General features: G+C 51.3%; 7 protein-coding genes and 1 non-coding gene across 10 annotated transcripts in view; 2 read left to right on the top strand and 6 right to left on the bottom strand.

The window, feature by feature from the left end:
• The window catches only part of C1S (complement C1s), a 9,318-nt gene extending 4,657 nt beyond the window's left edge, over positions 1-4,661 (bottom strand). The window contains exons 1-8 of the mRNA XM_052794979.1: positions 4,501-4,661; positions 3,980-4,045; positions 3,346-3,550; positions 1,966-2,143; positions 1,573-1,698; positions 707-906; positions 334-487; positions 1-99 (exon numbers count right to left, since the gene is read on the bottom strand). The exon at positions 1-99 is cut by the window's left edge and continues 17 nt beyond it. Coding sequence (XP_052650939.1) covers positions 1-99; positions 334-487; positions 707-906; positions 1,573-1,698; positions 1,966-2,143; positions 3,346-3,550; positions 3,980-3,984 — 967 coding nt within the window. The 5' untranslated portion in view covers positions 3,985-4,045; positions 4,501-4,661. The remainder of the gene's footprint in view (positions 100-333; positions 488-706; positions 907-1,572; positions 1,699-1,965; positions 2,144-3,345; positions 3,551-3,979; positions 4,046-4,500) is intronic.
• An 8,432-nt stretch (positions 4,662-13,093) lies between these two features.
• On the top strand, positions 13,094-28,129 carry LPCAT3 (lysophosphatidylcholine acyltransferase 3). The gene is given in 14 exon segments (XM_052794986.1): positions 13,094-13,135; positions 13,137-13,290; positions 22,161-22,268; positions 22,387-22,493; positions 22,647-22,740; positions 22,862-22,899; positions 23,959-24,137; positions 24,553-24,661; positions 25,378-25,464; positions 25,769-25,935; positions 26,558-26,705; positions 27,242-27,400; positions 27,520-27,646; positions 27,779-28,129. Coding segments are annotated over 13 exon segments (1,509 nt in total). The 3' UTR covers positions 27,637-27,646; positions 27,779-28,129.
• Positions 28,130-28,355: 226 nt separating this feature from the next.
• Positions 28,356-30,592, bottom strand: EMG1 (EMG1 N1-specific pseudouridine methyltransferase). Its single transcript, XM_052794997.1, has 6 exons — positions 30,418-30,592; positions 30,227-30,328; positions 29,772-29,913; positions 29,332-29,390; positions 29,003-29,152; positions 28,356-28,677 (listed from the first exon to the last, which is right to left on the bottom strand). The coding sequence occupies exons 1-6, from the start codon at positions 30,544-30,546 to the stop codon at positions 28,564-28,566; spliced, it is 696 nt and encodes a 231-aa protein (XP_052650957.1). The 5' UTR covers positions 30,547-30,592; the 3' UTR covers positions 28,356-28,563.
• A 177-nt stretch (positions 30,593-30,769) lies between these two features.
• Positions 30,770-36,924, top strand: PHB2 (prohibitin 2). The gene is made up of 9 exons (XM_052794993.1): positions 30,770-30,944; positions 31,028-31,112; positions 31,214-31,293; positions 31,389-31,573; positions 33,432-33,561; positions 34,051-34,154; positions 34,580-34,657; positions 35,218-35,294; positions 36,349-36,924. The coding sequence occupies exons 1-9, from the start codon at positions 30,818-30,820 to the stop codon at positions 36,380-36,382; spliced, it is 900 nt and encodes a 299-aa protein (XP_052650953.1). The 5' UTR covers positions 30,770-30,817; the 3' UTR covers positions 36,383-36,924.
• Positions 36,925-37,465: 541 nt separating this feature from the next.
• PTPN6 (protein tyrosine phosphatase non-receptor type 6) lies at positions 37,466-52,248 on the bottom strand. Of its 3 annotated transcripts, none has more exons than XM_052794983.1 (16): positions 51,881-52,248; positions 51,582-51,682; positions 46,583-46,705; positions 46,081-46,275; positions 43,079-43,301; positions 42,251-42,367; positions 41,962-42,075; positions 41,453-41,549; positions 40,951-41,030; positions 40,710-40,859; positions 40,459-40,590; positions 40,022-40,176; positions 39,657-39,724; positions 39,112-39,263; positions 38,297-38,394; positions 37,466-38,176 (listed from the first exon to the last, which is right to left on the bottom strand). In XM_052794983.1, exons 2-16 carry the CDS (start codon positions 51,593-51,595, stop codon positions 38,068-38,070), a joined length of 1,827 nt encoding a protein of 608 aa, XP_052650943.1. In that variant the 5' UTR covers positions 51,596-51,682; positions 51,881-52,248; the 3' UTR covers positions 37,466-38,067. The 3 variants fall into 3 exon arrangements, with proteins under 3 accessions (XP_052650943.1, XP_052650944.1, XP_052650945.1); XM_052794984.1 differs by having other exon boundaries at positions 51,582-51,679; XM_052794985.1 differs by lacking the exons at positions 51,582-51,682; positions 51,881-52,248 and adding an exon at positions 46,977-48,579.
• Positions 52,249-52,992: 744 nt separating this feature from the next.
• On the bottom strand, positions 52,993-53,791 carry C8H12orf57 (chromosome 8 C12orf57 homolog). The gene is made up of 3 exons (XM_052794999.1): positions 53,657-53,791; positions 53,399-53,575; positions 52,993-53,322 (listed from the first exon to the last, which is right to left on the bottom strand). Exons 1-3 carry the CDS (start codon positions 53,703-53,705, stop codon positions 53,174-53,176), a joined length of 375 nt encoding a protein of 124 aa, XP_052650959.1. The 5' UTR covers positions 53,706-53,791; the 3' UTR covers positions 52,993-53,173.
• Positions 53,785-53,844, bottom strand: LOC128145336 (U7 small nuclear RNA). The gene has a single exon (XR_008236440.1). It is a non-coding gene; the product is annotated as a U7 small nuclear RNA (small nuclear RNA).
• A 773-nt stretch (positions 53,845-54,617) lies between these two features.
• On the bottom strand, positions 54,618-64,549 carry ATN1 (atrophin 1). The gene is given in 18 exon segments (XM_052794972.1): positions 54,618-55,716; positions 56,279-56,459; positions 56,739-56,882; positions 58,191-58,740; positions 58,742-58,909; positions 59,018-59,240; positions 60,279-60,433; positions 60,435-60,764; positions 60,766-60,939; positions 60,942-60,992; positions 60,994-61,188; positions 61,190-61,231; positions 61,233-61,574; positions 61,576-61,626; positions 61,628-62,305; positions 63,672-63,785; positions 64,172-64,309; positions 64,508-64,549. Coding segments are annotated over 18 exon segments (3,597 nt in total). The 5' UTR covers positions 64,535-64,549; the 3' UTR covers positions 54,618-55,682.
• Positions 64,550-67,253: the final 2,704 nt, after the last annotated feature.

The raw sequence follows: 67,253 nt of genomic DNA, 5'->3' as shown, positions 1-67,253 counted from the left end.
CTTCCACACAGGTCACATTCACGCTGTCCTTTAAGATATACCTCTCCTTCTTTGGGTCAAGAACAGAGTTGGGGATGACACTCGGGGGACAGGTTACCGCTTTGAAGAGATAGGTGGAAATCAGTGATTAACTGGTTCAAGATTTACTCTCCTTCCAGCTCCCAACTTCTTTCTCCCCAGTGACTATTTTCCCTAGTAAACAGGCATCCTCTGTTTACTCAATACCAGCAGCTGTGAACATGTTAACGTGCTGTTGTACCATGAATCTGACCTGGGACAAACTCTCTCCCTAACTCAGCAGCAGAGGGAACGCTTTCCCAAGTGTGTACTCACGATCCCCATAGTAGCGTATTTTCCAGCCTTTGTGCTGAACTGCATGGTTTGTCTGGAAGATTATGTCAAGAATGTTGTTCCTAGTTTTGATTTCAGGCGGACCTGGGAATTTGCTGCCACAATAGGGACCAAAATGCTGCTTTCCAGCGACAAGCTGGGAAAATAACAAACAAGAAGAAATGAGAAATACCGAATGTATTCAGAAGCATATTCAAATATATATTCAATATATACATATTCAAATGTATTCCCAAGAACTTCAAAAGGCAACATAGTTGAAAATAAAGTTAAGCAGTCAGAGAGTCTTCTGAATACGAGGAGATTGAGGGGAAATCCAGAGTATCCTCACTCCCTCCCTAAACCCCGCACCTACCGTTAAGCTGTCGTGGCAACTCCCTTCTGAGTCGGCTGGTTCCACGTCAAAGTCCCCACTGCTTATGGTCAACGCCACAAAGAAGCCTGGCTTCAGAGCCACTCGGTACTCACACCGCGAGTTCTCTGGGTACTGGTTGGGATAGTTGGGGCTGGCAATCTCCCCTGATGGCTCAGTGAAGACATTTCCACTGCAGTTCACTAGGATTAAGGAAGGAACACAGGGAGGATTCAGAAAGGAAATGGTCATGTATGAAGCTGACAAGCTTTCCGTCTTCGACTACATCTCCAGTCCCCCCAGTCACCTGCATTAACCATGTCACAACATTGCATCTTTCCAAGAAACTGGAACCAGGGCCACTCTCTATCCAGGGACTTTAACTTCTAGTGGCTTTTCTTTTTACCTTCCACCTGCGATTTAGGCCCCCTTCTCTCATGCTCAGGTCCTCACATTATACTCCTTCCAACATGCACCATTTGTGACTTTGCAATTTTTTGATTCAAGCCAAGCAGCCCTTTGGCTATTTTTGTATCTTTATTGAACTGTCCTGTTTGGTCAGAAATTTAAAGATTCACAGATAGCAGTATGCTAAGAAGGGTCCCCGTTACAGTCTTTAAAGAATGGCATTTAGTAGTTTCTTAATTCTCTTGACACAAAAAAAAAAAAGAATGTTAAGAGTATGTTAACAGAAATTCCCAAAATCACGGTCTACTGCCAGTTCAGATTTGCACCGGGATGTTTTTTTCCTCAACATACACCTGTCACAACTGGTTGAGAAGGTTGATAGAGAAGGTCTTCCACGTACAATATCCCACTTGGCATAAATTAACTCTTCCTCTTGAGCACAGCTCATGTAGATCTCTTACCTCCACATGTTTTCTGATCCTCATAGAGGAAATAATCTGGTGGACAGGTACAGAAGTAACCTCCAATATAATTATTACAGTAATGACTGCAAGGTTCATCCACAAAATCCGTGCACTCATCCAAGTCTGCAAGTGTGAAAAGATGAATCAGCCAAGATTAGGAGAGGGCCCTAAGGGCGGGAGGAAGGTGAGAAAGGGAAGCAAGCACTGGTGGACAACAAGGAAAAGGTATCTCTAAGATAGCATTTATACTGGCCATATAGGAAAGCAGTCCTGTCTGCTGGGATCTCTTTTAAATAAGGCATTCTTGTAAGGAAATCCCTTCCATCAGGTCCCCCCCCCCCCCCCAGCCTGGACACTACAGAGAATCAGAGGAGGCCGTTGTAACCTTACCCACTGCAACATAGTAGGCTGCAAAACCAGTGAAACGCTCCTCATTGGAAAAGTCTGACTGGAAGCTCATAGTGAGGGTGTTAGAAGGGACAAGAAATTCCTCCACAATCGAGGAGCCAGGGGCACGAGGTTTCTTCCGCCCACAAAGCACGCCTTCAACACGGCCATCAGACAGGATCTGCGGAAGAATGCAGAGAGGTCTTATCTCATTACCGGAATATGTGTAATTACCAACACTTGAGTCTTTCAGCTTATAGGTGGCTAACCAAAGGCCCCTAAGTTGCATGCGTTTCTTGCAACATTCGGGTAGATCTCCCAGGGCACCGCTACGTCACACAGCTAGCAGGAGGGACCAAGGCTGCTGCGTCATCCACCGAGCTGGCCAAGGGTGGAACACAGCCGGCCAAGGTACAGCTGAACAGAGCCCCTAGACAACCAGTTTCATGACATTTGGAAGATGCTTGAGAGGCGTTCCCTCCTGCTGACTTCCCAGCTGTGAAATACCTGTCTTAATTTCTCACATAAAAATTAATCCAGAAAGCTCTCTGTTAACATCCTTTCCTCAGGCCCCTTTGGACAAAAATCAACACCGTGGTTCAAAATGGCAAAACCAATCACTGACGGTCTGCAGAGCAGTCTAGCAAGTTCATCAGTTTGTTGCAAAAGGTCCTTCTCCAAGGTGTCTTTCTGGTGTTGCACCTGGTCTTATTCACCCATAGCTATTGCAGGATAGGACGGTCTTGTTCCTGTCTGTTTGTGTGGAAATGCTGGATCTTTTGTGCCTTGTGGGACGACATGGAGCAGAGCTAGTGGGTCTCTAAGTTTTAAGAAAGCTGTGGGCCATAGATCATAGAAAACTGTGGTGTAATGGACCACAGCACTTTGTCTGAGTGCCCACTATTCATGCACAGATCTCTTGATTGTTTTTAACCTCCATCATTTCCAATCAATTTCTGATTGCATTAAATTATCTGTGTCCACTCATGGATTAATTCTGAATAATTTCAGGGACAGAAAAGCAATGCCCTAAGAAAATGGTCCTTTTATACCTACAGTTCGCTGGCTAAGAGTATGCCTTGCAATAGAGAGGTGCCAGTGATGGCTAAGAAGGCTTTTCCTATGAATACAGGAGAAACATGGGGAGGGGGGCATAGATGGGACACTCAGTTGGCATACAATGCTCATGAGGTTATGAGGCAAACTCAAATCAATTTAGTGACTGCTAGTGCAGATACACTCGGTCATTTGGGCTTCTTGGAGCTCAGAACAGGAAGGATGTGTCCATCTTCTCTTTCAGCCCTGAGCTTTGTACACAGCTTTGCTGTTCTGTGCTCTAAGCTGCCTTTTTGCCTTTTTCTCACTTGAGGACAGGGACAGTACCTTCACAAAGTCATACTGGCAGTTCTGCGATGGTTCAAGATCCATATGTGTGAAATAAAGGCGAATGCCATATCCTGAAGGGACCTGGATTTCCCAAGACTCCTGCACATCATTGGGATACACTTGAGGATAATTGGGTGACAAGATCTCACCATACATGGAGTCTGCATCAGCCCAGACAGGGAGACAGAAGAAGATAAGGTACCTGAGAAAAGAGGAAGGAAGATGACATTGCAGTAGTCTTCTCTCTCTGCATATGCACGCACTCCCCAGTGAAAAAGCTAGTCTTTGGCTGTACATAGCATGCAGCATAGCTCCTGGCTTTGGAGATTTAATGACCAACGCTGTGGCTGTGTGGGCCTTGCCTTTCTCCTGTAGCCTTTCACACAGAAGGAGTACAACCTCAGTCGTGCTCTCTGCTCCTCTCCAGCTCTGTAAGAGCTGGTAATGCGGCAGGGGTTGAACACAAGGGTCTTAAGTGCTATTCCCTACTTCAGTGCCTGGCTCTGGAGCCTACTTGGGCTACAGATACATTCAGATTTGAGAACCAGTACAGTACTACAGGAAAAACACCTCATTTATAAAATGAAATTATTAATAAACCTGAGTTGCCTTTGGAGATTCAATAACTCACCACATCTGGAAAAAAGCAGATCTTCCTTTCTGAAAACTTTCAGGAATTGGACTTTGGAGTTACGGTCTGGGACAAAAAACAGTGTGAATGATTAATGTTGCCTGTGCTGCTGCATGTCTGCTAGGCAGGTCAAAGACCCTAAAACCCCAGCTTGTAGAGAATACGTCAATGTTTTGCCTCAAAAGCAAGTTTATATCTCTGTTCCTTCCTGCATACAGCAACCCCAAGCATTCAAGAAGGGATGCTAGGCTCCATGCCGACAAAATGGAGAGATGATCTCTGTCCTGGTACTCACGTTCTCCCCTTATGAGCATCAGCGTCTCTAAACACCATGCCGGTGCACAGCAAATTAAGACAGAAAGCACCTCCCCCCCGGGGCACCCAATCCCTTCTTCCCAGCACCTCAAAAATCATGCTAAGACCCTGGGGTTGGGGAGCAGCTTGTCCTGACTCTTCTAGCTGTCAGGCAGCGATGCTCAGGAATATTTTCCTTTCTCATTTCTAATGCTTGCAATATTTACCTTCTCTCCCTAGTTCGTGTCTGGTTTTCTTCTCTCTTCCCTTCTCTTTTCTCTCTTTCTCTTTTATTCTTCCTGTACACACCCTCCTCGAAACCAGGCCGGGGTTTGGGGAAGGAAGCTTCAATTCCCAATATCGCAGCACCCTCTACCTGCGGGACGCGGCTTCCCAGCCTCCCCGCTGGGGTGAGATGCTCGGCTCGCCGGCTCTGGGCAGGAACGGGAATTTCCAGAGCAAGTTGCACAACCCTGTTGGCTCAGGCTGCACGGGGGGGAGCACGCATATCTGGTCTGTATTAGGCGTTTTCGGGAAATCAGGTGACTTTGGGGAAAAGGGAGGGCGACAGTGTTTTCGGCTGCCTCCCCTCTCCTCCTCTTCGCCCTGCCTTTTAAAAGTTAGGAACAAAATCCTAAGGGTGTAGAAAAGGGAGAGTCCACGTGAGAACGGGTCCAATGCTTTTGGATGGTAAAAAATTGTTCGATCATTCTGTCCAGAGACCACTTTGCCGGAGTCCACTCTGTTACCGCAACTTGGTGGCCACAGGGCTGCTGCCGCTGCTCCTCATCTGATGCTTCAGAGGCCCTTTTTTAGGGGAAAAAAAGGAAAAGATAGTGGCCTATTCAATGCTGTGCCTCTCTGAGGCTACCAGCAGGAGTAAGAGTGCATTTTTTTGCTGGGTTTTGTTATGGGAACACTCGGGTAAGTAAGAACTTGACTAAAAACTCATAACTACCTCTTTTTTTACCAAGTGAACTTCATGTAAGAGCAACTGTTCATCAGACTTAGCCCTGGAGCAAGTTAGATCTAGGACCCTTACGGAAAGGAGTTTCAAGACTTATGCCAGGTAGGACGCTTAATCCAGCCAGTGCCCACAAGCCAAGACCAAAATACCACCGTACAAGCTAAAAGACCTGTCACTAATACTCTAAAAAAACCCTTCTCATCATAAACCAGCTACACTGGGACAGGACTATAAATGAAAATGTAAAACTCCATTACAACCTCTACCCTTTACAATCAGCACAGCGCACTCCATAGCTTGTTTTTTGCCAGGAAAAAAATGATTCAAGTTTCAACAGGCCATAGGCAAAGTGTGTTAGCAAAGCCCAGCTGAAAGGCTCCTTTATATTGTCAGGGGAGAGAAACACCTACAGATGAATCATTACTGACTTCATTGTAGTCAGGATAAAGGCTTTACTTGAAGAACATGCCTAGTCTGTTTTCTTTGTCAAACTGAGAATGGATAGAGAAGAAAACAGCGTGTCATCTCACTTCTGATGTCTCCTGGGAGCACAGCTTGACGTTTCTAACTGGAATTTTGAGAACCAGGAAAACAATGATGAAAGATACACAACATATCATGGGGAGATGTTTTCTCCTCTAAACTGGGCAAAGTAAAGACCCTGCCAGTGACTGTTCAAGTCACAATCATATTTTAAAATGGGCATGGCAGAAGTAAAATGAGTGTGGGCTGATATATTATGCATGCCATTTCATCGCAAGGGAATTGTATATTTTCATAGAAACCTGACTCAACTTGGCTGTAGCAGTGGTAAATTAATATGTGTGTGAATGTTCATAATTCTTTAGAAGACATATGCCTATTAATTAAGAAAAAGGTTGCTGAAGTTAGTTAAATAAAAAGGTAGCTGCTTTTTACCTGGGCACGTATCTGCATAATACTAACTATTTATGCAGAAGACCTGTGATATTGAGGTATATACTTACATTGAATACACATACAGCATTTGATTGCATTGGCCTAGACCTGTATTGTTTTTACAATTCATAAGATGAACCAGCTAGGTAATATATTTTACAATTCACTGAAACTGTGTCAGAAATTATATTAAAATAATAATTTAAAAGAGGCAAAATCATGCCATTAAGGGTAATAAATGATAACATTAAGTTTGCCAATGCAATATAATTCTGCTCAGAGGCACACACATTCTCTTAAATTCCTAAATTACATGACCACATACTACTTTTCCCAAATTGCATAAGACAAACCTTTTCTTAAGATGACTCAGAGCTGCGTAGCTGTAACCTTTCTGCCAGATGTTATGAAGAGCAGTAGTGTTCCAGTTTTCATAAAATTACCATCTAAAACAGGCTTGACGGGCTTTTCTTCCCCCAGGAAGTTGGGAGAAAAAAAGCTTTTCCCAAGTTCTTAAGAAAAGCCACACTTTCCCATCTGGAAACACTGAGTCAGTGCATGAAGCAAAGGGAGTAAATACCAAAAGAGAAAACATAACACTAACTAGGTGAGATCCATCAGCAGGTAATCAAGGATATAAAAGTAGCAAGTAAAATATCTTTGATTTACCAAGACCTTGGCAGTAATTTGCCCATCTCCCCTTCTGCCAATAAGAGGATTCAGTGGGTTTCTTGCGTGCTCACTTCCCCGCCTCGCTCTTAAGACCCAGGCAGGTTTTGTTGCCAGGGATTAAATTCAGAGCCTTGGGCAAGCCCCAGGAAAACCTGCCTGTGCGCTGGCTCAGACCTGCTCGGTATAACCCACCGATTTCCACCTCTGCGTACTGTACCGGGGGGATTTTCACCAGAGTCTGTTCACCTCTTTTACTCCCCTCCAGCACCGAGTCTGAACGCAAAGCTCCTGCAGCCTCCCAGTAAAACCTGGGACTCGGGACCGTTCTCCTCCATGCCCATACCACACCGAGATACCTGCTGCCTTCTGGACTCCCTTCCCCTGCACCCAGGGGTGCAGCTTCAAGCGGCTGAGACTGTTAAGCACAGACGATGTCTGCCCAGGCGCTGCACCACTTTCCCTACAGACCAGAAGCCCTACCATCTGGTTTACACCCCAGGCCTTTTCCCGCTGGGTGAGGGGCTCTGACTCGCTGCTGGAGATACCCCACCGGGGGATAACCGGCGTGGGTTCTGCCACAGCCTTCCTAGGGATGTCCATCCTCACCGCACGCACGGCATTGCTGGCGGTGAACCAGTGGCTGAAGAGTTTTTGTTTAGTGTTTTTGTCCATTAGAGTAAAACATTCCTAAGTACTTTGGCTTACTTTAAACCACAGGACTGCAAACTGCAGCGGCGGAGCAGCTGCTGTGAGAGGAATCATAGAATTGTTTAGGTTGGAAAAGACCTTTAAGATCGTCGAGTCCAACCGTCAACCATGCCCACTAAACCATGTCCTGAAGTGCCTTGTCTACACGCTTTTTGAATACCTCCAGGGATGATGACTCAACCACTTCCCTGGGCAGCCTGTTCCAATGCCTGACAACCCTTTCAGTAAAGAAATTTTTCCTAATATCCAATCTAAACCTCCCTTGCCGCAACTTGAGGCCATTACCTCTCGTCCTATCTCCAGCCACCTGACAGAAGAGACCAGCACCCACCTCACTACAACCCCCCTTCAGGTAGTTGCAGAGACCGATGAGGTCTCCCCTCAGCCTCCTCTTCCCCAGACTAAACAGCCCCAGTTCTTCTCATCAGACTTGTGCTCCAGACCCTTCACCAGCTTCGTTGCCCTTCTCTGGACACGCTCCAGCCCCTCCATGTCTTTCCCGCAGTGAGGGGCCCAAAACTGAACACAGGACTCAAGGTGTCACCTCACCAGTGCCCAGTACAGGGGGACCATCACTTCCCCAGTCCTGCTGGCCACACTATTTCTGATACAGGCCAGGATGCCGTTGGCCTTCTTGGCCACCTGGGCACACTGCTGGCTCGCATTCAGCCGGCTGTCCGCCAACACCCCCAGGTCTTTTTCCACCGGGCAGCTTTCCAGCCGCTCTTCCCCAAGTCCGTCGCGCTGCCTGGGCTTGTTGCGACCCAAGCGCAGGACCCGGCGCTTGGCACAGTGACATTTCTGCAGCGGGACCGGTAACTTCCAGAAGACGGCTAGCCCCGGCCAGCGGGACCGAACAAGACGCTCGAGCTCTCTCCGGCGCGCCGGCCGCTCCTGCCACGCCGCCAAGCGATGAAGGCTCCGTCAGCCACAGGGACGGGCGAGGGTCTCCTGCCTGTTCCCCCCACTCCCCCCACACGCACACTCCGCTCCCCACGCCTGAAGCGAAGGGCAGAGGCCCCGCTCGCCGCCGCCGAGGGCCGCCCGCCGCAACCAGGCCCGGCGGTACCGAGAGGCGGCAGCAGAGACCGGCCGGCTGCCCGTCCCGGCGACAAAATGGACGTCAGCGGGGTGGTGTGCCTGCTGCTGCGCTCCCCGAGACCCCCCCAGACACACACACAGCCCCCTCTCCCCCGGCCCCGTGTGTGCCGGTCACCCAGCGTGAACGGGGGACATGAGCTGCAACCCCCGAATATTCGTGGAGGGGGGGGGCCGGGGGAACGGAGCCAGCGGTGGCGGGAAAACAGCCCCCGACACCACATTTATTTGTGCGGTCATTTCCACACCGAAAAGGCGAACCGCTTTCAAGCAGACCGTTCCTTCCCCGTCGCAGTCCCAGTTTCTCCGACTCTCTCTGGTTTGTCATTCCCGGCCTTTTTTCCCCACTGGCGCCAAGGCCTCCTATCCATCCTTCTAATGAAAACTTATTTTCATGGGTTCCCCTGCCTGTTATTCCAAGCCGTCACCCTTCTCCCTCCCTACTCCATCTCTTGCTACTGGCTATTTCTCCCCCCCGCCCCGTGCTCCTCCCTTGACACAGCGATTCCCAGCTGCAGACTTCAGTCGGATTTAATTTTATTCCGACACTTGCTTTTCCAGTGTCTTCCTCCTCCCCATCAGCGTTCAACCCTAAACTGCAGTCCCACCCACCCCCCAGGTAGCCACCTTGCCCCCAGTAGCCCGCTCCCGTCCCATGGCTGTTTCAATCAGGACCGGCTCCTGCACCCGCCTTGGGGAAGAGGCTCCGGCAAGGCAGAGCACAAGATTCCTGTTTCAGAATGTTTCCAGAAATGGTCCTGGAAGAAAAGTCCTGCAAGAGCTCTTGAAGAACCAGCTGGGGTCTTGTGCAGCTGTGGTCTGTGGGAAAGCTGCATGAAGCACCTGAACACGGTCGATAAAAATGACTTTGCAGAAGCTTCAGCAGCTACGTTCCCGTATTGCCACACTGAGCTTATGTGAACTTCACATTTCACATTAATACCTGTGTAATGTCATGAAACCACGGTATATCTTCAGGACAGTTTTTGGTTACACCCCCTCCTCCCAAGCATAGCACTGCCCTGATTATTAAAAAAAATAATAATAATGAAAAATAATGGTACTCATCATGATCCGAGTCTCAAAAACAGCTACTGTGGTGTGACCTGAAGTGGCTATCTAGCATTTAATCTAAACAGGTCAGATATAGCAACATTTCAAGCAACTGAAAACAGAATCTCGCAATGGAAACTGTTGGGCAATCTCAGGAGCAGATGCTGCTTCTGAAACCCGTCTCTGACAACAGTAAATTACAGAATGAAGTAAGTCTAAAAGTTCATATGCCCTCTGCTTCACTATACACGTAGCTAACTGACCACAAGTGTATTTAAATACTATGGTATTTTTTAAATTTGTATTACAAATAGTGGCCATTTCAAATAAGTTACTCTCTGCACAAAAGGAGTGTGTCATGGGTTTGTTTCCTGAGCTGTTCCAGAACACAAAGGACCTAGACCAGAATTTTGTCCAACCCAGCATGAAGCCTCTAACTCTCCCTTTTTCTGCAATCTCAGGTCAGAGTTGTGGACAGACTGCTGGAGGTCTACGGGAGGACACCACTTGAGAGAGACTGTGGTCCGAAGCCATTTTTGCTGCCACAGATGTGGCCTCCGAAACCAGACGGAGCACTTTGCCTTTTCAAAAGCAGAAGGAGTCTGCATCTGCCAGGAGACAGAGGTCTACTGGGGCAGGAGATGTACCGGCGCATGTGGAAAGATAAGCTCGATGCTGTAAGCCCTCGTGGCAAGCTCCGCAGAGTGGCCGCAGCAGCAGTGGCGTGGTTTATGGTCTGACCCTCAAAGCAAGGCCATTACCCACAGAATCTAAGTAATCCTCCAGGCATGACACAAATTTTTATAGAACGGGGATGAGAAGGGAAGGATGAGGGGAGGGGAAGCCAGATGTGGAGGTTTAAAGAAGGAGGCAAGCATATGGTGATATTTCCCTGGTATATTCTCCCATTTTTGGCTACCTAAAAGCGTAGACTTACTGAGCCAGAAGTTGTATCTGTATCTTACACGTCCTCAGTGGATCTTTCTTACATAAATGTTCTCATCACTTTTTAACTTGTTCATGGGCTTTTAATAGAATTATAACAACGATCCCCTGTCAGACAACAGCATAGTTAAGCAGGATAGAGACTTTAAGAGGCTATAACCCCGGAAGTGTTAAATCTGTGGGATAATTTAATTGTATCAAACATGGGAGGAAGCTTGATTATGGAGTGGATTCCTTCAGCTGTGATGCTAACAGGCCTCGCTCTCCAATCTGGCTCTCCATTTTCATGGAACTTCTACGAACATAGAAGTTTGAGATGCCCATTCCTTGTCAAACATGACTGGGGGAGGGACAGAGAGCCAGCATGCTCACATAGGCCTCATTTGCTTAGGAAACCGGCCTAAACACCGTAAACACCCAATTAAACATGGAAATGAGACCATTGCTTCTCGCGGTTTCACTGTGGACCTCTGAAGTGACTCTGGTTCAATTCTTCCTCAGCCCCACATTAAGCCACATGTTACGTCGGGTGCATTTGTTTTTCTGAACTTCGTGAGGCTTCTGTCAAACCATTCCTTCATTCTTTTCATTCCTTATCTATTCTATTCTCTGCACTCTCTCCATCTTCTGCTGCACTCCCCAATGTGAAGTTAAACTCCTCTTTGAAGACTATTTCCTCTTCCTTCTCTGGATCTGTGCTTTTGCCACTATGGGGCAGGGAAAGTAAGACAGGAGAAAAACCACATCATTTAAAGTGAGACCCATGCCCACCAAGGCCTGTTTCCAGCAGGTGAGCCCACCCCACAGCCGCTCCATAACTTCATGGTTGGAGCTGCACCTAAGGCAGAGTAATCCTATGTGCCAGCACAGGCTGGGAGACAACGGGCTAAGGAGCAGCTCAGCAGAAAAGATCCTGGGGATCCTGGCACACCAGCCCATGAGGCACCCTTGTAGCAGTGAAAGCTAACAGCACACTGGGTGGCACAAATGACAGCAACAGTCAACGGGTAGAGAGGAGTGAGTATTTCCCTCTGTATGGCACAGATAAAGTTGTATTCGGTACGCTGTGTCCGTTACAGGCTCCCCAGTGCAAGAGAGATCTGAACAAACTGCAAAAAGCCCAGTGGAGGACCACTGGATAGGTGACTAGAACATTGATACTGAGGAATCTGGATTTGTTAAGCCTGGAAAAGAGAAGGGCAAGGGGAAGCAAGGTTTTTAGCCTGGTCTCCTAACTAAATGAGGTCTAGGTGGGCATGTTGCCAGTCAGTCCTTCTCCCAGTCAGATTTGACAAGGAACGGGATCAAAGAGGTGCTACTGCCTAAAGGGTGGTTGTAAAGAGGATGGAGTCAGACCCTTCCCAGGACAAGAGGCAATGGGCATAACTTGCAACAGAGGCAATTTGGAGTATAATCTGGACAAAAATACTTCCCCCAAAGCATGATTCAGCACTAGCTCAGGTGCTCAGCAAGGCTGGGAGCTCTCCACCCATGAAATGTACAGCAGTTGCCTGGGCAATGCCCTGAGCCACCTGATCCAGCTTTGGAGTCCTGCTTTTGAGCAGGGGTTTGGATCAGAGACCTCCAGAGGTCCCTTTTCATATAAACCTTTGTATGAGTCTGTGTTTGTCCCTCCAGCTAAGTTTGGGCAATACTGTCCACCTGAATGACACAGCAGGAAACCGCTAACGCAGGTAAAGGGGAAAGGATCACATCCGCCGCACCTGAAGCTTTTGCTGAGGAGGAGAACTTGGGGTGCACTCATGGACATCTGCACGAAGGGACACACCGAGGAGAAGGTCCTCCAGCGGATGAGTTACGAGGAGCCTGTGCAGGCAGAGCTGCCCAGTGACTACGAAGAGGGTGAGGGACAAGGTGCCGCTGTAATGCCCGGTATGGGAAGCGGGTCCCTCCGGGGCCACAAGAGCCAAGCACCCACAGTCTGTCCGTCCTCCAGCAGCCACTGGGGAGGCTCAGTAGCGTGCCTTGTCCCCAGCCAGCAGAGCAGCGCCCCAAGGCGAGGCCGAGGCCAAGACCCAGAGCTAGACTTAGACCCAGACCCAGACCCTGCCCCTGTCCCAGTCCCAGTCCCAGTCCCAGTCCCAGTCCCGGTCCCGGTCCCCGTCCCAGTGCCGCGCCGCCCTCCCCGCGCGCCTCGTGCCCGCGAATAACCCCTGCCCCGCCCCTACCCCTACCCCTCCCTGCCCGGCTCTCTCCTGTCCCGCCACAGCCAATGGGGAGGCGGGCTCCGCCTCGCCTGCTTGGCCCCGCCCCCTCGCCGCCCCGACCGAGCCCCGCCCTCGGAAGCGCTTTCTCCAATCATTGGCTAGCGGGGACAGCCCCGCGGCACCGCCCACTCGCGGGGTAACCTTTGCCTTAGTGAGCGCAGGGCCCTGCCCCGCTGCCACCGGCTGTCCAATCGGAGGCGCCGGCGGGGCGTGGCCGGCGCGGCGCAGCCAATGGGCGCGGAGGGGGCCGCGAGCGGTGCGGGGGCCGCGGTGGCTGGTGCCGCTGCCGGGTTCGAGGAGCGACCGGCCGGCGGGGCGGCCGGGGGAGAAGATGGCGGTGGCGGGGTCCGGCTGGGGCCTGGCCCAGCTGGCCGAGGCCCTGGGCTCGTCGGAGCAAGCGCTGCGCCTCATCGTCTCCATCCTGATGGGTAAGGGAGGGCAGAGGGCGCGGCGGTCGAGGCGGGGGGGGGGGGCCGGTGACGGGTCTGGCGCCCAGGGCAGGGCGCCGCGCCCGCCGTGGGGCCGAGCGACCCCGCCGTGCCGTGCCGTGCCGTGCCGTGCCGCGCCGCGCTGCGTGGGGGCCGGGGGAGCCCCACCTGTGTCACCGCCGCCGTGCCAGGCCACGTGTGCGCGGGGAACCGGCGGGCGAGACACCCCCCCCCCCCCCCCCGCCGCCGCCACCGGCCCCGGCCCCGGCCCCGGCCGGTGGAGACCCTCCGGTTCTCCCGGTGGAGAGGGGACGGGGAACCCGCTCGGAAGCGGGGCGGGCGAACCGGTGGGTTTCCTTCCCCGCAGGAAGTCGGGGTGCGGTCCGGGCAGGCTGCCGGTGAAAGGGGTTGCAGGGCACCCCGCGTCCCGGGGCGGGCGAGCCTGGCTGGGAGAGCCGGGGAGCCGGTTCTCGGTGCGCTGCGAAGGGAGGCCGGGTTCGGGTCGGTGTCCCGAGCAGCGTTTTGGGTGCGAGAACTTTGTTTGCGGTCGTTCCGCTGGCTTTGCGTGGGTGCCAGGTGCTGCGTGTGCATCAAATTCCCCACCGGCGTGTGCCCGGGGGGGTGTACGCTCAGGAAAAAATCTCCACAGCCCCTCTGAGATGTTGCCCTGTCCGAGTGCAGGGAGGTTTCTGCCAGGAGACGTCGTTAGTGTCCGCAGCCACCGTGGAACTAACTACGCGGGAGTGGGATGTCACCACGGGGACTGCCAGGTGGGGTGAGCGAAGCCTGCGAGCTGAGTGACCAGGAGAACGGGGATGTTCGCGCTGCGCTCCACCTGCAACGCGAAGCGTATCGCAGAACACGTGCTGCTTAACGCTTATCTGAACGTGAGATGGTTCAGTCTCGTGTCAAACGGTTAAGGCAGGGCTAGAGTTACGATGTGGGCTGACAATTGAGGGGGAGGTCGTAGCTCCCAAAACATGAGTTCAAGTGTATGTATCCGTGCTGTCTACACAAATCTCTGTAGATGCCCAGTGAAACTTTGGTTTTTGAAAGCCTTAGTGGTGTAGGCACCTAGCAGAAAGGAAATACAAGCTTTTCTCAAGAGTATTTGAAGTGATACAGCTGCTACTGTGTGATCTGTCAAAATAAAGTTGCTTTGGCTAACTAGAAGTATAATTTTTATAAAGAGATGCAGGAGAAGTGGTGTCACTTCATAACTGTGGTCTGGACCAGACTTATATCTGCCTGATTTAATCTACAACGTGTAAGATCAAACTGAACCAAAACATTCTTCACATCAAGGGTAGATATAGGGGATAGAACTGACTATCATTTTGAACTTAACTTAGAAGTTGGTTAAACCAAAATTCTTCTATCAAGAAAAAAAAGAAGTGATAGGAAACATGTACAGGACACGCACATAAGTCAGCCTGAATTAATCTAGCAGCTCCCCACAGCTGAACGGGAAAAGTCCTGCTTTCCTTTCTCCCACGTCTGTCTCTGGTACTTTTAACTGTCATCTGACTGAATTTACATGCCTAGCAGAAGCCTAAACCAGAAAAAGCAGATAGTGTACTACCAGGTTAGTCAACTGAACCAACCAAGGGACTAGTCTAACAAGTGCTGATGCAGAAGAGGTGTTAGAAAGCGTTTGTGGAGGCAGACACCTACAGTAGAGCGATGCCTTTGCAGAATGCACCTTGAACATACTGTCAGAGCTCCTTCTTGCTTCTTACTAGCAGTAAGCTAGAACATGACATTGGAAGACTGTTTTCCTGCTCAGTGTCTTATGGGTGAGCAAAACCACTTCTCTGAAATGAACAGCAGGTAATTACCATCTTAATGATAAGAAGAGATGCCCACTGCAGTCAATAGATTGGTTAAGTGTGAGATTCGTGTGTCTCGTTACAAATGTTCCACGTACAGTGTTGACACTAAGCCACTGAGAGGTAGGCCACTATCTATTTTGCATAAAGTCTTAGTGGATCTTTATAATTTGTATTGAAAGTCTGGGGATCAGGGACTGGGAACCCATTCGCATCTCTTTCCCGTGCATACCTAAAATGTATACCAAACCACTTCCCCGTCCTTTCTCCCTAGCTCAGTATCTCTTAACTACATGCAGTTGAAGGCGTAACTTCAGACAGAAGGCTTAAAGGCATGCAAAACAGCCTCACCTATAGTTTGGTACTCTTGCAGGTCATGTAGATTGAACCACTCAGGCAGAGGGGATTGACTCCAGCTTTCCTGCTTAATGGATGGGTAGTAAGGCATTATACCATTACATTAAAAGGAAGGGCCAAGCACCACTCCAGAGCAACATGAGAGGAGAGTGAGAATTGTTGCTTAACCCAGCACTAGCAAAGAAATGTTCATTTAATTGCAGCTTAGCTTACAATTGTTTTAATGGGACTGAAAGCCTTAAGCCTGTTGGTAATGCAGCTAGCACTGATGACCACCTCACAGGATGGCATGGGGTATAAATGAAAGGCATTTCTAAAAGCTGGAAATGGCATTAGGACAGGCAAGGTATGGCTTTTCCTTCACTTCCTCCATTTCAGGTGTTTGCATAGATTCAGGAAGAAAATTATTTTTGTTGGCTGCAGCCAATACTGCTGAATTATTTCAGAACAAGACCATGAGGATGAAGGGCGGTACTCTCTTCAAAAGATGGATTAAAAAGTTGTTGCTTATTTCTCCCTCTGTGATGCAGTTTACCATCTACACTGTGCAGTTCTACTGCGACAGCGGTTTCTAGCGTTTCACTGTTCAGGAGATCACCAGAAACTGGTAGAAATGGCCCTCTGAAAAAGAGGAAGAATCGCTAACAACTTTGCAACTTCTTACATTAATTTCCGGAGAAAGCTGAATTATGTTGAAAAAATAGTCTGAATGGACTCTCTTGATTCAGAACAAGAGTGTTCACTTAGTCATGATCTGAAAAACCGAAAGAGGTCATTGAAAACTGTTAACATTCTGCCACTACTGAAAAAAATTTAAATACAGGGGAGAATGAGAGAAGGAGAAAGGAGGAAGGAAGACCAACCAAGAACAAAAATTGGAGCAGTCCTAAAGGGCATCATGTTTTCTCAGTGAACAAGTGAAGATTGTAACAGCACATTGCTGAGCTATAACTATAGGGATTTTAGTCACAGCTTTGTATTTAAATCAGAGACACCTTTTATCCATCCTGCAATTTTGAAGCAAAGAATACAACTAGAATAGAGTCCATTACTCAGATTGTACAAGACTGAAAACTTACTTCACGCTTCCCATATGTGAAAATCTGCATAAACAAGAAGAATTTAGGCTGCAATTTGGCAATATTATCAACAGCAGCAATACTTGAAGCATCGTTCTGGACCCTGTCATTTTAAAAAATTGCGGTATGTCTGGTACGCTGATGTCTGTCAATCACATGAAAATGTCTTTTGAGAGATGTATTCTACCTTGCATTCTTCAGTAGGTCCAGGGCCCAGTGTTCCCCCAGGAGAAACTCTGCCTTTAGGTCAGCATGGAGGACACCAGCGGTCTCGGCTCCGTACCTGCGGAGTTGCTTCCCAGTTGCCGGAGTAAGCGGTCTGAACCGATGCTGTCCTAGCCTCTCGGTGGAGAAGGGGAGGGAGCCCCTCCGGCGGTGCGAAGGAAAGAAGAGGGTTTCTGTGCTGCTGCTCTCGTCCTCCCATGAGAGGAGACGTTTCTCTCCTGCTGTCACCGCTCAAAGTGTAAGCCAGGGTACAGGAGGCCTTGTGGCACTGTGTATTTAAGACTTTAGGTCAATCTTATTTCTTGCATGGCTGTATGATCCCAAAGAATTAAAGATATTTATCTGGCCATACTATTACACAGTGGCTTGCAAGCTGCCTGGTATGTTCTGCTGCATAATATGGAGGGGGGCCAGCATACTGTTTACAGCCCTGAGCCAGAACTGACCCTGCTGATCTGCCCAGACCTGCCAGGAAAAGCACTGGGGAAGTGTTCCCTCATCTACAGACATAGCGGTGACCTGCAGAAAGTAACACGTTCCTGCTGAATAGGTGCCAGAAACCAGCAGCTTTGCTGGCAAGTGGTCTTATCTCCTCCTCTTCCACCTCTCACCAATTTGTTTTACATCCTCTGCTTGTTCCTGCTCTCTGAATCCTGAAGATTTTTAGGCTCAGTGAAATTCTCCCTGTGGTCACCCATAGCTGATGACTTACCCCAGATCAAGTACCCAGCTGGTCAGCCAAGCAGGAACCTTACTGAAGGGGAGGCAAACAACTGGTTTTAATGGGTAAGAGATGGGAGAAGTTGTAAGAGGCAGCACCATCCTGTCACGGGTGCTAAAACCAGCCCTGTCACAGAGCGCTCGTGTGCTGCCTTGTTTGAACTCTTAACTTCAAATACATCTTATTCCTTAAATAATAAAAAATGAGAGAGTGAGCTGCGTAACGCTACACACTGACTGTGTCTACGTTAGCAAGTAAAATGGTACAGTAGGAGCAGACCTGGAGAGCAGACTTGTTTGCGTGCAGTACCTGATGGGTTTGGGGCATTTACTTTGGATTTGCTTCAGTCCGGTCATATGGACTGAGCACCCATTGGAGTGCATTTTCAGTTCAGTTCGGTTTCGTCTGAAAAGAATCCTGTTCACATGCTTTGAGACAGTTCTGCTATGCAAACGAAAGCACTGTAAGTGGACTTTAAAAGTACACTCCTGAGCTGAATTAAAGTAGTCAGGTATATGCACCCAGTGTTAAACAAGGCGTGGGACTTTTGCAGTATTATAGACAGAAAAAGAGAATACCTTTGAAGTCAAAATACTAGGTAAAGCTTATATTTTAACACGTCTTCTTTCTGTTGTCCCCTTCCTTTTAGTTTTAGCATTCTTATAAGAAAATGGAGACAATTGATCTGCTAGATCTTAACAAAGGTGGAGTTAACTGATCAGCAAAAGGGAGAAGAAGAAAAATAGCCTGATCTGCTCTCTTGAAGATGAAACAGAGCTAACGCATATAAAAGGGGAAACAAAGGGAGCAGAGATGAAAAGAATGTTTCAGGTGTTCTTATTTGCAGCTTTATCTCTGGAAAAAGACAGGCATCTTAATCACCCATTCCAGAAGATGGCAAACTTGACAGTGCTATTTTTGCTTGGAATTAGTAGAACTTTCCTCCTGCCTAATCCAGCCTCTTGAATATTTACTTCTTTTGCTCAATTAGATTCTTGTATCTGTGGACAACCTGGGCATTGTGCAATGGCCCATTCCTCTCCCAAATGGCTGTGGCCAAGAAGCTGACCTTGTCCTTTCCTTCCAGCACCGGGGTTCTCTTAACCAGAGATCATCCTCTTGTTCCTGTGAAGTTAAAAAAAAAAAAAAAGAGAGGAATTTATCAGCAGCAGCACGTCTTGGCTAATTTGTCCCTTTTCTGTCACTTGCTAATTCTCTTCTATAGGAAGTCTAGAGGCAAAAATCAACTCTGCGTGCAGACTGCTTTTCAACTCCATGGTGCATAGAGAAGGAGAATTACTTCGGATCAGGGGGTCACCTTCTGTTTTCTCCAGGAGTACTACAGCCGTTTTCCTGCCTCGCTCCGCTCTGCCTGAGGGAGCTGGGAAAGAGGAGTTTGGCAGACCGGGAGCTGCTGCGCAGGGTCCCTCGGCAGCGGGGAGCAGGGACTCCAGTCCTGGTGCTTCTGCACGGCAAAAGCAAAGCAGCGCGGCATCCTGACAGACGGCGAGCTTGCCAGGAGGCAACGATAACTTCAAAACCTGCTCTCCTGCTTTTGCTGTGCTAATTCAGGCTGCTTCAGGAACACCGTAGTGGGGCGGGAGTACTGCCATTGTCATCGGTAGGAATAGCTCGTTATTTAATAGATAGTTTATGAGTGTTGGGAAGCGCACAGGCCACAGCGGAATGGCCATTGATATCCAGTATCCACTGCCATTTGGGGGTTAAAGGTTTTATCTGCAGCGTGGAACCGGACCAGTTGTAAAACTGAGAAAATTACCTGGTGTGCAGCAAAACTGTAACTAAATTGCAGTCCAGAGTACTAGCAAGTTGCTCAGGCTATCAGAAGAATTCAGGCTGACGTTGTGACTTTTGAACTGGAACAGGAGCCACGTAGTGCAAGACCAGGATTTAAATTTGTGGCTTTCTAAAAACATATATGCTGTGCATATTAGTAGCTCTCTATTTGCAAGGGCTCGTTATTCCTTTTCCTTCAGAGCAGCATTACCCAAACCATAATATGATCTCCTGTGTAGAGCTAAAAAGGAGTATGCCTGACAAGTGAGACAGGCCTTTGAAAGAGTAGGAACGCTAGCTGGGAATGGAAGAAAATAGATAAAATTTCTGGCTTTTAGAAGTTTGAGGTACATTATAGTATTCAGTCATAATTTAATTCTGTCTATGGAAATGGCTAGAGCCAAAAAACAGATATTTTTTTTCCGATGAAAATGGAACATTTTGCGAGATTGTACTGATATTTGAGAGAGTGGGAAATCTTTGAAAATGTGGTTTTAAAACCATATGTGTTGACGAACAGCAATAAATTGTGCCTTGCCTGTATTTCTGATCTGATTTTTCTCCCCTTGCTCAAAAGGCGGAAACATTTTTCCGCAGTAAACCTCAGTATTTTAACTTTTGATCTAAACTGAAGGTAACACTTTTTATATTTTTTTACCACTTTCCATTTCACAAAGACAGTTGTTAATATGTTCATTAAACTGCAGCAGGAAAATTGGCACGTGAAAAAAGAAGCCCCATCTGTACGTTTCTGAGTAGAAGACTGGTAGACAATACTAATTTTTTTTTTTTTTTTAAATCATGTGAATTGTCTTTGAGTTACTCCTGTATCCCCAGAGAGCCCGTGTGATGAACTCTCTTTGCCAATTCCCTCTTTACCCCTCAGCTGCTGTTCAGGGAAGCGATGGGGAAAATGGGACAGAAGTGCATGCTGGCAAACGAGAAGGCGGCAGCGTAAAACACACGGGGGGAGGAGGAAGGGAAAGGGACGGTTTGGGAAAGGCATTTTCTAGGGGAATTTGGAGCCGCTGTTGCGGCAGGGAAGAGCAAGCTGGATGAGCAGGAGCGAGGTTGCCGGGCTCTGCGGGCGAAGAGCCGTGGTATGTGGGGCTGGCCGGCCGCGCAGACCGAGAAAGCAGCCTGTGGCGTGGAAACCGGCACAGGACACAAAAGGAGGAAGGAACAGGAACGAGGAGGCAGGGAAGACCAAAAGAGGGGTGGGAAGAGGGTGAGGAAACGGGGAGCAGCAGCTCAGTTTCGAGAAGCAGCAGGTACACGTCAGTAGAGTATGCCGCCGTTCGGCATCTCGAAGGCAGCCCGAAAGTCCCAAACTCTGGGACTCCCCCCCAGGGGCTGTGGGGGGACGGAGAGGACCTTAAAACGGCTCCAGTCACACCTCAGCCTGTTAGCACCGACAGACGGCAAGACATGTATTTTACAAAACGTGACAGGGTTTCTCGTTTCTTCTCACAGTAGCGACTAGATTTGGCCTTGCTTATTGGAAACCTTCCATCCATCAAACACTTCTTGGCAAAATGTGCATTTCATCACCTTTTATTACTGCTCCATAGAAAACATGACTACCTACTGCTACTATTACTCCATTAGTGCAAGTAGCAGAGATCTATCCACTGCTACAGATTTCAGCTAGGCTAATAAGCAGTGTGGATGCCAGTATTGTGGTATGTGATGAATTTCCTTTTTTTTTTTGGTACAAGAGATTTGTTTTGTTTTGGTTTTAATCAGGGTAAAAGAACACAAGCTTGCAAAGTAAAGCAATAAGTTATGAAATGCCAGAATTAAAGTTGCTTCTGCTATCCCAGTTCAGCTGGTTGTGCACATGCCTTTAGAAACACTAATTGTGTGAACAGACTTCACATACTCATGAGATGGACAATGGCTCCTGTGTCAATAAGTATTAAAACATAATATATATATTGTCTAGTATGTGGCAATGTTTATTGCGTGCTACGTGAACCTCACCTAGACGACAGAATTTAATTTACTCACGGGTTTCTGTATGGCACTTCTCACCGTACTACCAGAGTGCTTCGTAAATGTTTGCTTCTCACTAGAGCCACAGATGAATAATCTGGAGGCATTCCTAAATTAGACTAGAGCTAACACAGAAAATGCAAGGAAAAATCTCCTTCCACTTATCTTAGCTGCTCCATATGAAATGCTTCTGACTTTGATTTTTTCAAAAATACTACAGGCATAGTCCCGGTGAATTTTAGGTACAGCTTTGTGTGCCCAGTAGTTCACAAATCAGATGCAAATCTGAAGCTGGAGAGTTAGAAAAGAAAGAGTATACTACTGGAGGTCACTTGAGGAACTCTGGGATTAAAGCTGGTCAGCATCGTGTAAGAACTCATTGAGGTGGTAGGGGGGATTGAATTTTTTAGGACAATGTAATGGTATTAACCATAAAATCCCCCCCCCCCCTTTTTTTTTTTCAAATTTAGCTTCTTGCCACGTTCACCGTATTTGTCACAGAATTTGGAAATGAATCAGAGACTAAAGTCTGATTCATGTATTTCAGCATTATCCATCTCATGTATTGAATGAGGCCAGAAACTGTAATCCTGGAATTTCTTGCACTTCAGTATCAACTTTGGTATAATTATGTTCCTGTTAAAGTATTTTCTTCTGTATAATATACAGAGTAATTCATCTGGCATCTATCTCCCGAGATGGAAATACAATATCAGGAATGTACACTGTGACCTGTGTTGATGATGTGTCTATGTAAAGTACATGTTCCTAATAACATGTTCAAGAAAGCTATAATCTGGACCATTACAAATGCTTGTCTACACTAATTTACAACTCTTTCATCTTTTTTTTTTCTCCTCTACTCAGGATATCCTTTTGCCTTGTTCCAGCGCTATTTCCTCTTCCAGAAGGAGACCTACCTCATTCATCTCTACAATGTGTTCACAGGACTCTCAATTGCTTACTTCAATTTTGGTAAGATGAGTTTGGGAAGAGAGAGCTGCCTTGCCCAGGGCGTGCTGTGGTTTGGGAGGACCTGTAGTGGGCAAAAGTCATTTCTACTTCACCTCTCTCTCTCTTTCCCGTCCCACAGGGATGCAGTTCTTTCATTCCCTGCTATGTGTCCTAATCCAGTTCCTCATACTGAGACTAATGGGTCGCACAATCACTGCCGTCTTCACCACGTTCTTCTTTCAGATGGTAAAACTCTCTTTCTTACTGCATCCGTTTGTAGAAAGGAGCCCTCTGTTCAGTTTTGCACTTCCCAGTAGCAACTGTGGGTGGAAAAGTGGAGACAGATCAAAACCAGCTGGAAGAATTAGTTTGAATAACCCAAACAATGATTTCTTTCAGACATACCTTATGGCTGGATATTACTTCACAGCCACAGAGCATTATGACATCAAGTGGACAATGCCACATTGTGTCTTGACGCTCAAGTTGATTGGTGAGTGACACCTCCCTCCTATCTCTTGCACTCTGCAAGCTGTGCCTCAGGGAAGAGAGGACTGCTTGTTCAGCCCAACCAGCCCATCCCAGGGCTTCAGATAATTGTTTCTCACCTCTAGGTCTGGCCATCGACTACTATGATGGAGGGAAAGATCCGGTGAGTAAGACACCATTTCTCCTTCATTCCTCCTCCCTTCTTCCGTGCCACTCCAGTGAGCTAGAGGTCAAAAAATCAACTTCAAAGGATGCGAGTTAGCAAGCTGCGCTCATTGTTTGGTAAAAGCCATAGCTGAGAGGGGAGCCTCTCTGAGTGTCTGAGGGCACTGAATTCTGGAGTGGAATTTGGAACAGACAGTAGTGATTAGAGATGGACAGAAGTTGTTTCCATCATGTCGGAATATTATTCTGCCCCTTTCCAAATTCCCCACCATCTCCTTCCCCCAAATGTGTTGCTTTAGGTTCCCAATCCCCAATGCTCTGTGTCTTGTGGGTAGTGTACCTTTAACCTGCAGACCATCAGCACTGGATCTTGGTTCCCGTCTTCCTTTCCTTTGTTTAGTCTTACCATATCCTTGTGAATGGTTGCCCTTTACCATTTATTAGGGCTCTGTTTTTAGAGCAGATGAAACTGAGAGAAGTTCCACAGCACAATGTGTGGGAGAGGGCAGAACACTTGCTACAGTCTCTTAATCCTACTTCAAGTATCTGCATTCCCCATCTCCTGTTTGGGGCCTGACTGAGTCTTTAGCATCCATGGAATCACTGCTGACTGCAAGAAAACAAGGTTGAGCTGAAATTTCCCGAGCTGAAGTTTCAAGTATTTAAAGACAATGAATTCTTCCATCAAGAAGTAGGAATTGTAGGACAATAAGGTCTTGGGAGAGTGCAGGTGATTGCAGTCAGGGACTGGAATAGGTCAGATACAGCACCTACTATGCTGGCAGGGATGCATGTCAATAGATCCCTTCCATGTTTTGAGCTTATTTGGGAACAGGGATCTGTGCAACTGGTCTCAACTATTAGATCTTATTGCTATTTAGAGGGGCTGGGGATAGAGAGGGCTGGGGAGAGGAATGGACATGAAGTAAGAAGTGGAAAGTTCCATATACATGGAGAGCAAGAACTGAGCCCGTTAAGGAGGTAGGCTGAGAACACAACATCCAGAGCTAGTGTGAGATCCCCTAGGATGATGTTAATGCCACTCCCTTTGGTGCAGGAGTTCCTGACCCCTGAGCAGCGGCGATTTGCTGTCCGGGGAGTTCCTACCTTGCTGGAGGTCTCAGGATTCTCCTATTTCTATGGTGCCTTCATGGTGGGGCCTCAGTTCTCCATGACAGACTATCAGAAACTGGCAAGGTGTGAGATGACTGACGTTCAAGGCCAGAGACCCAATAGGTAATAAAAAGCCACTTAGCTCCTCACCTTCCTAAGATCCCAGAATGCTGAATCCTCCACACGTTCCCTGCAGCAGAGTGCCTTCTTACCTTGGACACTAAAGCACTGTGACCAAAAGTGATTTATAAGACAAGGCAGTCTTTCAAAAGTCACTCACAACTCTCTGCTTAATGTCCTAGCATTGTTCCAGGGCATGAACGTCAACAAACCATTTGACATCTTTAGTACAGACTCGGTCCCAACCTGGTGATGTTAGCATCCCAGCTTCCAAACGGTGGCATCTGCCGCAGTGGAACGTGGTGACTCCCTATCGCTATCTCCCCTACCTCCTCTTCTCCACTTCTGTTTTTAAAATTCTGAGTTTGATGGTCCCTTTCCAAAGCTTTTCTTTGACCTTTGTATTTTTCTTTCTCAGTTTTGTGCCTGCTCTCAAGCGCCTGAGTTTGGGTCTCTTGTTTCTAGTAACCTATACCTTGTCAAGCCTGTACGTCTCTGATGAATACCTCATCTCAGATGATTATATGGTATGTATTCATTTGGCAGTTCTGGGGTGTGCAAGAATTCCACTTCTCTGGTGGGCACTGGATCTACAAGAGTGGATTTTTTTTTTTTAGTTTTGCCTCAATTTAAAAACAAGATGAGGCAGCAACTAGTGATGAGCCTTTCCACAACTGATTTGGCTTTACTGCCTGTCCTGTGGATTCCATTTGATGCAGAACGGGAATGTGTTAAGCTGAACTGAACCAAATGAAAACTTCTACAAATAAAGAATTAATCGTAGATGCTACTGTTGTTTTTGGAAACCTAACATCTGTATTTTGTGACCTTTTAATGACCTTCCATTTAAGCATTACATGCAAAGAACTTCAGTAGAGTAACTTGCAAGGCTTATAAGAATCTTTGAGGTTCTTACAAAACTCTTAACAAGTAATTCCTACCTGCAATGATCAGTGTTTCTGCATCAGTGTGAATAAATGAGGGTGTAAATTCCGCAATGATTATGCTAATCCCAGAGTCTTTCCAAAGTACCCATTTCAGTACAGCCAAGTGTTACCAAAGGAAGAGGAATGATGTGTAAATTTGCATAAGCCAATAGCCTGGCAGTCCAGTCCATAAAGCAGTCTCAAGACATACATCAAATTAAAATGAAAGACATTGATGAGAGCTCATCTACCTTGTCTCATTATTGCCACTCAACTCTGGTTTTTATTTTTATTCTCTTTCACTCTTATCTCTGCAGGAGAAGCCTTTCTGGTTCCGTTGTGGTTACATATTGATCTGGGGCAAAATTATACTCTACAAATACGTAACTTGCTGGCTTGTTACGGTGAGTCTAGATGTCATTCCAGAAACAAAAGACAAATGAACAAAGGTTGCACCTTTGCAGCTACTTAGTATGCTCTTGGACTTAGCGCTAAAGAGGATCAGTGCAAGTCAGTTTAGCTTGCTTTAAGTTACCAAAGGCTAGCGAACTAAAAAGCAGGCAGTTTTTAATCCATTTGTTCTGTCTGCAGTGGTGCTTCCCACTCAACACCGTGAGAGAGCTTCCCCAGCTCTGCCTTTCCAAAAAAAAAAAAAGGGGGGGGGGGCAATGTTTTCCTCTCATCTTTTTTGTGAATCTTTTTCCATAGGAAGGTGTCTGCATCCTTGTTGGTCTGGGGTACAATGGGAAGGACCAGAGTGGAAAGCCTCTGTGGGATGCCTGTGCCAACATGAAGGTCTGGCTGTATGAGACAACACCTTTGTTCACAGGGACCATTGCTTCTTTCAACATCAACACCAACGCTTGGGTGGCCCGGTGAGCAGGACAAAATTCCCCTTCTGTAATGTGTCAGTAACATCTGTGTCAACAGAACCAAGACCCTAGGCTGACAGGGAGCATCAGAGGAAGAATCTGCCAGTTTTCCCTTCTTACACTCTTTCTTCCACATTTTGCTGCTGTACCATTTGAAACAGGTTACTGGGTTAGGTAGATCTTTTCATTCAATTTAAAAGGGCAGTTCATTAATACAGGCAAGCAGTTGATGGCAGCAGGAGGGCAGAGGCTAGAACGGGACTACAGTGAGCCCTCTGGCCTGCCTGATCGAACAGCCACAGAGCTGCTCTAACAGCTGGTTCCCACGTCACGCCTCTTGATGCTCCTTATGCAATGACTTAACTGGGTTTTGGTTCGGCACTTGCTGGGACACGCAACTGAATTGTAAAATACCGTTTCTGTGTGTGTTGTCAGATGAACCACTTCTCCCCATTGGCTGGGATTTAAGACAAGGTACATTTTGCCCTGGTAAGGAGAGCGGTCTTGCTGTTTCTGTCACCACAGGGTGTGCAAAGGCGTACGGTCCCCTGGGCCCTGCATCTCTGACACGGAGAGGGGAGGACAAACAATAAACTAGAAGCACTTTGTTTCTTTTCTGCTCTAGCTACATCTTCAAGCGTCTGAAGTTCCTGGGTAACAAACTGCTGTCACAGGCACTGGCCCTGTTCTTCCTGGCCATTTGGCACGGGCTGCACTCTGGCTACCTGGTGTGCTTTCAAATGGAGTTGCTTATAGTCATCGTTGAAAGACAGGTGCGCTTTGTCTGACTTACCAGAACGGGGTGGCCTGCGTTAAGCCTTTCCCCATGAGTCTGGAAACTGCCACGCTGAAGGCTTTACTTGGATTAAATACGAAAAATAGCTATTCACTTTGGAATTGGTTTTCAAACATGATACAGTTCTGTTCTCAGGAGTTCAGTAGGTTGCTGACTTCTGCATGGGCAAGCCATAAATTTATTGCAGAAGCTGACAGGAAGAAAAGTGGAGAACTTGGCATATGGGTACAGGGCAACTGAAGTGCTTGACAGCTGGAAAGGTTGGAGGACAAGCACATGAGCTGAATGCCTCTGCTAAATCTCCCAGTACTGAGAGAACAATATTCCATATTTAAACTGGTTTTATTTTAATTAAAACTTTGAGCAGAATGGGGTACTTGGCTACTTTTTTTAGACTAACTGCTTACTAAAATTCATTTTACGCAGCTGGATAGATAACTTTGGCCCCAGAGCCTGCATATATAGCCACGGGACATCCAACTGACAAGAATTCTGTGTTTTTCTTTAAATCAGGTCATAAACCTTGTTCGGGACAGTCCTACCCTAAGCACTCTGGCCTCCATCACTGCCTTGCGGCCCATCTTCTACGTCCTGCAGCAGACTAACCACTGGATGTTTATGGGTTACTCTCTGGTGCCATTTTGCCTTTTCACCTGGGACAAATGGATGAAGGTATTTAGTGACCACAAACAGACAACCCATGGAACCAACCCTTTTCCCTCCCATCCCCTCTCATATGTTCTTGGCTCAAAGCTGCTTGCTGATCCTCAGCCCTGCCTTTCTCTTTACAGGTGTACAGGTCTATTTATTTCTTCGGCCATGTGTTGTTCCTCACCTTATTATTGGTGTTGCCTTACATTCGCAGATTAGTTGTGCCACGAAAAGAAAAGCTAAAAAAAGCAGAATAACAGCCAAAAGGTAAGGCTGTACTAGGTAGTGAGAATCCCACACTTGGAGTAGGAGGTGAAGTGGGGCAGTAATGTTACACCCCAAGGTGAAAGGCAAACATAAAATCAACCAAAACAAATCTAGCCTTTTTCTCTTTTTCAGATTGTACCACCTGTGCATTTGTAGGAGTTGATTTAACACTCCGGAAGCAAAGCATCACCTGCCAAGTTTGCTGTGTTGAAGTATGACTTTTTTTTCAACGCGAGGAGGGGGAAAGAGGAAGCCCAGGGTCAGAGACCCGAAAGGAGGGGAACGGAGTAAGCCTCCTTCCAGATCCTCCACCTTCTGTATGTTGCCTTATCTCTCTGCCGCCCTCCGGTGGACACTCGTGTCTCCCTGCTGATAACCAGGCGATTGTAAAACACTCGAGGCAGGCACTGTATCGGATCGGAGCCACCTTCTGACTTTTCTACGTTTGTCATCCGAGATAAAAATTGCTCCTGGTCTTTTTCATATCGGCTTCAGCTCCTTTCCTCTCGGGTGCCTTGGTGCGGGAGTGTGAATTGTCGCACCCCCACCGAGCAAGGTGATTCTTCAGGACTGAGCAGCATCAGCTGCAGGGCAAGCAGGGTACACCTAAGAATTTCAGTTCCATGACAGATTTGGGCTGAGTCCCTGCTATAAAGGGATCAAGCCTGCCCACGCTTGGAACATGAGAAAGTAAAATACACAAGCACACTTACCAAAAGGGACCTTTAATAGGAGGAAAAAGGGTCTGCAGGGCAGTCCATTTAAAGTCTCATTGCTCCAGAAGCTACAAGGACAAAATTGAAGCCTTTTCTCTTCCAGGAGCCCAAAGTTGCACCAGGTCCACACCTAAGTAAAAGAGCCCTTCCACAATGTGGAATCACTGTAAAGTCCACCATGACAGCAGTAGCAGCAGAAGCTCATACTACTCCCCAGACTTCCTCAAAGGCAGTAGTAATTTTGGCACATGTCAGGGCAGCAGAGAGGGGATAGTTGCTGATGGAGACCATCTTTTCTGTATAGTCAACGTTAACCTGGGGGAGGAGAGAAAAATTAAGCTGCAAGTTTTCACTTAGGCCCATCTATCTCCACTGGTCAGAGAGGCACAGCATTTCTCCAGCAGACAACTGCTAGCCCTCACTAGTGCCCTCTCTTGGGAGGGAGAAAAGTCCCAAGTGTTGCAGCATTGGGCCTTTTTTAACAAGCTTACGGGGGGGGGGGGGCGGGAAGAGGCGGGAGGGATGAGGAGGACCAAGCCAAAAAAACAGCAGCAGAAAAAAAACCCCATACTCAGAACAACACTGAAATCTATGCCGATAAAGATTTTTACAGCTCCAGATAAGGGATACATGCACTTACCGAACCATGGGCAAAAGCTCCCACAACAATGGCAACTGGCTCTGCTGTAGGAACCAGTTCACGCAGATCTGACACCTTTGGAACTGCAAAAGAGGTACCTATCTTCATGCAGCCCACAGGGAGATGATCGCTGACTGGATTTTTAATCACCTACAGAAAGCAGAAAGTTAATAGGGATGTAGACGTAAGAGACCCTGTCACATAGTTAAGTCCATTGTCCGTACAAAAAAAAAAAAACAAAAACCACCAAAACCAAAACCACTCCTACATCGCTAACTGCAAAGGAGGAATATTGCGACATTACCCGTGAACAGTCAAAGAATGTTTACCTTCAGCAATTTCTGAGGCCCATCAGCTGCTCGAACGCTGAGCTTATGCAGCAACTGAACTGACGAGAGAAGAAAATTACTTAAGCTGTCTGTTCTTTTGTTGGAGGAATCCTATCCTCTACCTAGCGATCAGAGCTGAAGTAGACAAAAAGTCCATCTTTAGCGTTCCCGGCATCATCTAAAGCAGTCCTAAGAAATACTGATCAGTGAGTTACTTTGCTGCTAGCACAGTCTCATGCAGGCACTCCCCACTGCGCTAAGGAACGCATATTTGGACTATGCATCCTGGAACTCACAAAACCACACTCTCATTTCTCTCCTCTTTTCTCACTTTCACATTTTTAAGGTTGGTGCAACTTTTTAACTTTTCCCAAAGTCCTTCCACTCCTAACCACCCTCCTGCCTTATTTTGTGGCTGGTACAAAGCTTGAATCACTTACCCATGAGACCACAGAATCGATCAAAAGTTCTTGGGATTCTGGTTTGGGGATTGACTTCAATTAGGACATTCTTCTGGGTATGGATATAAACCTGCAGGAGACCAGCCCGATTCAGTGGGCTGTCCATAAGCATCAGGAGACTCTGAAATAGAAAAAACACACACTGAGTGGAAATAGAAAAGGCACAAGACAGAGGACTCTTGGAAGAGTTGAGGGTTAGGTCCCACGAAGGCAGAAGGGACCGATGCTGAGACACAAAGGAGTTCATCTGACGACGTGAGTTCTACTGTAACGCTGAGAGAAAGCAATCCCGTACCGAAATAAAGACTAAACCTATATGCCACAAGCATAGCGGGCAGGGCCGCACTCGCCCCCGTTCCAGGGGCACAAGCGGACCCCCCAGACCCGAGGGGGGGTTCTCCTCAAGCCGACCGTCGGCCTGCTCCCGCCGGTACCTGGTGGGTGATGTCGGGCCGCACCTCCCCGGGGTCCCGGCCGTTCCGCAGCAGCAGCGCCTTGTGCTTGTCGCAGTTGAGGAGCTCGAACGTCTTCCCCACCTACGGCCAAAGCACGGACAGGTGGGCAAGGCCGCCCGCGGCCGCCTTCGGCCGGACCGGACCGGGCCGGACCCCCCCGCCGCCCGCACCTTCACGGTCTCCAGACTCGCCCCCTCCAGCACCACCAAGAGCCGCCGCTGCCCGCGGGGCCGCTTCGCCTCCAGCGAAGCCTCTTCAGCTGCCGCCTCCTCTTCGCGAGGCCGCCTGGGCGCCGCCATCTTGTTACCGCCGCACCGGGCAGACGTCACCGGAAGCACCGCCCCCGCCCCACCTCCTCCTAGCACCTCCGCCGCGGCCACCCAACATGGCGCCCGCGGCGCGCCCGTTATCTGCCTCCGGCCGGACCCACTTCCGGAGCGCAGCGCGGCCGCGCCGGAAGGCGGCGCCGGGGGAGGCGGTGCCTGCCGCGCCGCGGTTTCCCGCCGGAACGGCTTCGGCGGCGGCGGCTTCCGGTGTCCTTCCCGGCGGGCGGCGCGGCGCGGCGCGGCCATGGCGCAGAACCTGAAGGACCTGGCGGGGCGGCTGCCGGCCGGGCCGCGGGGCGTCGGGACCGCCCTCAAGCTGCTGCTGGGCGCCGGCGCCTTGGCCTACGGCGTCCGCGAGTCCGTCTTCATCGGTGAGTCCGTCCGTCCCGTTCCCTCAGCCTCCCGCCCGGTTCCTCCGCCTCCCCGCGCTGACCGCGCTCCTTCTCCCCCGCAGTGGAAGGCGGCCAGCGGGCCATCTTCTTCAACCGCATCGGCGGCGTCCAGCAGGACACCATCCTCGCCGAGGGGCTGCACTTCAGGTAAGGTCCAGGTTCCCCCCCCCCCGCACCGAGACCGGCCCCGGCCCCGGCCCCGGTCCCGGCGGCTGCCCGCGCCGTAACCCTCCTCCCGCCCCTCGCAGGATCCCCTGGTTCCAGTACCCCATCATCTACGATATTCGAGCCCGGCCACGGAAAATCTCCTCTCCCACCGGCTCCAAAGGTGAGACCGGCCCCGCGGGCCAGAGGACGAGGCCTGGAGGGGGCAGGGGTCCGGCCGCCCCGCCGGCCCCGCTCATCTCCCTGCCTCCTCTTCAGACTTGCAGATGGTGAACATTTCCCTGCGCGTTCTCACGCGCCCCAACGCTGCAGAGCTGCCCAGCATGTACCAGCGCCTGGGCCTGGACTACGAGGAGCGAGTCCTGCCTTCCATCGTTAACGAAGTCCTCAAGAGCGTGGTGGCCAAGTTTAATGCTTCACAGCTCATCACTCAGAGAGCCCAGGTAAACTCTTCTGGAGGAGTCTTGGGCTCAGGTTACGAAGAAACAACTGAACTGTGGATATGGGGAATGTTGTAACAGGTAAAGGATATGTATGTTGGGCCGGTAGATGGTGCATCCAAATGGAAAAGGCATGGAACTGTATCCCACTTCCAGTGTGATTGCGGTACAGATACAAACACTTAGGCTGTATCACTAGCTTCTGAGAAGGAGACTGGATTCGTTGGTATATAGAGTGCAAGACCACACCATAATGTAATGATGGGGGAGGGAGAGCTGATTCACATCATAGTCCATAGGTAACAGTAGAACTGGCTTTTAAAAAAATTATTACCTGGTCCTACATGGGCTTCAGAAGAGCTGTCAGAGCAAATTAAACAGTTTTAAGGGATCTGAAAAGTGAAGTGGATGAGCAGTTAACAAAGCGGTAAACTTTCAGTAATGGATGCTACAGAAGGGTAACAAATATTTCTGTTTAGGAAAAGGTTAGAGGGTAATCTCGGGTGGGTTGCAAAATAATGGAAATATTTAGCTTAAAAAAGCCTATATCTGAAAGTTTGTGTTCTGATAATTTGATTGCCAGGGATTCTGAGAATATCCATCACCTATCGCAGCTAAGGGAGAGAGAAGTTGCTGGTCTTCTTTTAAAAGGCTTTAGAGGAGATCCTGCATGAGACTGCTAAAGAGGATAAGTTGTCAGCCGAAATACAAAGCATCTCTTAACTAGTTCCTGATCCGTGACAAAAAAAGCAAAGAGTAGAACTGAGTGTCCAGGTCTTGTTGTGAGAACTCATCCATAGCAGGGACTTCAGGGTTCTGTGCTAGGCCACATGGTGTGCACTGAAGGGACTTGTTAGTGCTCTCGTATAAAGAGACTGAGTGGAAAGGGAGGATGGGACAGCGAAGAAACAATGTCTGCAAGGGACTTAGGTTTATCACAAGCAAAGAGGACTGCTAAGTATCTGTGAAATATCTGAACAAACTGAATTGAATTTGCCTTCTTGTCATATATTCATCCAGTGTTTGTTACTAAAAAGCGATGTGTATTGAAGCGGTTGATAATCAGAAGAAAATGAAGTGACTTTACGTAGCTATGCACTCGCAGTTCACACAGTAAAGGTTTCTGGCATCATTTTAGAACTTTGCTCAGAAACGGCTGCAGTAAAAGTAACAGCAAATGCTAGACTGGTCAGGCATGTGGTACTGTAGCAATAATTTCTATTTAAGTCAGTATTTGGTGCAGGACTTGTCAGCCTGCCTGAGGAAGGTACTGGCAAGTTGAAGGTAGAATAAATCAAAATATCTACCGACAACACTCACCCAAAGAGACTAAAAAAAGTGGAGTGGCCACACTAGACAAGTAGCCACAGTAATTGAGAGACGTGATACGTGGTAAAAATAATTATGTGGTAATTTTTTTTTCTGTGACCGAGTACAAATATGAGGAGACAGTGAAACTGCAAACAGTGACAAATTCAAGGTGGAGAAGGAAATACTTCCTGCCAAAACATGTGGGAACTGTGGAACTAGATGTGGTAGGACGTGAAAGCAAAAAAAAAACTTTCAAGAAGGTTTTTTATCTTTGCAATATTAATTGCATAGTATAGTTAAATAATAACTATAAATAAGCTGTAATATACTTCTGAAAATGTGTAGCTATGGTTATGCAGCATTATTTAGAGGCAACAGATTTAGAGATGAGATGGTATTAATGTCCACGGCTCAGGGTTTGTTTTAGGTAATGTCTCTCTCAGGCCCAATGTGAATGAACTGTGAAGAGCAGTTGTGCTTCACTTTTGCAGTGCACAGAAGTGAGAAACAGCCTGCGTTTTGTACTCTTTTTGCTGTATTTGTGTTTCAGGTGTCTCTGCTCATTAGGCGAGAACTGACAGAGCGAGCCAAGGATTTCAGCCTCATCCTGGATGATGTGGCTATTACAGAGCTTAGTTTCAGTCGTGAATACACAGCAGCAGTGGAGGCTAAGCAAGTGGGTGAGTTCAATTTATGCCTGAAAAGGGTGAATTGCCTTTGCCTTTTCACCAAGTGATTAAACAAGGAAGCAGAATTGGGGCTAGCTTGCCACTGCTTTCACATCGATACAGCTACAGAGTTATAAATCTCAGCCTCCTTAATAATGGAGCTAAACAGGTTATTTTACAAGTATTATCAGAAAACTTGGGGTCATAGCTAATGAGATAGACCATCAGAGGGACTGAGTTCCCAAGACTAGGTAGGGTTCCTCTTCAGAGTGGGACTCTTGTCACTTACCGTGGGGATTGTGTGTAGAGGGTCTGGATGCTGTTGATTTTATTTAAGAAAAAGTAAAGTACACTCAAGATACATTTGGTACTTGTGGATATGGCCCCGGAATGCTATCCGTTCTTTCAGAAGCAGAGCCCCCAGGCCTCAGCTCTAGGGTTCTGGTGGAGGGCTCAGAAGATGGGATCTGCTTCCAATGCTTTTGGCCATTCTCTCTGCAGCCCAGCAGGAGGCACAGCGCGCCCAGTTTCTGGTGGAGAAGGCCAAGCAGGAGCAGAAGCAGAAGATTGTTCAGGCGGAAGGGGAAGCTACAGCTGCCAAGATGATATCCTGCTTTGGGAGATTTTGTGGGATGTGGCTTGTGAGCTTGACAGTCCTTAGAATCTGTCGCATTGGGCTCACCCTTAGGAGACTGTTAACAGATGATAGCTTCAAATAGGTCACTGTCGTTTATTCACCCCCCCAGTTGGCTGGAGTGAGATTTTGTCTGAGGTTACAGGTCAGAGCAGAGAAGGCCATGAGCCTTCACTCCCTGTTGCAAGGTTTAACTTTTATTGGCTGCATGTGACCATAATCCATAACATTGTTCTTGATTTGGGAAGGTAAAAATATGCCCGCCCAAAGGCCCAAGTTACTGGGACAGAGATTGCTTTTTCCCCTGAGATGTTTGATAATACGGCTTAGGAGGAATTCCTTGAGGGTAGGCAGCTTCTGTTAGCAGGCTTTTCCTTAACTTTTGCTGCCCTGTACCTCGGTGAAGCTCTCAGCAGGAACCCAGGCTACATCAAGCTACGTAAGATCCGAGCTGCTCAAAACATCTCAAAAACGGTGAGCGTTGGGTCACAGAATTTCCTTTGTCCTTTTGCAGTCCTTGTGCTGTCCTCCCAGCCCAGTGGCCATATGATGAATTTAAGGCGAATGTGACCCGCCCTGTCCTGATCTTTGTTCCCACCCAGCCCTTCTCTGCTCAGATAGAGCTTAAAGTTTAGCTTGCAATGATCGGCAGTTAGATGTGAGGCTAGGAGTTGACGCCCACCATGTGACAAGGCCAGATCCACATCAGATTCCATCACCCACACTCAGGTGCAGCCACCAAAAGCTCCTGGTATCCTGCAGGCTGAGAAAGGGGAACAGATGAGCGTGGGTTCAAAGGTCTTTCTGACAGAGAGACAGAATGAGCACTTCTTTTAGAAAGTCTGATGGCACTGGGATGGGAAGTCAGGAAGTTACAGAGTTGTTTTGGGGAATTGCATTGATTTAACTGAGATCTTAAGGGAACAAAGCAAGAGTGCTGTATGTGGAGGGGGAGATAGGTTCTTCATTAGTGCTATTCCTCCATGTGCATTTATAGTACTTCATGGCATCTTTGTAATGGATTTCTTTTTCAGATTGCTGGCTCACAAAACCGTGTGTATCTCACAGCAGATAACTTGGTACTGAACCTGCAGGATGAGGGCTTCACCAGGTAAAGGGGCCAGATGGCTGGATTTATCTGCACCCTACCTGTGAAGCTGGTCCCCTTTCTGGAGCTCTCTCAGGATCTTTTCTCTGAGAGGAGGCTGATGCCAGAGGACACAGCCAAGTAGGGAGCAGTCTTACTTACTGTGGAAATTGAGATTTTTTTTTTTTTTAAATCTAATCAATTTAATCTTGTTTTTCTTCCTCCCTCTGCCCCTCCCCCCACCTTACTGCATCTCCTGACACACAGAGGAAGGTAAGGCATTGTTTATTTTGATCCTTTTATTAGTACTTGGAACAAGGGTGTTGATGTTTGCCTGGTGCCTGGGGTGTTTCTGGCTTGGGCCTTTCTGGCCACAGGGAGTTTATTCCATCTCTACCTCAGTTCCCGTTTGTGATGTGAAGCTTGAAGCCTTCCTTGCAGGGGACACACAAACTTCTACATCAAGTAGGAGATACTCAGTAATTGGAGCTCCACGTGTGTCCCATGAGGAACCTTGCGTGGGGAAGGCAGGAGTAACTGAGGAGCATCCTCTGATCTGTCCCGCCTATACAAGGCATCCTGCATTTACGGCAAAGAGGGCTGTAAGAAGGCAGTTAGATGATTGCAGGAATTTGTGTTGGTTTGGGGTAATGATCTCTAGGAAGGATGCTTTTGTTACTCTCCAAAAGTAAATTGGGTAGAAAACCCAATTCCCCGCTGGCAGGAGTTTGGTGGCTTTGCCTAATCTGTCCAGTGTTTACTGGACAAGGCAGTGCCAGCTGAGCTAATAGCATGCAGCTAAAAGCTTAGATTTCTTAGAATCAAGAAAGGAAGCGAAAGCTGGTTTCTTTCCTGTGCGATCTCTCATTGTAACATCCTCCTTCCTTACCTCTGACCAGATTCTGTCTTACTCATCCTGGAAGGCTGAAGGGACTTTGAAAAAAGTACCTAGTAGGAAGGACTTGGAAGTCCAGGTCCTTTGAGTGTGACACCCCACACCCCCAAGTCTGTAGCGAGGGTCTGGTTCAGCTTCGCTTGTGCTTTCTGGACTGATGACTCACTTCTGTCTCCCTTTCAGTGACAGTCTCCTACTCAAACAAGGGAAGAAATGAAAGAAGCCAAAGCCTCCTAGAACCAGCGGCGCTGACCGGCAGAAGATACGAGTGAGGAGCTTTGAACTCCCTCCACTAGCATTGTTTGCCCTCACTTTGAAGTTGTTAAGCCAGTAGCCAGATTTGGTTCCCGTGCCCCTGCTCCATCTGTGGTGATCCAGTTATGCGATTGGGCTCTGCCTCTAGGCAGCTGTAATTCCTTCCTCACCCCACCAGTTAAATTTGGGGAGGGGGCAAGGGGGCTTACTGGTATTAACCCGTGTGGATATAGTAATTCGCCTCTAATCTTCACTAATCTTTAGATTTCTGTAGGGTAAAATCAGAATTCTTTTTTACCCAAGCAAGGGAGTTCTGCTGCCATCAGCACCAGGCTTTTTTCCTAGTAAATTTTGTTTCTCTTTCACTCTTGATCCCAAGAGAACCTGGGACTGAATTAAGGAAAATGTCATTCATTGGGTGCCTGTCACTGCTGGAATATCTGTGTCACTGTCTGCTCAGTGATTCTTTCCAACATTTGTAAAAATTAAAAACCCCCAAATTTATACTGTGTCTAAGTGTGCTTAGTGCCTGAAAAAGAGGTTATTTTGCATAGGGAGAGGTGGAACAGAGCTTTTACTTGGTTGAAGACAGGATCGGGATGTTGTGGGGAAAGGAGCAAGAGAAATAACCCTCCTGTTCACTGAGAGATCACAGGGTGGGGAGAGAAATGAGCAGGTGTGGACGCTCTTAGAGCTGCATGGGTGACCAGGGCCAGTTTCTTAGCTGCCTGTAGGTGCTAGAGATGAGTGTAGGTTTACCTGCTTCTCCATGTCACAGCAGCATGTCTGTACTGTGTCCTGACCACCTTAGTTTCCCCCTCTGCCGTTTTCCTGGCCAAAAGTATAGGAGAAATCAAGACTCAAGTCTCACAGCAAGGAGCCACTGTAATTGGTCACAGCTGCTGTTCAGGAGTCTGAAGGCTGCAGGAAGCGATGAAAATTAAGCTAGAGCCATTTTTGTAAGTCTTTGCAGGGCTGCAAGTGAAGCCAGGAGTACAGCTATACTCACAGAGAAATTACAGACAAAAACTTCTGGGACTCAGCATTCAAACAAATACAAGTTTATTTACAAACAAAGGAGCAAATATGGCCATCACATCAAATTCTGCTATATTTACAGCATCCAATCAAAGGATCAAATAGAAAAGGGATCATAGGGCAGAGGGTTGGTATTAAGGAAAGAGAAAGTTTCCTGTTGAATTGCAGAGGAGCTGAGCTGAAACAGGCCAAAACCTCCATACTTTAAAAGCTGAGGCTTCAGGGAACACTAACAGGCTAAACTCTAACTCACAGCAGTGGGCAGAGATTTAGCTCCTGTAAAGAGCTTCCTTAGCTCTTCCTCAAGAAGTTTGCTGAAGCTGACAGAGCAGAGGTGAGTTTGGGCCCTGCTGCTCAGAGACGACGGGTAAGAAGGGGCGTGATATTTTCCTGTTAATGAATGATGAAGGGGCCGCAGGAGACTTCACTGGCCTGCACAGGCAAGGGACAATGAAGTCGGTCAGCTGAGCTGGTTCAGGGCACTGAAAGAGAAGGGGAAGGCCTAGGTCCAGTCCAAGGGCGAGGAATGCGAGACAGGCCAGCCTGGATGTGAGCCCCAGTCCTGCACACCAGGTTCAAAACCCCCATGGGGCTACCTGCAATGTACGCTTATTTTTTCTTTAGTGAGCCTTTCAGCTTCTTCTCCGAGGAATGCTGTTTCCGCACCTTCTCCTCCTTTTTCCCCAAGTTCTCATAAACCGTTGACTCCTCTTTCTGCCTGTAAAACCGGGGAAAAACAAGGGAAAAAATGAGCAAGAGGAAAAAGGCAGCCAAGCCCTCAGAGAGACTATTGCCAGAGGCAGGCATAGCTGGGCCTCTGGTTTAGGTGAGCTCTTACTTGGAGGATTTTCGTGAAGCCTTGGTGTGCACATTCCTCACTGCAGGGGGGTAGGCAATATTCCCATACTCGGACTCGTTCGGCTTGCCTTTCTGAGACTACAGGAGAGAAAAAAACAAGCTGAGAAGAGTGTGGTCTGGGAGAAGCATGTGAGACATCATGGAAGAGTTCTGACTGTTTAACCATGCTTCATGCTAGGATCTCAGTGGAGGTTGGGGGATTGCTGAAGTCCTCCGGCTCAGTGCACTCTGCCTGCTGCTGTCGCAGGGGTGAGCAGCAGGGATGCAAATGCATCCTTGTGCAGGGGTGAACAGTGGGGCAACAAATTTCTGGAGGCAATGGAATGCCTGAGAGTGCCGCGTGTCAGCTGAAGAATATTAAACAGATAGCAGCAGCTACTGAATGCTGCCAGAGGCTACAAGGAGAGATAAAAGATGCCACTTATCAGCTAGTAAGAGAAAATCCTGCAACTGCAGAATCAGGATGGGAAAGACAAAGAGGAAAGGAGAGGGCAAAGTCCTTGCCTGTCCGAGATTCAGCTTGTAACAAAACAGCACTTGGTGGAGATGTTACATAGAACATAACTGCTTTAAAACTTACTGCTGTTTAGCAGTTCAGAAGGGGTTGGTACTTGAGCTGCTAATGTCCCCTGAATTTTAAAGAGAGGAGCAGGGACTCAAATCTTGGTGCACCATCGTAGTCCATGTAGGTCCCAGTGCTAGCTTGAAGCTTGGGAGACAGGGCACTTGGGCTCAGAGCCAGGACCATGCAGGGCCTAGACTCACAGGACAGGAAAGTAAGGTCCCCTTTCTCACCTGGATAACTTCCAGCTTTTTCTTGGTTGTCTCTATGAACTGGCAGATGGCCATGTAGATGAACTTGTACTGGGCCTCCGTCTGCACCATCCCTGAGCGCTGGGCCCTCACCATCTGGATGGTCTTCTGGATGTCAATGTCACAGTCCAGCCCTAGCAAGGGGCACCAGAAAAGCTTATGGACATGCTCGCTGCCCCCCTCTCCCACTTCTCCACCAAAAGCAGTCACAGCGGAGGTCAGTCCAGAAGTTTCCACCTCCCTCCATACTCTTTACTCCTGTATGGACCTCCTATCCCTCTTTCCTGCTCAGCATCTTTCAGGTCTGGTCCTGAAGGAAGAGCCCAAGCTCGGGGAAGGCTGAAGCCACGGTAAGTGGATGTGGTGCAGAGATCCAGCAGCTGCCACACAGCAAGGACAGCACAACCTTCTCAGGGCTGTGGCAGGATCTCTCCCACTGACAGTTTTCTTCCCTTTGCAGCTGGACTTAAGGGCACAGCCCTACTGGGTGGGTCAGTTCACTTCAAGATACTTAGGGGTCCTCTTACCCTTGGTGGAGATTGTTTCCACTATCATATCAATGACGATGATAGTCCCAGTGCGGCCAATCCCAGCACTGCAAGGAGAGGACAAGCAGAGGTCAGAGCAATACAGCTCCTGAAACAAAAAGCAGCTGCTTCTGGGGAAGGATGTGGCACTTGTAGCAGCTGTTCAGCAATGCCACAAAAGATTTGTGGATTTAACAGGCAGAGAGTTCGGTTTGGGGGCATCGAAGAGGAAAAAGCAAATATCGGGGCTGGCATATGCTTCACTTGCAAGTCCTGGGGAACAGCTGGTGCAGCAGGACAGACTTTCTATGCCTCACCCTAGATAAGGGATGGAGAATGCTTCAAACCCCAGCCTCTGTACTAACCTGCAATGCACCAGAATAGGCCCTGCATCTGGGATACTCTCTTGCTTCTGGTTTATTTGGTCGAGGAAGCTGAGCACTCCTCCTGGCTCGCTGGGTACACCATGGTCAGGCCAGCTCAGGTACTGGTAGTGCCAGATGTCACGCACAGCCTTACCCTGATAATAACAAAACACCCGACTGGTAAAACTGCAACCCAGTCCTATCCCTGGCCTCTGTCCTGGGGAGAGGTGGGACTGAAGCCAGAGGGAATCTCTGTCTCCTGCACACTTCTTGGTGATTGCACCAGTGTGATTCCAGCCCAAACCAGGTGGGAAGAGCAACCCCAACAATGGTACAACAGGAGCATCACCACAGCACCCAGCAGTTCCCAGCCTTCAAACGCACAGCAACTGTTAGACCCAGGGGCTCAATGACAGCCCTCGACCAGGCACACTCACATTATCCATCGGACACACACAGAGGTGCCGGAGTTTGTACTCCAATGCATCATGCTCCCCAGCGTTCTCCACAAGGTAGGGACCGTATTCCTTCATGCTGCCCACCTCTGGCCAGTAAGGCACACATTTGTTCTGTGTGGGCAGAAAGGGCAGGGTGAGGACAGGCAGAAGGCAGGAAAGAGAGAAAAAGCAGAGCAGCAGTTGAAGGGGAAAAGAGGGCAGCCCCGAGACACCTACAAACATCTACTTACCCGCCCTTTTTCTACCTCCCGTGTAGTCATCACAATAATGCGCGTGTTCTCCTGCCACACCATTTGCCAGAAGTCATTGACTGTGGCATCCAGGCAACCCTGGCTAGCGATGTAGGTCTTGGTGCACTCATCTGGGCTGATCAGGTTGTTCTGCGTGTGGACACAGGAAGATCAGGAGGGCTGCAAGAGCAGGCAGGCCTCCCCCCATTTTGGGCACACAGCCATCTTTCAAGAGTCTCACCTTGACATAGTTGGCGTTGATATAGTCAGATCCAGGTATATTTGGGTCCCTTCCTTGGAGGATGACTCTGGAGTGATCAACTGGGGATGCAGCGAAAGAATAAAGAGAGCAATGAGATAGATACTCTGTGCCCAGCCCCGTGAAGCTCCTTCACTACCCCACGCCACCTCATTCATGCTACCCAGTGCATGCAGCATGCCCCGTATTTTCACCTCTCCTTCTCTGGGGTCAGATCAATCTCACCCCGTCCTCCCATCTCTCTACCCCTATGATGGAGCATCAGAAGCTACTGAGTCTGATGCAACCCTCCCTCCTTCCTTCAAGGACATGAAAAGGCTGTGACCTCTCTCATCAGCTCTTAAATCCTCAATGCCGCACACCTCGTAACCCACTCTGGAGGACAGAGCGGGCTGAGGCTGGGCCAGGGATGACTTGGACAGCTTGTCATTGCCTGTCTGTGTCTATCATCTGGGTTTTCTTACAGCGGAGAAGAAAGACTCACAGGGCAAGATGTTCTTGTATCGGTTCTTGCTCTTGTTTTCAGGTCTCTGACCCTCATGACGGTCAAACAGCTGCTTGGCTTCCTGTTTTTGCAGACTCTGAGAGCAGAAGAAAGAACAGTCGTGGCAAGGTCACAACGGATGGTAGGGGAGGTGGGCACTCAGAGGAACAGCGGTGACTCTGGGGACACATGGGCATGCCTGGGGGGGAGCAGAGAAGTGAAAAGCAAACCTAGACTTGAAAAGTCCAAGGTTCATGGCCTTACTGTCTTGGTGACTCGTTCTCCCAAGCATGAAAAGGCACATTTCTACCTCACTGGGTTCACTTAAAGACTACACTCGCTCCCCAGAGGAACAGGTTCCAAACAGAACTTCTTTCAGAGAGAAATTGACCAGAATTTACAAGAGACCTGAGAAGTTTTGTGTCCAGAAAGAAATCAAGGATGGAGAATGAGGTGGTGCACAAGAATTTTCCAAAAAGCCAGAATAATGTCCCCCAGCACTTTCTTACATCAAATTCCTCCCAGAATCCAGCCTTGGACGTCTCCTCAGATAGACATTTCTTGTTCAGTTCCTGCACTCTATTCTCAATGTCAGCAGCATTCACCCTTGTAGCGTAGTAGGGCTGAGGATGGGAAAACACAATGGGTTGGCAAGAGAGAGAGAGAGAGAGACGCTGCTGGAGAGCAAAATCTCTTCTGTGTACTGTGGAGAAAAGGAGGAGAGGGACACAAAGCAGAAACAAACAGCAAGTAGGTCCTTCCAAGGGATCGCTAAGAAACAGAGGAAATGGGATTTACCTGCTTCAGGTACACAAAGGAGCCAGACACCTCCTCAATTCCAGCCTTCTTGAAGTGCTCCACCAGATCTGCCAAGCTGTCAAACATTTCAGCACCTCCAACTGTGTAGCGTCCATTCTAAACAGAGGAAGAATCTGTAACATTCCACTCACAACATTCCTATAGACAAAGCTGACAACGCTCAGGGAAAAGTTAACGCTGGGGTGCAAAGCCACAGGCACCACCCTGTGCCATCTAGAAAAGCATTTTCTCTGGCAGGGAGGTCAAACAGTAGTTTACCCTGCAAACACTAAGTTCATGGCATGGTGAACTGACTCCTGTTCTCAGTGGATGGAAGCCCGGAGAAGGTATATTGCTCTCAGCTCTCATTTAAGGTCAGTTGCTTTCTGTCCTGGAAATCTCCCTCCACTCCCTGCATCAGCCCACATGAAAGAAACAGAACCTGTGACAGCCAGGCTGGTAACATCCTTCAGACTAAGTGTGGAGGCCTTTGCAGTTGCCCCTCCTCCTCCTCCTCCAAGAGCTTTTAAGTCTTTTGATGAACTCGTAATTAGATTGTGAAGCCTCCACTCTCTTTCACCACAAACTCCCTGTACCGGAGTTCTTGGTCACACTGAGCCCCGCTTCCTCCTGTGTCCGAGCACCCAGCACTGCCCCTGGTCACCCAGGCTGGGGTGAGGACATAAGGAACCTGCAAGGTGACAGCACTTTGATCCAAATTCAGAAACAGTGCTGGTGGTAATCAAGCTGACAGGGCCCATGCTTTTGAGGACATGATCAGCAGAGACCGCTTCCACTCCCTTTCCTTTTGCTCTCCCAACTGCTCACCTCACACATGATCTTGATGTGCGTGACTTTGAGCCGGGCCCCAGAGGCACTGGTTGCCCCAGCTGGTGGAGCATCAGCCCCAGGTTTAGGCTGGTCAGTGAGGACAGACAAGACAAAATCCCCAGGTTTGCTGAGGCTCTCCCGCACCAAGAAGGTCCAAGGGGTGGCTTTGGCCTGGAGAAGTGACTCAGCTGCAGAGCCTGACAGATGCCCGTGGTACCACCTAGGAAAAAACAAGAGAGGGTCAGAAGAGAGGTGGAGATGCAGGTAAGTGGATGCCCTTGAGCTGACGAGTGAAGGACGGCAACACTGGGGAAGGGGAAGGGAGGAAGAAAGGAAGGGGGAGACAGAGAGGAGGGAAAGGAGAGGGAAGGAAACCAAGGGAGGAGCAGGATCTTGGGAAAAGCAGATGACACACAAAGACGTAGAGAGCTGGCAGGAAAAGAAGAGGGCAAGTGATGAGGTGGAGGTAGAAGGGACCTGGGGAGCAGAATGCTGGTACCAGAAGACACAGTGGGAAAGCACCAAGCGTGATCCAGTTGTTACGTGATACACACCAGCACAGGTAAGCAATGCTTGCTGGCTTGAAGACCAGTTGGGGGAAGGTAGTTCATGGTTTTCAGCACCTGCCAGCATTATTGGGATTCTAGCCTTACTGCTGCAAGGTGCTTTGGAAACTCAAACACCAGGGAAACAAAAATAAACCCCCAGTGAGTCGGAAACTCTCCTATCAGATTTAGCAGCACCGAGATGGCTGTGTTGCGATCAGATCCCCTCCCAGCGACCCCTTTTCCTCAAACTCCATCACCTCTTCAATCAAAGGATAATTCCCATTCTCTGAGCACATCACACTGCAGCTATCGGCCTAGCCATGGGAGTGAACACCAGGAGCCACCTGAAACCCATATTCTGCTCCTGGTACTTATCACTGTTGTGGATCCATGTGCACGTTTTCTGTCCTCAATGCAAACACCCAGTCAGCAGCTCCTTCTCTCCTCTCAGCACAAGGTGAGGAGCATCCCCACCTGACCGAGGTGCTCTCTGCCTTGCTGGAGGACTGGCCCCGGGGGCGCAGAGGGACACAAGCGTGGTACAAATGGCACAGCTGCTGCCAAGCCCCTTCCCACCTACAAAGGTCTCCGGGGGGGTAGTGGTGTCTGCCTGGTGGGATCTCACTGCACTGTGGTGCGGGTGCAAGGGATGGTCACCAGAAGCAGGCTGGGAGGTGGGACAACCCTGGCATCTCCTCTTACTGCAGGGCTCTTGGCCCTGCAGAAACTCCAGAGGTGTCCCCGGTTGCCTCTGTGCAGATCCTCTAGTTCCTAATGCCTGTCCCAAGCTCCACGGTCTCTCTGGACCACACCAGAAGGTCCTGGGGGGCACTGCTGAGCTGCCAAGTAGAGATGCAGAAGGCCATGTTCACTGCAGCTCTGTCCCGCTTCCACAGAGCTGCCTCAGCAGCTGGAGACGCATCTCCCCCCGGTTTTGGCCATCTCCCCCCGGTGAAGAGCATTTCAAAAGCAGGTAGCTGTTGCATCAGACTGACTTGTAATGTCCCCCCCCCCCGCTCCTGCTCACTGCAGGTACCACAACAAGCACCAGCCACGCTCCGTACGTCACTCTGCACGCTGCCATCAAGGCCAGGCTGACGCTCAGTAGACCAGCCGGCGTGGTTAGAGCTGTGGGAGGGGGTTTGCTGCCCCCAGAGCAGCTAACAGTGGAGGCTGGGGTGGTACTGGTGTCTGTGGCGAACTTCACATCGTTAGGGCTATCTAAGAACCGAAATGGCGTCCAGGAGGCCATGCCCCAGTTGCAGAAGCGGCGGGGGCATTCGTTCACCCCTGCATCTGGCCAGAGCAACACATTCCTCTACACAACAACCTAGGAGCCATTTTGACAGCAAGACGCAGCAGACAGTTATTGTGCCTTGGCAAGTAACTTCTCTTGATCCTCACCCCACGCACTGCAAGAAGCAGCCGGTGCCTTTCATTGCACGGCAGCCACTAATTTCCGAACCTCCTCCCGCAGAAGCGTTCGGCCACCACGTGCCAGTGCTCCGATGCCCCCCAGGGAACGGTTGACCCCTCCTGCTCATCGAAGAGGTCTCCGGGCCTCCCCTCCGCAGGTGGGAAGGGGTTAATGGGTCCTGTACCCCCCTCCCTTCCCCCAGTAGAGCCCAGCTCTTCAAAGCCACGTGATGGAAAATCACTTGGGGAGAGAGTGAGAGGAGCTTTCGTAAGAGCCTGGGGGGGGGCAGAAGTTTCCAACCGCAGGGAGGAAGGGAGGAAACTGCAGGGCCACAACCCAACGGCCTTGAGCGGAGAGGACAGCAGGCAGGAGGGGGCTGGCCCCTCTCTGCAGCCCGACCCCGGAGCAAACGGGGCAGAACGCGGGCGAATTCGCCCAGGGCATCTTTGCTCCCCGTCTCCAGGTGCCCCAGGAGGACCTGTCCGCCCCAGAGCACGGCGGGACCGTTCCCCGAGCTGCATCGAAGAGCCTGAAAGCACAAAGCGAGGGCAAAACCACCTGATTTGATTTAGGAACTTGGTGTCAGAGACGTATGCAAAGCGGGGGCAGGAAGGAGACTAAGCAGGCTAGGAATAGCAGGGGAACGTGGTCCTGCTCTCAGCTGCGTGAGTCACCCAGGCCCAGACTAACCGAGGAGGTTTGGGGCAAGGCTGGGGGCTTCCACATGCCACTCTACGGACCGCTGCAGACCATAGCGAATGCCACAACCTTTGCTTTTAGGAACAGTATATAAATAGCAAAGGCAACAGGAAACCAGAAGTAAAAATAGAGCCCTGTTAGGTCTGCTGCGATGGGTCAAGGTATGTCCACCTATTCCTGGGGATGCTGCCCCCATGGAAGCATGGGAGGCTTCGGGAGGCAGGAGACCCTTTTTGCAGGGTTTGCCCCGGGGATGCAGGCAGGGCAGAAAGAAGGCCACGAAACACAGAGGAGGTCTCATCACAGACACACCGGCTGCTTTGCTTTCGCTGTACCTCTCTGTAGTGGGGTCAGAACAGTTGAGCGGGTATCGCAAGTCGATGATGGTTCCATCTTTGTCCTGCAGCGAGCCCTGTTGCTGTGTGTAGTACTCCACCAGTTCTGATAAGGTGGCAAACTTCTCCCCTCCATACAGGTCATAGAAGTCCCCAGTATTCTGGATGCGGATGTGGGTTACCTGATCACCAACCCTGTGGGATGATGCACAGAGCAGTCCAGTGAGGCAGTTGGAAAAGAGGCAGAAAATGTTCTGCATTACCTCCTGCCATGGAACCACAGCAAACCATCCCAGTGAAAGGAGATGACTAGAAAGAGAAGCTCCTGGGGCAACCTGAAGGAGGGTCTAGAAGATGCTGGGAAGCTCAAGTACTTTTACAGCTTGGAAAGAACTCAAAAGAACAAGGACAGGATGAAGAAGACACCGCAGGACACCTGAGGATCTAAGCATTCTGCTTATGTAAATCTGGAAAAACAGAAGTTGGGGTCCAAGTTACTTACCGGACTGAAAGAGAAAAATCCCCCTGATTCTTCCGACTGGGTCTGGCCAGAAAGCTCCCATGGACACCTCGTCCTTTCAGTAAGGCTTCAGCTTCCAGCCCACTCAGGTCACGGTGAAACCACCTAGCAGATGAGATAAAAACAAGACCAAGTGAATAAAAAAGGTCAGGCACCATTGCGGAGGCTCGTACAGTGAAGAATGGTCCCTGGTCAGCATCCCTAGAGATACTCATACGGGTGACAGCCAGCAGCAGCATCCCTTCCTACCCGATACCTCCCCCAGCCTATGAAAGGTTTCCATTGAGATACGGCTTCCAGGATGATCCTCCCCTCTGATCTGTCCTACTTTCCTCGTCTCCCTCCTTATGCCCAAGCACTCCTCAGCCCCTCTTACCTCACCATCGTGGAGGGCAAAAGAAGAGGGGGCCAAGCGGCTACCACCAAAGCAACTCAAAAAACGCAGAGGAAAAATCAGTTTGCGCTGGCGAGAAAAGGGAAGTCGCAGGTCTTTGCTGGAGCACCCAACGCCAAGCTGTTTCTGCGCCTCTCGGGAGCTGGCCATGCATCTCTCCGGGCGTCTACCGTCAGTCCATTCAGACCCTCTCCATCCACCTGCTTCTGGAGATGTGCCTTGGTCTCTGGCCCCCTGCGCGGTGCTGTTGGGCACCGGCAGGCGCAAGCCGGCGCGCAGCCGGGCACGCGCAGCTCCGGGAGCAGGAAGCGCTCTAAGCCATCGGCCCCCCAGCCCCGAGCTGCTTCGCACACACTTCTGCTTCTCCTTTTGCGTCTTTCCTCCCCATCCCCCCTGTTACTCTTGGGTCCCCGTCTTTTTTCCACACCAGGGTTGACTCTACGAGTGCGTCTTGGGTCCCGGCGGTGCTCACCAAATTCAGTTCTGCACGTCCTCTCTTCCCCTTCTTCCCCAAAAGACATGGGTGCTCCCCACCCCCAAGCCCTTGCCGTGGTGCCGAGGGGACCGAACCAGAGCTGCCTGGGGTCACCCACGCACCGGCGAGGCCGAAGCAGGCAGCACGTGCTACCATACGTTGAGCAGTGAAGCACCCTGCTACAGGTTATGGCCGCCCAGCTTGGCTCTGCTGGGCTGCCCTCAGCTACCCGGCTGAAACCTCCACACTCCTCGCTGACGAACCTTCTGGGCAGGGAAATAGCCTACGTGCTCTGTACAGCCGCAGGGGGAATCTGCGCAAACCCGGAGCTGCGGACTTTGAGGTCCAGGCTAGCGCTCCAAGCAGAGCGTCGCCTTCCTGAACGCAGCCTGCTGGGGGATGTGACTGTCAGGGGCAGTGGTAGCTCAAAAGGGATGGGGTGGGAGGTTGAACCTGCCCAAAAAAGCAGGCAGACAGCAGGACAGAGAGCTACTACCTACGGTGGGCCCAACACAGCACCTAGACAGCTTAGCCTAGGACCTTCAAGATCCCAGTACGGAATACGGAGGCCAAAGCTGTCAACCTGGACAACTACATACAAAGAAGGAAAACTAACCATTTCCAGCTACCTAGCCATTTCCAGCTACAGCCCATGCCTGCCCTTTTCCACAGCACTGGTTTCAGGGTCTGTAGGTCTCATGAAAGAATGGGAGCTAAGCAGTGGCCAAAGAGGGCAATCCAGCTGGCCAAGGAGCCTGACTTTTCCCTGGGGCCATCTCAGCTACCCTGTGTGGTGGTGAAGGCAGCAGGAACAGCAAGAGACTCGCTCATTTCAAGTAGTAGCAGCTGCAGACTTCCCTGCACACCACCAGACTGGGAAATCCTGCAAAAAGCTGAACAGGCTGCTAGCAACAACTGAGACAAAACTCGTGGCCAAGACAGAAACTAACAGCAAAGGGAAGTACAGGAGAGACAAGCGGGAAGCTAAACTTCATTGCTAGAAAGGCAACACAAGCACCTACAGCAGCTTCCTTTGAAACACTTCTGGTTTCACACACATGATGAGTCGGGATGTGGTGAGCGGCAGGGATCCAGCTGTACTGACTTAAAACTGATGTTAAAAAAAAAGGAGGCTTTAAAGGCATGGAGACCTGTGGCTCAGGGGAACAACTTCTACTACACAAAGTTGTAGGAGCTGCACCTAAAAGACTGCACCTAAATCAGAGCCAGTCTAGCACTGGCACAGGAAAGAAATATTGTTTAGTGGTAGGAGAGAAATGGCAGGAACTTCTGGGCAGAAGTCCCAAAAAAGAATTCCTGATATCAAAGCAATATTAGATTATGTAGGGTCAATACGAAGCCATGGCAGACAAAAAAATAAAACCGAGGCATCCCTACACCTTATGAACCAGCTGAAGGAGAGAATCTGTCTGAGGAAGAGAACATTAGTGAGACACAGGTGAACAGGGAAAGAACACGGTAGCAAAGAGCCCAGATCAGAACAGAAAGGGTGAGTTAGCACTAAACACATGTAATTCAGTATCCTCCAGTAGGACAAGCCACGGGGTGCAGTGTAACCCACATGTCAGTATTTGTGTGGATACAAAGCCCAAGTCACATAATTTACAGGATGAATTTATACTTCTGGTTGCTTCCAGCTCAGGAAAGGACTGGATGCACATAGCTGCTTTGGGTCTTTGATGTGGGCCATCTAATTAAAACCTACCAGGGAGGAGCTCCTGCTGGTAAGGGAGGGAAATATCACAGTAGAGAAGCAATTGGTTGGTATCTTTGAGGTTGCTCTCCCAAACGGCTGCAGCATGCAACAACAGACTATAATTGAGCTGCTAAAATACTTTCTTAATACAATTAACAGGTCAAGATATTTCAGCAAAGAGACTACTCTTATGCTGTTCTTTGGCTTTCAGTACAGCACAGGTGATGGAAACTCATCTTGTAAATCCTTTGTGGATCCAAGCCACAGCTAGCACAGGAACAAATTTAGAGGAGAAGATAAATGAAATAATAGCTAATTGAAAGACACCCACACCTGGACTGACGTAAAAAAGACACTGAGAAAGTGGACAGAATCCAGCATAAGGCCACTAAGGCAGTGAAGAGCCTGGAGCACAGCAGAGATGGCGGAAGCTGGGTTTGTTCAGCTTGGAGAAAATATGCTTCAGGAGGGATTTAACAGCTCTCTGAGACTACCTAAAGGGGGACTGGGGGTTTTAGAGACAATGAGCCAGATTCTTCTTTGTGGGACACAGCAAAAGGACAAGAGGCAACAGGCATAACTTGCAGCAAGGCACATTCTGATTAGGTATCAGGAAAAATGGTTGTTGTAAAGAAAGAAAAATCAGTGACTGATTCCTAGTCACCCCCTCCAAGCTGCTCATGATACGGACCTGTAATGTCCATAGCCTTCTTCAGCTCTTTGCCAGGCTGAAGACTCCAACCCTATTAAGGTGTTCTTCGTACCGAACTATTCTACACCTCTGGTCATCTTTGCTGTCCCTCTCCGAGATGTTTCCAACTCTGGTGTATTGTTTTGGAGCTAAGAGTGAAGGGGTGGCACAGAACTGCAGTGTTCAAGATGCTGGTGAGTCATGGACATACACAGAGCCAGTGATTATTTCTGCTATTTGTTCACCACAACTGAGCATTAAGCTAATTGCACGGACTTATATATGATCACAGTCTTCCTCCAGAGAGGTTACGATTAGTTCACAGTTTGTTGGTTTATATGTAAATTTTGAATTATTTTTCTGCATGAACATTGTTTTACATACGCCTAGACGGAATTGCATCTGCTGTTCTATTGCCCACACATTCACTATCATAAGGTCCTTCTGCAATTATTCATGGTCAACTCCCACTCTGTTATTCTGAATAAGTTTCTACCATCAGCCAATTTTCTCACCTCACCAAGCTCTATTCCCAGGTCATTTGGGAATATACTGAACAGTGTGTATTTCAGGTTAGGCCCCTGTGATCTGACCACTGATGTCTTCCCTTTGCTGCAAAAACTGGATGTGTATTCTCACCTTTCATTTCCTATTTTCTACTAATTCTTTACCCAAGAAAAACTTCATCTTCTTTCTTATGCCATGACTTTAGCTTTATTTAAAGACTTTGAGGAGAAAATCTTGTCAAATCATTTTTTGGAAAGCCAAGGAAACTGTATCAGCCAGACCTGACTGACTTACCCACGAGCTTGCTAAGTCCCTCAAAAACCTCCAGTTTTACAAGATAGGATTTGCCTTTACAAAAGCAGATGCTGGCTCCTTCTTTAATATCACACTCATTGCTTTCTCCATTACACTGTCTACCTTCTTGCCCAGATATCAGCTTTACTGTTCTGTGCTACCCTTGCATTTGGGGCGTCTCACCTGGAGCCCTTTTTGAGAATCAGCACTGCATTTGTTACTTCTAATTCTCAGCACTGAGATGATTTTAGACAGGAGGTTTTGCTGTTCTGCACAGAACTGCGTTATAGTTCAGCTGTTAGAGCAGAGCGACAGCCATCTGGGCTTGGGGAACGGGCAGATGGACCATCTTCCTGTGACTTGCCCAAGCCAGATGCTCTCCGTCAGGCCACGGGACCCCAGGACCGTGCTGGACCACCGTGGTTGCCCAGATCCTTACTACGGAGTAATGCTAGTGCGAATCCCATTTCCTTACACCATGCCACTGCCGTCTCCAGAGCAGAGCACCCGTTTGGACTGATGCTGAAGATTTTATGTCCTGCTGTTCCATAAAGGGCTAGAAAGACTGTAGCGAATCAAGAAACAACCAGGATTTAAAAGGTCAGCCGCCTGACCTCTCTCTGTATAAAAACATTAAGAGATGCTGCAGCTGCGGGGCTGGCAGAGTAACTGTAGCGGACTTGGCACCGCAAACCCTGCCCGCTGGTTATCAAAGTGAAAAGGAGCAAGGTTAACAGCAACAGCAATCTAAAACACCGTGAAGTCCAGTCCTCCAGCTATCCTGTAGCTCCTATTAGAAAGTGGGGTTTTTCCCTTCTGTGCCCAATTCCTACCACCAGTATTTTTATTTTTCTCACCAACAACTCTTGTTTTCTTCCCCTAACTAGCATTCACAGCACTCACCCACAGGATGGCATCAGGATCTCGACTCTCAGATCCCCACTGATGGGGGACTGACAGCAGCCGGTGGAAGAGGTACCACAGCCCTTAACCAGCAGGTCCTACTGCAGAAAATAAAGCAATATTGGAATTATCAAGACAGCATCTCGAGACAGACTTGGGAGAGAGATCAAAGAACCTTGACAGAGGAGGGGTGGACTCGCACCCCCCGGACAGGGCTGGATGCTCACGGCGGTGAGTGCCACGGCTCTGGAGGAGCAGCGGGCAGCGCTTGGGGGGCTGCAGCACCTCCCGTGACTCACCTGTGTCTGATCCGCACGGGCACAGTCCCGAACTCCGCCTTGTTCCTAGGCGGACTAAGAAGAAGGTAGCTCCAGGTCAGGCAAACCGCAGGCCTCAAGCGGAGGGCTTCATTTTCAGCATTTGCAAAGCACTTCCTGGGCTGTAGTTAATGAATAATTAGAGGGGTGGGGGAAGGCCAAGCTGGGAGAGGTAGATGGAGACGGAAGGGACTGACTGCTCTTCCTGCCTCCTATCCACTGAGCTCACGCCCTCGCTGGCTACATTCCTGCCTGGTTTGTAACCGAAAGGCACCGGACGCAGCTCGCTCACACCTGGCTCGCAGCTCCCCGCTCTCCCAGGCCTGGCTTCTTCACCCCCAGCCCCACCACCCTGGCCCCCATCGCCCTCCCCGAAGACCTCAAGGCTTCCAAGGGCAACAGGCACGCAAGGCGGGAGGCTACAAGCAGACATATCCGACGTCCCTTCATTTGAATCAAGTCGAAAACGCGAAGCATCACACTGGAACGAGGCTGCTCCCCTAGGTTTGTCTCTCTTCAGTCCCAAAAGACTCAAGATAAAATTGTATGTTGTTTACATTGTTCTGATCCAGGCTGCAGCCAAACAGGGCAAGCCCAGCCCTCCCACACCCTGCCGCTCCCTGCTGCCTTTTTCATTAGGGCTAACATGTTTGATTGCACATTCAGCCAGAAAACAACGCAGCCCCGGGCACTGGCCGCAGGCGTGAGTGAGCTGCACCGACCCTGCTGGGGACAGGTGTCTCAGCAGCATTTACAGCACTTGCTGAACAGCACTAGATCGTGTTTAGGGACACGTTTCCTAGCATGTTTCAAAGAGCACGTTTGTAAATGCTTGCTCTTAGACAGGGCTTAGCACCTCTGAACTGTTAAAAAAAGTAAGTTACTTTGATATCAAGTCCTAGGGCTTCCCACTAAGGTTTACATAAACAATTACCTTTTTGCAGAACTTGGTACACCCTGGGCCTCTCAAAACACTAGCCTGGGTTTCATACCAGGCATGAGATGAGCACTGCTGTGACTGCCTCTGCACCAGGGAGAAACATCTGTGCCCGAGGAGCACTGCTGAGCTCACATTCATTCACAAAACGAGGGCATTTTCGAGACATTTTTTATTCACGAGCAGACACACAAGCAGGCACAAAGCATCCCATCATTCCTTTCAGGTCAGCCATCTCCCTTGTTCCAAGGGCTCCATTCCCGCGGCTGACAGAACCCGCACCTTGGAAGGAGGCCACCAGCCAGAGCACCGCGACCCGGCGGGAGAGGTCCACGGTCTCAGGAGGTTGCCACTCCGCCGGTCCCGGCCCCGTGCGGCGGCAGCGTCATGGGCGGCAGGAACATGGCCTTGAGCTTGCCCGACATGCTGGCGATCTCCGGGTCCTGCGACTCGTAGGACTTGATCAACCGGGCGAACTTCAGGACCCCTGCAAGAAAAGGGGTGGGAAGGAGGCACCCACCCACCCGCCCGCCCGCCGCCCCCTCGGCGGGGGAACAACCCACCTTCGCCGTCGTTGCTGAAGCCGTAGGCTTTGATCACGTCCTGCTGGATCTGGGTGGCGACGGGCAAGAGGAACTGCAGCATCTTGCCCATGTCGTTGCAGGCGTTATCCCGAGCCTCCTCCATGCGCTGCGCGTTCTCGGGGGCCCCGAAGGCCTTGATCACCTCCGCCAGCACCGCTGCGGGAACACGGGCACACGGCTGCCAGCCCGCCCGGCACCCGCGGCCGCCCGCCGCCGCCGCCTCCTCCCCTCACTCACCCTTCGCCTGCTCGGCGCTCAGCGCCGCCGCCTGCGCGGAGGCCGCCATATAGCCCCGGCGGCTCCCACCCTACGCCCCCTCGCACGCATGCGCGGCCCCGCCTTCCCCTGCCATTCACACCACTGGGTGAGGCTTCCCGCGCGGCGGGAAACCTACTGGACAAATACTAAAAGAGCTGAAATCACTGCGGAAAATGCGGCCCGCGGCGGGCCCCGTCCGCGCCGCCTCGCCCCTAGGTGAGGGCGAGGAGCACCGACGCCGTTCCCACCTCGGCTCTCCTACTCGCGTGGGCTCCCCAGCCGCCACCCCTCACGCCGCGCCGGTAGCGGCGGCGGCGGCGCGGAAAACGCCGTCCTGCCGCCCCGTTCGGGCGGTATGCAGATCAGCCGCTTCCTATTGGTGCCGCGCCGCGCACGCCCCGCCCCTCGGAGGAGGGAGAGGCGTGGGCGGGTCTCCGGTGCCGCCGCCGCCAGGCTGCGGGCCCGTTCCTCTCCCGCCGCGCCCGACCCCGGGCAGTGCCGGCCCGTTGGCGGCCCCCCCCCCCCAGCCTGACCCCCCGGGGGCCGTACGGGCCTGCTCACCGGCTCCTCCGCGGCGTCTCCTCAGGCGGAGCCCGCTCCCAGCGGCGGGCACCGGCTCCCCAGCCCCGGTTTTCACTCCCCCCCCCCCCCCCCGCCATTGCCTGGAGAGTGCGTGTTTCTGTCCGCTCCCGCGGCCGGCCGCTCGCCACCGCCCCACACGGCCGGGTCCCCGTCCTGGCCCCGGTAAAAAGAAATGAACACAATGGAGTCTTGTTTCTGGAAGGGTTTTTTTTTTTGTTTGTTTGGCTTTTTTTTTTTTTTTTCCTTTTTTAAGAGCTTCATATATATATTTATATATATAAATTATTAGAATGTGTGTTGGGGCTTGGGAGTGCGTGGGGAACTTTGTTGGGGTGTTTTTCGATAGCTGGGTTGTTGGTTGGTTTTTCTTTTCCTTTTAATGGTTAAGTAAATATATATACGGGGACCAATCGAGAGATACAACTGTGAAATCAGACACGCACGCGGGGGCAAGGGAGTCACAAGTTGCTACATAAAACTGCCACGTCTAATAGGATGTGCATGAGTTAAAGTACATCAATTAGAATGGGTGAGGGGAAAGGGGCAGCCGCCATCTTAAAAGACAGTCCCAGGACGCAGTATCGCTCGGCCACATCAGCTCTCCCCGCGGGGCTCAAAGGGGTCATGGTGGCGATTGCAGTCTTGAAAAGAGTCTCCTGGTGCTTTGCACCTTCGTGGCCGTGCCCGTTCCCGTCAGCCGTGGGAAAGCACAGCCACCACCTTGCAAACAGTCTTGCGGTGCTTTGCACCCCGATGGCTGGGACCCGTCCCTCTGCAGGCAGGAGCGGCCGCTTTTGGAAGGGGTCCCGTAATGCTTTGTTTGCATCTGAAGGGATGTTGGAGAATGGGAAGCCTCTCTGGCTAATCTGAAAAAGTTCCACGTTGCTTTTCTGTATCGCTAAGCAGTATCTTACACCTAAAGGGGGGTGGGGGTGGGAGGAGGCATCTTGAAAAAAGGCTCTCTTGGGTTTTGAGTTACTTCTTGGCCGCACCTCCTCCTCGCAGAAGCAGAAAAGGCAGCAGCATCATGTACGTGAAGTCCTGTAATGCTCTGCGCTTTCTATTTAATGCAACTGTTCCCCCAAAACAAAGGATGGAGCTGCTGCCACCCTGAATTCGCATCAGTCTTTGTCTTTTTGAGCTCTGTGCAATGCCGATTCTGTTTTCTTCAGAGCTCTGCTGAAATCACGTACCGATCGTTTCATGTCCGTTAGTGGTGTTTCAGTCCCTCCCCAGTTTCTCTCCTCCACTTTCTGCTCCCAGGAAGCCATCCTGTACTTTTCGTCCGTCTTCTCTTGCACTCTACTGCATGGTGGGATCAGGATGTGTCACTCTGCAGCTTCCCCTCCCCCAGGATTTGGTTGATTGATTGCTCCTCTTGAGAGAAAGACATGATGATGTCACGTTGACAGTAGAAGTCCATTTAAAGGGGTTTGTCACTTTCTTTCTTCAGGTGGCTAGGAGAAAGAAGAACAGCAAGGCGATCGTGAGAGACAGAAAGGCAATTTAGTATCTCCCACTGCCTTTTGTTAGTCTAGACCCACACGACACTGCTGGCTGGGGAAGTTTTGCAAATCCCTGAAGGAGATGCTATCGAAAAGGTGCGACGTCGCACCTCCCTCTTTCCCAGCGTGCCTCCCCACGCGCTTCTGAAAAGCCTCGTCTTGGCAAAAGCATCCAACCCTTGCGAACGTTCGGTATTTTGGCAGGGCTATCAGTCAGTCGTAACTGGACTCGCACGCGCGAAACACCCAAGTTCGCCCCAGAGGAGAGGAGCCGAGACGCCACGTGAGATTAGCCACCCAACAGCCACTTGCCAAGAACGACCCTCCCGGTGGCCAACCCACAGCCGTGCCCCAGTGGCAAGGCATCCCTGCTCCCAGGTGCGGGCACGGGCCGTGTCACCCACTTCAGGGGCAACGCTTCCCTGTCCCCACCGCCTCCGCCACCTCCACGGTGTACTTGCGAGGACAGAGCGGTCTGCTCGCCCCGCGCCGCGGAGAGAGCGGGTCCGTGCACCTGTAGTAATCCTCCTGCGTCGGGAGCGGCACGCCGTGCAGAGGGTGGTGGGCGTGAAGCCACTGCTGCTGTTCCAGAGCCAGGCGCTGCAGCTCGGCCGACTGCGCGTGCATGGCCTGCAGCTGATGCGCTGCGGACATGGGCGCGGAGAGGGAGCCCGGCAGGTCCCTGTAGGGTGCGGCTGCAGCCGAAGACGAAACAGAGAACGAGTTAACCTAACAGCTCCATCCTCACCCACGGCCCCATAGCTCGGTCGAGACTCTACTGCGCTGCCTTTCCCAGCCCTGCCCACGCGCAGGGCTTGCTCATCCCCCGATAGCGTAAGGCCTGTCCTGCGCCATGCCAGAGCTCTGTTTAAGAGACCTCGGTTTGGTCCTGTGACCCCTCGGGACCACCCTGCCCCTTGGAGCTCTGCTGATGCTCTTCAGAGGAGACCAGCAGTCCCCGTGAGCATCCTTACCAAAGAGCTGGTGGCGCAGCACTTCGTTCTCATGTAGAGGGTGAGGCAGGAGAGGGTTGGGGATGGTTCCAGCTGGATATGGTATCCGGGTGAGGTGGGATCCCGAGGCGAGTGGGTCGATAAGAGGGTGAACAGAAGCTGAGGCTGGGAAGAAAAGATATCACAAGATAATTGTCCCGTGCTTTGTAAGAGGTAACACGGAGAAAGGCGCAAGGCGCAACAAAACAGACGTGGAGAGGGTCGGGGTGTGTTAGGGATGGAATGATTTCAAGGCTAGACAACGCAGTACCATGTCCTTCTGAGCGTTACTCTTTTTGCCTGCACTGAATTTCACCAGTGAACCAGTCTGGCATAGCTCTGTCCCTGCACTCCTCAGGGAAACAGTACTGCTCCTTAAAGTCGATTCTGCAAGGACTTGCTCTGCAATGACGCCTGTACCAGTACCGTGCCTCTGTCTGCCACCCTGGCTGTCATTCATGTGCATACTCATATTGGGTGCTTCCATTTCCAGGTCTCATCCGGCACGGATGCTCGGTGCCAGGCACTCAAGTTTGCAAGTACTATCTGAGGCTGAAATGCAAGTTACTATTTGTATGAAAACTGCTCTTTCCAGTGGTTTGGACTCACTGCCAGAGTGCTGGCTGGAGGTGCCCAGCTACGGAGCGTGGGGGAATGGACATTCATTTGTACCTGAGGCCATCTCTGAGTAGCTGCGGCTGCTTAGAGTGGGCGTCTGTCTGTGACTCCACCGCCAGATCCCACTGACCGCTCACAGTACCTGAGCAGGCACAGCACTTTTTCCTATTGTATTGTAGTTTGGGCTTTTCTTCCCTGAGATTTTCATCCCTAAACGTCTTCTTTTTACTTTGCTTTCCTGTAGGATGTGGAAATGGAAGGGACCACCACTCAATTCTGAAGGACAGCAGCATCCAGTTCCTTACAATTAGCCCATCTTCTCTCCCATCCCATCCCACCATCTGCAGCAAGAGCCGTAGGAGCAAACTAGTGAACCAACATTTCATTAGTCCTAAGGATACTGTCGAAACCGCTGTTAGCAGGGCTCCCGCTCCCTCTGCAGACCACAGCGCGAGGGATGCAGTCCACAGCACCGCCACCACCCTGGTAGCCCGTGGGACCCCAGCACTCATACTGAGTCCCCAGAGATCCAGAACTAAAGGACGTGCTGCAAACAACTCTGCTCGCCACTAAGCAGCAAACTCACAGACACCCCGATATTTGCAACAGATGCGTCTTTGGTGGGATGGGAGCGAGGGCAAAGCCGAATGACCACGACGTTGACCTCTTCTGGCTGAAGAGGTGGATCTGGGGCCCCAAAGTCTGGTCTCGGCAGCTTTTGGGCTTCCCCAGGGCCAGAGGGAGGGAGCGCAAGGAGGGCGTAGTAGGAGAGAGAGCAGGGCTTTCTGCAGGGCACCACCACCACAGGGTCCTTACCTGCATGTATGGCATCCTGCTGGTGGAGGTGGAGGTGGGAGTGGATGTGGGAATGCTGATGATGATGAGGTGTCACATTGAGCATCTGCAGCCGGGCCAGAGGGTCGTTGCTGAGAGCAGCCACCCGCTCGGCGTGCTGGCGCTCAGCCGCCAAGCGCTCGGCGTAGGACATGTCGGGACGAAGGGTCGGGCCGGCTGCCAGCGCCAGCCGCTCCCGCTCCAAGTGGCCCAGCCCTGGGTGGAAGGGAAAAGCGGGATGAAGGCCGGGGGCCGTCTGCAGACTCAGCCCGCCGTGGCGTGGGAACGGATCCATGGCAGCAGCTGGCACGGCGTGGAGCTGCTCTAACTCGGCCGGCTTGACTTCAAAGCCGGGCTTGAGACGTTCACGCAGGTCCCGGTCCCTCAGGTCTCGTTCGCGGGCTTCCCGTTCCCTCAGCTCTCGCTCCCGCGTCGCTGGATCGCTGCTGTAGATGGCCGGCACGTTGTACCCCAGCAAGCCCGGGTCGACCGCACCCAGCGGCACGTAGAAAGGGTGGTTGCGGTTGCTGGGGGGACATGACGTGGGGCCGCGCGTATTCGCTGAGGGTGCGCAGAGCCGGGGTGTCGGGACCCAGGTACGGGGGAACAGTCGCTACGGCACTGCCCTGCTCGAAGGAGGGGCGGTGGGGAACCGGCCCGAGGGACGAGCACTCGACCGGCCGGCCCTCCTGGGCCATCTTCTGCAGGAGAGCCGAGAGACCGGTGTCAGGGTCCCAGCAGGGAACGGCCGAGGGGGTCCGCGAGCATCCCCCCCGGCTGCCCTGCGGCACTGGGACCCCCAGACCTACCACGCTCCTCTCCAGCTCCCGCTCCTTCTCCCGCTCCCGCTCCTTCTCCCGCTCCCGTTCCCGTTCCCGCTCCTTCTCTTCCCGCGCCTTCTGCTCAGCCTCTCGCCGCACTTTCTCCACCAAGTCTGCCCTTTTCTTGGCCAGCTTGGAGCCGTCGAGGGGCACAAAGTACAGGTCTGTGCGGGAGCAGGAGTTGAAGCCGCGGTCCAGGTGTTTGTTGAATCTGGGGGCGAGAGGCGAAGCCTGTCAGTACTGGAGGGGGCTGGAAGGCAGGGACAGGGATGGGGACAGGGATGGGGACAGGGATGGGGACAGGGACGGGGACTGGGACGGGGGACTGGGATGGAGACAGGGATGGAGACAGTGACGGGGACAGGGACAGGGACGGGGACCGGGATGGAGACAGGGACGGGGACAGGGATGGGGACCGGGATGGAGACAGTGACGGGGACAGGGATGGAGACAGTGACGGGGACAGGGACGGGGATGGGGACAGGGATGGGGACAGGGACGGGGACAGGGACAGGGATGGGGACAGGGACGGGGACGGGGACGGGGACAGGGATGGAGACAGGGACGGGGACAGGGATGGAGACAGGGACGGGGACAGGGACGGGGACAGGGACGGGGATGGGGACAGGGATGGGGACAGGGACGGGGGACAGGGATGGGGACAGGGACGGGGACAGGGACAGGGACAGGGACGGAGACAGGGATGGGGACAGGGATGGGGACAGGGACGGGGACGGGGACCGGGATGGAGACAGGGATGGGGACAGGGATGGGGACAGGGATGGGGACAGGGACGGGGACAGGGACGGGGACCGGGATGGAGACAGGGATGGGGATGGGGACAGGGACAGGGACGGAGACAGTGACGGGGACAGGGATGGGGACGGGGACGGGGACAGGGATGGAGACAGGGACGGGGACAGGGACGGGGACAGGGACGGGGACAGGGACGGGGACGGAGACAGTGACGGGGACAGGGACAGGGACGGGGACGGGGACGGGGACGGAGACAGTGACGGGGACAGGGACAGGGATGGAGACAGGGACGGGGACAGGGATGGGGACAGGGATGGGGACAGGGACGGGGACAGAGGCAGGCAAAGCCGAGCCCAGCGCTGTGGGAAAGAGCATCACAGAAAAGGCGAAAGGGCGCAGCTGCACCCCATGCTTGGGGTGACCCCCCCCGTTCCCTGCCCCATGCATCCCTCCCCAGCCTGGGGACCCCCCCGGACCCCCCCTCCCGCCTCACCTGGCTGACTGGCTGGCATGGCTCGGCACATCCACCACCTTGGGGGGCGGCGAGGGGCTGCGAGCAGGCGGCACGGGGCTCTCGGGGGGCTCGTACTCCTCCGACGGCTCCTGCTTGATCTGCGCGGCGCTGAGGGGGAGCGGGGGTGGCGGGGGGGGCCGGGGCAGCCATACTGCCCGGCAGGGGCGGTGGGGCAGAAGGAGCGGGCGAGGGGGCTTTGTAGCCCCCCGCCACAGGCGAAGAGGCCACCCGGTAGCCGGGAGGGGTGGCTGCCCGGAAAGGGGCGGCCGAAGAAGCGGGGGGCGAGCCCGGTTTGTAGGGGGCCGGGGGCTGGAAAGTGGGGACGGGGGAAGCCGCCCGCTTCCCGTAAGGGGCCACGGCCGAGGGGGGTACCGGGGGCGAGACCGTCTTGTAGGGGGCCGTGGAGGGGGAGGCCATGGTGGCGATGACGGTGGAGAGGGTGGTGGCAGCAGAAGTGACCGGAGGGGCCGGCGCCATGGGCAGGGGAGGGGGGCGGCGGGGGGGGGAAGGTGTAGGTGGCAGGACTCTGCCCGGGGGGGTGGGCGCACATGCCGGGGTAGCTTCCCTGGGAAGAGGCGGCGGAGGAGGAGGAGGAGGAGGAGGACGAGGAGGAAGAGGAGGAGGAGGAGGAAGAGGGGTGGTGGCGGCGGCGGCGGAGGGGGCCTGGCTGTAAGCCGCCTGGCTGTGGGGGGGGGTAGAGGCGCAGCCCGTAGGTGGCATGGGAGGGGTGATGGCTGCTCGAGTCCAGCCCGTGGGGGTAACCCCCGGGGGGCTGCGGGGGAGCCGCGGCCGCCGGGGAGACCCCCCCGCCGCTCCCGTGGCCGTGGTGATGCTGCTGCTGGGGGGGCTGCTGGTGATGGGGGGGCTGGCCGGGGAAGGGGGGCGGCGGGGTGGGAGCCGGCGTTGCCCAGGGGACGGCTGTAGGGGGGGGGGTCCCTGGCTCCAGACGGGCTGGGAGGGCAGGGAGGGCTGGGTGTACTTGGGGGGCTGGCTGGAGACGGAGAGGCCGCTGGGAGGGGGGAAGGAATGGCCGTAGGAGGCACTGTAACTGGGCAGGGGCTGGGCTGGGGAAGACTGGGGGTACTGGGCGGAGGAACTGGAGGGCGGCAGCGGCGGCGGGGCGTAGGGGTAGCGGGAGGGGGCCAGGGCCGGTGCCTTGTCCTGCCCCATGCCGTGGGGCGAGGGAAGGTGGCCGCTCAGGGGCTGCCCCACCATCCCCGGGGAGCTGGAGGCGGCCGCCGCGTTGTTGAGGGGTCGCAAGGCCGGCGGGGGGGGGCAGGTTGGCGGAGACGTGGGGGAAGGAAGGGGCCGAAGACGGCGGGGGCGGCCGGAGGGTTGGCCGGGGGCGTCTTTTGAGGGGGGAGCCCCCCGACCGCCGACGCCAGCGAGATGGGGGTGGTGGGCGGCGGGTTGTGCTTGGTGCCGAGGGTCTGCTCGCGACCCCCCGGCGCTGGGAGCCCCCCGACTCCGCTGGCAATTTTGGCCCCCACCTGCACCACGTTGGCCGTGGGGTAAAGAGGAGCGTGGGAGGAGGAGGACGAGGAAGAGGAGGAGGAGGAGGAGGAGGAGGAGGAGGAGGAAGGGGGGGCGGGAGGGGGGGCAACAGCAGAGGAGGAAGAGGAGGGTGTCTGCGGGGCTTGAGCCTGGTAAATGCGGGAGGCCTGGCCCTCCAGCTGCGAGTGGTAGCTCCCCGCCGGGGGTCCCTGGGGGTGCACCTCGCCCGGGAGCCCAAAGCTGGGCTCGGGTGGTCGGGCCAGGCTGTCCGGAGGGGGAGCTACCGGCGGGCTCTGGGGGAAGAGCGGAGGGTGGTGGTAGGAGTGAGACGGCCCCTGGGACAGCACGGAGGACGAGTCGGAGTCATTCTCCACGCTGCCGGGGCTGTAGACGCTGGGTGAGGTGCTCCTGTTGTCCTGGTCGATGTCCCGTGGGTCACTGCTCATCTCGTCGTTGAAGCTGTGGCCATCGAGGCTGTCAACGTCGGACGGGGATGGAGGGCAGGGCAACTCCTTAAGTAGGAGGAAGGAGAGAAACGTTACGTGGCCTCCCAGACCGTGCCCCGTACTTTTCCAGCTCCCAGAGAACTTGCTTTCTGACCTTCCTCTGCCAGCACTAGAAAACCCCACAGAGGGAAGGAGACATCGTCCGGCAAGGTATAAATAACACCAGTCCTCCTGCCTCCCCTTGGAGCAACTTCAGCGCTCTCAGGTCCCTCATGAGCATCACACGCTCAGGGAGGAGGTAACGATGGGCGGCTTGCGTGCAGAGGCAGCAAGGGAGGGCAGGGGACTGTTACAGACGGGGCTGAGAGAGAATACGTACGAAAGGTCCTAGCACCACCACCACCACCAGCGATGGGCCGCTGGCCGGGGTATGATATCCCCAGGTGGCACGGAGCAGCACATACCACAGTGCTCCCAGCACAGCCCAGCACAGCCCCCAGACCCAGAATCACTCTTCTTGTCCCTGCGGAGCTCTCCCTGGGCGAGGAGACCCGCTGCCCTCCAGCCCCCTCTCACTGCCTGGCTCCTTATCTCCTGGAGTCTCCCAGGCACTTCCCAATCCCTGCTCCTGCCCACCAGCTCTTGCCTCAGGCAATCAAGCGTGGTGATTGAGCAGTTAGCACGGGCAATTAACAAGTGCCACTCTTGAGCCTCGGGACTTACAAGAGAGGCTAAACTGAAAAAAGATCACTGTTGAGCTGAACGGAATGTCCATGTGGAGAAATTACGTAGGTGTAACCGCAGCGGTTTAATTACAATGACCTCATAACACAAGCAAATATCGCCGTGTTTGCAGGCCTTTAAGGCCAGTTCCCTCAACAGGCTAACAGGGAACTTGAGGAGCACAAGAGCTGAGTCTTCCTCCAACCATCCAACCACCGATCCAGCCCGGTGCTGCCGGCACTTCAGAAAAGCCCCGCCACAACTACGCAGTGCGTGTGCATGAGCAGGTTTTGCACGACTGTCACCTGGAACCCACCACGACTTTAAGCACCCTCCGTTTCACGCTGCTCTGGGGGAGCAAAAGAGGCTGAGTCAAACCTGCCCGGTAGCTGTGCACGGAGCCAGGCTCTTGCCACTGAGCCGGGAAAGGCAGGGCACGTGCCCAGCTCCGAGAGCGCGGCAGTCCCTTGCAGACAAGGCAAAAGAGACGGAGAGCCTCCATCTGCTCCGTCGTCGCTCCTGGTGGCATTTTTGTAGCCAGGCAGGTGCCATTGAGGTTAGAAGAGCTGCGGTGTGAAACCCAAGGTGCCAGGGCTCCCAAGCAGCACGGACCTCAAGCTGGGCGGGCATGAGCAGCACAGGGAGGGAGCAGGAGACTCCTTTGCCCTGGACCCAGGACGTGCCAGCAATCACAGCAGGGAGAACTCACCTCGGTTTTGGTTTTTTTGGGAGCGTTGGTGTCCTCCCCTTCACTCTCTGAGATCTCTTCTGTTCGGCCCTGCTTGCTGCCCTTGGGGGTGCAGGATTCCTCCACCCGGCCTTTCTGCAAGGGAGAAAAGGAGAACAGGGAGGTGGGAGGGTCACGGGGAAATTTCCCACCCTGCCAGGCCTTCACGGGCTGCACCAGACGAGACACAGCCACCACGGCGCGTGTGTTGAAGACCTTCGCAGAGCAACACTGAGCCGAGATATCGCAAAAACTAGTACTAAAAAGGGCTGGTGAGACTGAAGACCAGTTCTTGGGAGACGGCGGGAAGTGCAAGATGCTGAGGATGAGAGGAAAGAGGGATCCCACCCGTTCCAGAGAGCTAACCCAGCACGGGCTCCTCAGCGGATCCCTTCTGGTCTGCACCCCTGCATCCCCAAACGGATCCCACCCAGTCTGGGCAGTCCTCGGGCACCCCACACTCGCGTACTAGCTTATACTACCTTTGTCGCTTGTCGGGATTTCTCAGCTTTGCCATCGCTGCTGGAGGTGCTGACGCCGCCGGGGGAAGCTCGACCCCGTGATCTGAGCTCCTCTCGGGGCCCTGGAGTCTCTTTCTTCCGTCCACTCCGCATTGACATCTAGGAGAGGGATCGCTGCATCAGTCCTGCTTTGCATCTCCCTCCACTCCCGCCCTGTCCCCACCTTCCCAAAGCCCCCGAGCCCCCGGCGCTCCACTACACCGAACTCACGTCCGCCAGCTTTGCTGTGAGCCTCGGTCCCAACCCACAGCTCCAGCTCGGCTCTGGTGTCCCACCCCGCTCTCCCATCTCACGTACCGAGTCCTTGTTCTGTCGCGTCTTCATTCTTTTGAGTGTGGAACCCCCATTCTCCTTGGCCCGGTTTGATGAAAACATAAATTTTTATCGCTCCGCACCCCCCTTCGGCTGTTCCCGGGGAGACGGAGGTGGGCAAGAGTAGTTCTTCTGGAAGGGCGGCTTACACCAGCAACGCAACAAGATCCCGGTGAATCCTGAAAGAAAGACGAGGAGATGAGAGGGTAGAAAGAGCGAGTGGACTGCAGGACATCCTTTTGTGGTTTGCTATAGAAATACGACAAAATTATTATTGTTTTCTTAATTATTATTTACAGAAACAAGTATCTTTACCAAGAATGCAATAAACTTCCCCACCAGAAGGTGAAAAGATTTGGCCACTGTCACCTCCGATTTCCAGTTTCTAGGAGTGATACCCACACAATGCGAGGCAGTCGGGACCCAACAATAATTTTTTGGAGGAAGCAGGGAGGAATGGTTATCAGCATGTTGATTGTCCTCTGAAATAATTTTAGTATTTCCATTTCCTTGTTTATTTGATCTTCAGACAAAGGGGGGAAAAAATAATGGGGAAGTGCTTTAATATGTTCATAATGACAATTTTCCTGACTTCCTAAGTTCCTCTTTGCACTTGCTGTCAGTGCAGTAAGTTACACTATCCTTAACTGGCCGTGTGCCGTCATTAGCTACAAATGGGCCCCCAGTGGCCTTTGCCAAAGGGGTATTACACAGCCCTGCCCTCTCCAGAGCACATGCACACGCATACATGCACCAGCACGTTATGCAGAAAATGTGATGAGTCTTGCTTAGGCTGTTCGATGCCCAAGGTACACAAATAGGCGCGAGAAAATGCATTTAGCTTTGATTTTGCATGATGCAAACGGAATCAACTCTAGTTTGGAGTGCCTGCCTAGGTCTCCTTCTTCTCCACACACTAGATTGTTTCTCAGTGTACCGGATAGAGTCATGCCCAGAGATGCAGAGTACATCCTTACACTTTGCAGCAGCAGGAAGATTTCTGATTTCTCTGAATAAATTTACAGCTTCGTGCCATGTCCAAAAACACCATAGATATTTAACACCCTGTTATGCCACAGAGTTCCTAGTTTAGGGTATGAAAGCACCATGACTGTGTCAGCCTGGGAACTGGACTGAAGTGTTTCAGGGATGCTGCTCCTGAAGCTACTTTGCTTGACTCCATCCAGCTTAAGATCTTTTGCACGGAACTGCACCGCACTGCACAGATGTAACCAAAAAGAGACCATCCTTCCCCAGCCTGTCATTCCAGCTCCTGTACTCGGCCTCTGGAATGGACAATCTGCAAGACAAGGAAATGTGTCCTGTGGATGAGGCATCAGGAGAAAAAAGCCACATCTCCTGGGTTATACTCTCTGATCCGGAAGCACAGAAAAGTTTTGTGAATAAGAAGACTTGAGATTTGGGACTCCTAAAGGCCATCCCAGACCCAGAAAGATCAGCTTCCAGGTGGCCAGCACTTTCCTTTCTCTGAGAAGGGAGCCGAAACCAGGGATCAGAGCAAAGGCACCAGACAGGAGAACTCTTGGACCTCCTGTGCAGCCCTGCTGCTGGACTGTGTGGCCCCGGAGTTGCCGCTTTCCACCGCCTCCATCTCCCTACCTGTGAAAAGGGAATAATGACACTGGCCTGTCTCTTCTGGGGCTCCACAGCTTCCCTGACCAACGCTTAGAGAAACCCATCCGGAAGGTACTTGGGAAGAGCAGGGGATTGTTTGTTTTAACTTCATTAATATTTTATTTGACCCTCATCAGGAAAGCCCCAGGGGACTCATCTAGCATTAATTCACACACACAACAATTCATTAACTGAGACCTCTTCTTTAACAGAAAAATAGCTCACGATGGTTTATAACTGACCTAATGGAGGCAGAGCACTCTCCTAATCCCTACCAGCTGATGTGTTTTAGCAGCCTGACATTTCTGTCATACTTTGGCCTTTGGTTGCTAATTCAGCCAGTTACACTGATGCTGTTCTAGATAAGCATCTAGAATTAACATTTCTTACATGAAACAAACATTGTAAGTAAGGCGATCCTAATTTAACTCAACTTCAACGCACACCATGTTGGCAACCTTCAAGTATTAGCTCAGCTCTGAACGCACAGAAGCGGCAACAGCACATTACCAGTATGTCACTGCTCTTTACATTCAATAGGGATGCCACCCACACCTCCCACACCAAAGAACCGAACATCATAACGCAGCACACAGGTCTCACTTCAGCTTTCCAGTAACCCTGTAATGACAATTACAGTCTTTCCAGAGAAGTAAATCAGAGAAATAATACACAGCCAACCACATACTGAAACCTCCCTTTTTAAAAGAGATACCAACTCGGCACTTATGTCAACCGCTGAATATGCAGTACCAAACAAAGCCAGAAACAAACAGGTATGTCTCAGTAGACATAATTAACCACTGGGGCAGAAGCTTCTATGACGTAGAGAGCAAACACTTTTCTAAAATACACAACAGAATTGACGCACCCATTATTAGGCTCTGTACAGCAACTGTTATGTCAGAGGCTAGACTAGAGGATCACAACACCACCTTCTAATTTTAACATCTATGAAATAAAAGCTTGCGACGTGAGCCTTAACAACTAACAAAGTTACACCTAACCCTTCCTGTCACCGAAGATCCCTGCAAACGTCTCTGAAGAGTTCGTAGGGCTCTGTGGTTTCGGAAAGGAAATGAGACATTTGGCAGGG

Source organism: Harpia harpyja, chromosome 8 (assembly GCF_026419915.1).
Source record: "Harpia harpyja isolate bHarHar1 chromosome 8, bHarHar1 primary haplotype, whole genome shotgun sequence".
NCBI lineage: Eukaryota > Metazoa > Chordata > Aves > Accipitriformes > Accipitridae > Harpia > Harpia harpyja.
This window is presented reverse-complemented; position numbering and strand designations above follow the sequence as displayed.

Bases quoted from the DNA above. Each gene is read 5' to 3' on its own strand.
- EMG1 (XM_052794997.1), bottom strand. From the start codon at position 30,546: ATGGCGGCGCCCAGGCGGCCTCGCGAAGAGGAGGCGGCAGCTGAAGAG. The intron at 29,391-29,771 runs GTAAGTGATTCA...TTCTCTCGTCAG, and splicing joins TCGATTCTGTGGTCTCATGG to TTCAGTTGCTGCATAAGCTC. The intron at 28,678-29,002 runs GTAAGTGCATGT...CTCCTCCCCCAG, and splicing joins GAGCTTTTGCCCATGGTTCG to GTTAACGTTGACTATACAGA.
- PHB2 (XM_052794993.1), top strand. From the start codon at position 30,818: ATGGCGCAGAACCTGAAGGACCTGGCGGGGCGGCTGCCGGCCGGGCCG. The intron at 31,294-31,388 runs GTGAGACCGGCC...CCTCCTCTTCAG, and splicing joins CTCTCCCACCGGCTCCAAAG to ACTTGCAGATGGTGAACATT. The intron at 34,658-35,217 runs GTGAGCGTTGGG...TTTCTTTTTCAG, and splicing joins CTCAAAACATCTCAAAAACG to ATTGCTGGCTCACAAAACCG.
- PTPN6 (XM_052794983.1), bottom strand. The intron at 42,368-43,078 runs GTGAGCAGTTGG...TCCTCTGTTTAG, and splicing joins ACATCAAGATCATGTGTGAG to AATGGACGCTACACAGTTGG. The intron at 42,076-42,250 runs GTAAATCCCATT...TCCCATCCTCAG, and splicing joins CCTTTGTGTACCTGAAGCAG to CCCTACTACGCTACAAGGGT.
- C8H12orf57 (XM_052794999.1), bottom strand. From the start codon at position 53,705: ATGGCGGCCTCCGCGCAGGCGGCGGCGCTGAGCGCCGAGCAGGCGAAG. The intron at 53,576-53,656 runs GTGAGTGAGGGG...GTGTTCCCGCAG, and splicing joins GAGCGCCGAGCAGGCGAAGG to CGGTGCTGGCGGAGGTGATC. The intron at 53,323-53,398 runs GTGGGTTGTTCC...CTTTTCTTGCAG, and splicing joins CTTCAGCAACGACGGCGAAG to GGGTCCTGAAGTTCGCCCGG.